Source organism: Lacerta agilis, chromosome 2, assembly GCF_009819535.1.
Source record: "Lacerta agilis isolate rLacAgi1 chromosome 2, rLacAgi1.pri, whole genome shotgun sequence".
Classification (NCBI taxonomy): Eukaryota; Metazoa; Chordata; class Lepidosauria; order Squamata; family Lacertidae; genus Lacerta; species Lacerta agilis.
Genome location: NC_046313.1, coordinates 52,294,881 through 52,346,872, shown reverse-complemented (window position 1 = coordinate 52,346,872; position 51,992 = coordinate 52,294,881). Strand labels below are relative to the sequence as shown.

General features: G+C 40.1%; 1 protein-coding gene across 2 annotated transcripts; it reads right to left on the bottom strand.

Annotated features, from left to right (window-relative positions):
• Positions 1-973: 973 nt before the first annotated feature.
• AFF4 (AF4/FMR2 family member 4) lies at positions 974-51,275 on the bottom strand. Of its 2 annotated transcripts, XM_033140038.1 has the most exons (23): positions 51,166-51,268; positions 37,081-37,168; positions 36,532-36,658; positions 31,954-32,742; positions 30,619-30,663; positions 29,265-29,351; positions 25,323-25,359; positions 23,207-23,255; positions 21,671-21,691; positions 20,167-20,221; positions 19,553-19,590; positions 19,115-19,277; positions 15,298-16,221; positions 9,984-10,072; positions 8,934-9,168; positions 5,814-5,911; positions 4,750-4,813; positions 4,462-4,598; positions 4,146-4,217; positions 3,584-3,677; positions 3,247-3,290; positions 2,171-2,391; positions 974-1,175 (listed from the first exon to the last, which is right to left on the bottom strand). In XM_033140038.1, the coding sequence occupies exons 2-23, from the start codon at positions 37,083-37,085 to the stop codon at positions 1,057-1,059; spliced, it is 3,513 nt and encodes a 1,170-aa protein (XP_032995929.1). In that variant the 5' UTR covers positions 37,086-37,168; positions 51,166-51,268; the 3' UTR covers positions 974-1,056. The 2 variants fall into 2 exon arrangements, with proteins under 2 accessions (XP_032995929.1, XP_032995930.1); XM_033140039.1 differs by lacking the exon at positions 37,081-37,168 and having other exon boundaries at positions 51,166-51,275.
• Positions 51,276-51,992: the final 717 nt, after the last annotated feature.

Below are 51,992 nucleotides of genomic sequence, written 5' to 3'. Positions count from 1 at the left end.
TTAAATCAACTGGACGTTAACAGTTTAAAATGTCCCTGTAATCATAGGTCTACTCTCAACCCCATGTTGCCCAATTGCGTACTCCTATCCGTGAGAAAAGCAAGGGTGTTAAGTTACTGCTCACATTTTCTGATTTACCGCTGGAAATGAGACAAGCATCACTTCCATGTAGGAGTGAGTTAGTGGCTTCAGTGTCTAATAAAGACAAGCAAGGAAACAGAGGCTGCACCAAATCACAAGATTGTCCATTTGAAACCATTTCTGGTCTACACCTGCAGACTGAAGCTCAATTGTGAGACCCACATCACTTTGATATTGCATTAAATGCAACTTCCTGGAAGGTTTTGAGATTATTAGTGTTAAGACATGTGTTTTGAAGCTAAGTGTAGTTTTTTTTTTTTAACATATCACTTAAATAAAATGGCTTAATGTATATAACATCCTTGGAATTTAGTACAATAGTAAACCTGTGGCTGTCATTTAGGGGTTTAACTGAGATATTCATGAAAATATGTCCCTACACTTTAGAATCTATCAACCCTGACTTTCTCTTACAAGCTCTACCACCACAAGACATTACAGAATAACAAAGCTCACAAAATACTTAAATAAAGTGTCTACATTTTATCTTCACTAAGTACTTGATCAGGTAAAATTTATAGGAAAAACTGCTAAATCTTAAAAAGCCCAAAAATAGAGCTTTCAAAAACAAATTAAAATAAATAGGTTTTAAAACAGATTTGTTAGGCATAATTACTAGAATTCCAATCCAATTGCAGCTCAATGAATCCATCTTACATTAAAACGTTTCAGAGTTTAAACTATTTTTTTAAATACCTTAAAAATGGAGCAACTGAAAAAGTTCATTAACATGATGGTTGGGAGGTTCTCAAACACATGATGCTGGGAGACACATGAAAGCATTCCTTAATCTCAGTGTCCACTAAGCAATGCATTATGGCAGTCTTCCTTATTTTTTTATGACACAGTGTTGAAAAAAAATCAGAGGCAGCAAGAAAAGTATCTTCTATGCTTTAGATTTCTTCAGTCCAGTTATCACTTGGCATCCAAACGCAACCAATGCAGTCCCTGTCTTGTGTAACGTACTAGGTCTGTCATGACACTTGCATTAAAGATCAGAGGGCCCATCACTTTATCCAGTTCAGCAAAGAATTCTACAGAAAAGAAGAAACAACCAGATTGAAATATACCTTTACGCAACATATTCCCCAAGATTAAAATGATGGAAAATTCACATTAAAATAGTATTTTTTCTGACTGCAATGCTAAACAAAATAAAAAAGCAAGGGATGGAGAACTTTTGATTCTCTGAATCTCTAACTACTCTTGCAGGGATCACACTCAGTCAGAGAACCTTTCTGGGCTCTGAGCAACTGCTAACTGATTTGTATGTTGGGGCATCTGAATCAGATGTTTATTTAGTGATATTAGGGTAGAAATCTTTCAAGTGCAGGTAACTGAAGGTTTGTATATTAAGCGTTCACAGAGTGGATCTTAGTGTACTCTAGATAGAACAAAGTGCTCAAAGTTTCATATAACATTGAAACAATAAGTCCTAATATTGGTCAATTTTCTCTAAGCCTCAGAACATTTCACATGCCTATATAGAAAAAAATATTGATGTGTGTGTGTATGCGCGCGCACACACACACACACACACACACACACACACACACTGCCTTTCAACTGAAGAAGAAGAGTTTGGATTTGATATCCCGCTGAAGATCTTAGGACAGTTCACAAGATAAAAATACAGGATAAAAGCACAAATAAAAGGTTAGAACAAATACAAAACAATAAACCCCACTCCCACAAACAGACAGCTGAATACATGAGCTGCAACAATGGGGATGGAGCTGTCTCCTAACATCCACTGGCTTTATGGGCTGGTCCTCCAGACAAGTGAGTGTCTGAAGAGGGTTGCACTGAATGAGCTTAGAAACTCTCCCTGTGATCAGACAAGACAGGGTTCTTGTGGGAGGGTTTCTAAGTATGTTCTACTGAATGAGCTTAAAACCCACTTCTGATCTTTGTGCATCTGAAGAGTGAACCAGCACCAGCAATAATTGAAGTACTGATTAAACAAAACTTTAAATGTCATGGTCTATGTGACCAAACCTGATGGTAGATTAACGCAGCCAAGTCTTACCCTTTTGCTCTCTGGCAAGCTGATCAGCTTGGTCCCAAATTTCAGTGGCATACAGAAAATTGGAAGTAACCTGGACATAGCTGGCTGCCATCTGGTGTATCCGTTGTGGAATAGTAACTGAAGATGTGCTCCCTGAAGGGTTGGTTGACCCTGAAGAGTAATTTCCTGAATTTCCTGGAGACAACTTCGGAGAGACTGGAGATGGCATGCTGACTGGTTTGCTAATAATTAAAATGATCACACACATTTGTTTGCCACCATCAACATTAAACCAAAAGAGAAGATACGTGATACTGACAAAATTATGTAATATTAATACTATATTCTGACATTCACTCTATAGGGACAATTAGAACTATTATAATTGATGTCACCCATTACTTATATATTAACCACCCACATAGCATCCTTTTGCATTCATACACCCTGTAGAGAGGGCGAAATCTTCCTGAAGGTTTATGTAATACTACATACAAATATATTGCCAATATATTATTGGTACTAGACATGCAAACTCTTATTTAAACCATGTAATACTTCCAGTAAGTGCTACGAGTAATATTAATGTGATAATCTTGTCTGTTAATTATTAGTGCGTTTCCCTCTCAATTTGTGGGAGACTGAATACAGTCCTTTGAGAAATGGAAATAAATCATGAAAATCTGCATGTTTTTCTAGAAGCAAAAAATCTACCGCATTAAAGCCTCAGAATGCAACAGTGCACAGACCCTTAGAGAAAATGAACAAATATAACACAGAAACCACCACATCTGATGATGATCCAAGTATCAACAGCTAAATTTCTCATTTTGGTTGTATCCAACAGTGCTGTTCAACTGACTGTAAGGCTTCCATCAGCAAACAGGGAGGATAGTAATTTTCAGTGTTTCCTCATGCTGCTGCACCAAACCCCAAATCTGCTCCAGAAGCTTGTGTGGCTCTCCAGAGACGACTATGGAGCACAGAATGGAGGAGTAATTGCTGAAAAATGCTTTCCTCCCTGTTCTGCTGACGGAAACCTTTCTGAATGGCATCATTGGATACAATCCAGTATTGTGTATAAAAGAAACACTTACCTTCCCATACCAGGTGATGGTGCTTGAGAATTGTTATAGGAATTCTGTTGAGGAAAAACAACCCATTCAATAAATTGTACAATAAAATATGGAAAATACAGCAGAGTCACCAAGTATGTTGATGCCAGATGTCAGGGATGATGGGAGTTATTATTATTCATTCAATGTATTAGTCGCCTACTACGAAATGTCTTTCTTACACAATTCATCAAGTTTAACTATACCACCCCCCCCCCCAAAAAAAAACATTCCCACATAGAGGAGAATGATGATCACAATGAATAACCCTTTGGGTTAGGCAATTTCTTTCTAAAGCTACACTGAACTTGTTTTTTACCTTTAGATGTTCAGTCAATGTCTTGGAATACTTCAGGGCACTCTCCTTCTTCAGTTTGAAAAGTCTTAAGTATAACAGGGACTGGCATCTAAGACTAGTAAAAGAAATAACACCATCATATATAAAATTTTCTTGTTACGAAATTATGCAAACAAATAATAAAACATGACATGACTAACCAAAAATTGGACTGGGGGGAGTAAAATATTAAATGTATTATTTTATAGCACAAAATAATGCAGTGACTACAGCAAACTAGTAAAATATCTATTACTTCGGAATATTGCCAATGGCAGCTATGTGATGAGAAATGTACAGTGCACTTCTGTAACATAACCAAGAGTACTAGAACAGTAGAATTCAAAGAAGATTAAAGTGATACTGAATCCCAAGTAGAAGCGTGGACTTCTCCTTGACATCTTGAAGAGCTGTTGCTAGTCAAGAACAAACAGTATTGGGCTAAATAGTAAGCTTTGCTTTTTTCCTTATCACAAAATGTATATTATACAGGTATAGTCTGCCTTCAAAGCTATTTAACTGTAATTGCTCAAACTGTACATACCACAGCACTGCTAGCCTCTTGTCTGCTGCAGTAGCATCTGGTGCTGAGTAATTCTTCAGTTTCATAGTGTACCTGCAACCAAAAAGTAATGTAAACAATTGTCAGGTCAAAACATTCAGTTCTTATTCACAATTCTTTAATGAAAAAATGTGAGGTTTGTGCTTTATTCTTTGTGCCAAAAAATCTGCAGTTAACCCCAAGATAAAAAATACCGAGAGTGGAATATTTTTGTTCAATGTTTTACTAAGGCACTCGCGCCAGAGCTCCTAACCCCCATTTTGATGACAATGCTTGTTGCATGTTCTGTATCACTTACTTGATCAGCTCCACAGTTTCAGAATACATAGGGAACGGGGACTTTGATTCCTGAGCATTTTTCTCCAATGCATTCCCACATTCAATGAACGACACTACGGCATCAAGGTAGTACACAGCTTTCTCAAACCTGTCAGACTGAAGAAATATAAAGCCTTTTGATAATCAATTAATAAAAGTGAGGATTACTACTACAGTGTCAGGCAAAATAGTTGGGGCGGGGGGGTCATGTCAACCTAGGACAATAAGCAATGCCTCTAAGTAAACAACAGTTTAGCATTTTCCTTACCAATGCATCAGCATTGTGCTTTAATTTCTTTGCTTCTTGTAAGTAGTGATCTGCTGAGTAAGTCCTGCAACATAAAATGAAACCTATGAGCCTGATAATATCAGAGCAGTCTTACCCTTTGGTGCCTTTCCCATTTATGAAGGGTTATCTAGGAGCTCTAAGCTGCTCTAGCAGCATGCAGGATACAGTCATACCTCGTGTTGCGCACTCGCAGAAGCGATGGATCGTGCCGAGCACATGTACAGAAGAGGCGCTCTAGTTGTGGACTTTTTGGGGTGCGAATGGCACCCTGAAACGGATTAGGTCTGCAACTACAGGTACCACTGTACAGTGTGAGGAGCCCTAATTTCCTGGCCTGACAATGCTCACAACACACCCCTCCTGCACCGGCACAATGCATTGCATCCACACAGTGGCACTGTGGCTTGCAATGTGTTCTCACTGTACTGGAGCAAAGGAATGACGTTTGCTTTGGTATTGGTGTTGGGTCTGTGTTACTAGCTTTGCACAGCAGATACGTGGTACTGGCCTTCGATTCCACAACAAAACATGTTTGGACTGGTGGGCATGGTTTAAGGAAAATGGCCTTGTGGGCCAAAGTGGATCTTCTGGCATGCCAAAATTGGCCTGCAGGCTGGTGGTCCCAGCCCCTGATCTACAAGGACTGGCAGAGGCTCTTCAGGGTTTCAGACAGGAATCTTTCTCAGCCCTCCCTAAAGGAAATGTCTGGGACTGAACCTGCGACCCTTCTCATGTAAAGCATATGCTGTGCCATTGAGCTGTGCCCCTTCTCTGGAGAACAGTGTATTTTTGGGAGGAGAGGGGAACTAATTTAGCTCAGAGAAGACCTGCAGGTTTGCAGAAATAGACAGCATCATGCTGCATTTCACCCCTGGCAGCTGCAACTTCTTGCAACAGATGAGTGCAAAGGTACCCAAACTATCATGTCAGAAAGACAGGGCAAAAAGACTAAAATGAACGACACATATAAATGTCAGTATAAATATTCATCACACATTCTTGGTAACAGTGAGACCAACTGCCTGACTTCTATCTGTTCTCACCTGTCATCAAACGCTAGCTTTGCTCTCCGGGACTTCGAGTTATCTGTAGTCATGGTGGAGGCAGAAGGGCAGTTTGAAGAATTATTTAAAAGCTTCTCCTTGAAAGAAGACAGACCACAATTAGTTAAAACACTGATTTTTGGAGAACAAATATTCACTGCTTGTGCTTCACTTGCTGAGCTCAGGCTGGCTAAATGCAATCCAGATGTGTACCGTCATTCATGTTTACCACATATACAGCTTGACCGACACAGATGTTGCCATATGGACTCCAACAGATTCAAAACACAACAGGGGCACTTTTCAATTAGGAACCCAATTGTTATTGTTTGCATATAATTAATACAATTTATTAGGCATTTTCTAATGCTCACAGCTATACAGCTTTGTTAGGTCTCCGTTCTCAGTGCTGTTCCAACCTATGCCGCAGTAGAACTATGCAGGAAGGATCAAGTTACAGTCAGATGCCTGAGCAACGGCTGAATATTGCCATTATGTAACAGTGCAGCATGCAACCAAATATATTTTACTTTCCAGACGAGGTGCAATACCTTTTTCCAAAGAAAGCTACAAGTTCCAGGGTGGCCAAAGTTCTGAAATCTAATAACTACAGCAAACTTTGCAGATGCCCACCATTCTTATCACTGCTCCCACGTCCCCAACAGTTCTCCGTAATCACTGTTATGTCTCTCTCCTTCTTCCAACCCTCCAACAGCTGTTTCCCCTGTTGAACTTGAACTTAAAATACATCACAGTAAGGCAGAGGTGCAATGTGCCAACCCCACTCCTAGGGTTTTAGCACCTCTCCATTCCTCCCGTACTTTTGCGCTTGTGAGTAGAGGCGGCAGCAGAGAAGCAGCCTTTCTAGCTGTCAATCTGCCCGGGAAGGGAGGGGCCCAGCTGGGAGGCTGGGGGGTGTCAAGGGCTTTGAGGGCGCTGGCCTGTCCCACCCTGTCAGGATTAAAGAGCCACAAGCAGCCAGCGGGGTGGGTCCTAAAGCTCACCAACAGCGAGAGACTCTGGAGGGAAGTGGAAGCAAAAAGAGGGAAACGCAGCAGAACAAGCAACTGTGTGTGCTTGTAGGCACAGAGAGAGGGAAAAGGAAGGGGGGAATGGGCTGATTGGCGTCTGGGAGAAGCAGCGGAGAGAGAGCTTGTAAGTGAGGAAACTAGAGAAAAACAGCTAGAGGCAGAGAAATGTTACAAGGAATGAAACAGAGAGAGAGGGGAACCTTGTGTGTGCACTTGAACCTGCGAGTCTGTGTGAAGTCACGAGGAAAATGAGAGTTAGAAGGTGTGAAAGGAAGGGAGGGAGCTTCATACAACACAAGTTTAACTGGCTTGTACTTCCTCCATGAGAGGGAACAAACAAAGGCAGGGGGATACAAAGGATCTCTAGTGTTAATTACGCCAATGGGAGCTGATAAACCAAGGAAACAGAGAAGCATGATAGCCAAGGTGCCCAATGACAGGGAAAAAGAAAACCCTCTAGCTTGAGACTCCTAAGGGTTCACCTGGAACTGGGTTCACAGGGGACATGGGGAGCAAGAAGCGTAACACTGCCCTTTTAACATCTGAGGGGAGTCTATAGTCTTCTTTCTATTCAACTTTAGTTTTTCTTTCAATCATCTTCTGTATGTTAAATCTGTTTACAAAACAGATAAACCAAATTCTGCTTCAATAATGAAACTCAGCCAACTAGGCTAATGCATTAATAGAACACATCAATACTACTCTAGCAGGAGGATTATTAAGACCCAGCAGAACTATGAGGGGATACTAATTACCCTAATTTTAAATTGGTCCAGACATGACTCAGTGTAGACTTAAAAGAAGGGTGCCAAAAAATCTATTAGAAACCAACTCCTGCCACATACACAAGCTCTTTGGAATTTCCCCCATGAAGGCACTGTTTAGTCCAACTCTATTTGGCTCAAAAAATCAAGACTTTTGCAGCTACATTCCTCGGTGAAGTATTTAGCCACTTGTTTACTTTCTAAGATCCTCCCATTGTCCTAGTTTCTACAATGCTCCAGTTTTGCCTGAGGCATAAGCAAATTTACTTTCACTTACTAGTTTATCTACTACTATGTTCCTATTAATGAAACACTGACCACTGATAAACAGAAAACCTCTAATTCAGAGTAACATTTGCAGCACACGACGTATCAACTTTGTTGTCTACTTAAAGGTGTGCTCATGTCCACAAAGGTTCCTCTAACGCAGGGTGGTACAACTTTTCATATCAAGTTTTTTTCAGCATACAATCCACGGGCTGCACACTGCCTTGTCACGTGGGGTGGGGTGGGGGGAAGCAAGGTCAAAATCTGACCCCCCTGCCCAACCGGCCCTTGTGCAGCCTTCCCAAATCCCAGTAAAAGGGCACTGCACTTTGGGAAGGAGGTGTGAGGCTCTGGCAGGGTCCTAGAGTCCTCCTACCTCCTTCCCAAAGCTGAGAAAGCACTAACTAGGATTTGGAAAGGAGATGAGAAGACTCTAGGACCCTGTCAGAGCCCTCACGCCTTCTCTTTTGGAGGGGACATCAAATGATGCCGGGGGGGGGACACCAAAAGGCTTTGAGGGCCATATACACCCCCTGGGCCACGCATTGGACCACCCTGCTCTAACAGGTATCTTATAAACCCCAAGCTGTCATGTCTCAATTAGAGAACTCAAAAGCTGTGAAATTCTAGCCTTAGCCAGACAAAACAGTCAAATACTCCTACAATGTCTGAGTGGAAAACAAGCCTCACCCTCTGACGTCTAAAAGCATATAGCATGAATGTCTGCAAAGAGGAACCATTTGTGCTTACAGCTGTACTAACAAAGGCATCCATACAACCTGAAATTCTACTGGTTCCAGATTACATGGATGCCTTTGCTGGTACAAGTGTACACAGGAAGGTTACCTCCTTGCAAACGTCTGTGATGCAGGCATGGACAAGAGGGCAAGCCAAGCTAGCATGTGTGATGTCAGGTCAGTCAATGCAGCACTGCTCCCATTTTTTGTTCAACGTGTAAGGGTTTCTTCTGAAGAAGGCTTATATGCTTGGTTTTACAAAAAGTGCAAACGAAAGGTTATGGACAAGGGAAAACTATGATGGACATATAATCTTTTTACCTTTGCTTCCTTGGTATTACTTGAGGCCTTCCCTTCAGTCTTCTTTTGTTTAGAAGAGCTACCTTTGCTGCTGCTAGTCTCCTTGTTATTGTTACTGCTCGATTTCAAGGAAGACGACTGACTGACGGTTCTCTTCCGAGACCCATGCTCTTGCTTGGAATCTTTCTGGGTGGCTGGGGTTGTGGCTGGAGATGGAAGAAGATCCTTCTCCTTAACCGCACTCTGCTTTGATGATCTGCCCCACGGGGAAGGGGAAAAAATTAATCAATGCAAGTTATTGCCACCACGAGCCTATGCAAACCCATTCCATGGTTCAAGTAACACTAGCAAAAATATCCCATGTAAGATTGATGAAAATATGGCAGCTCTAAAAGTACATTAAACAGAAAAATCTTCCTCTAAATCAAGAATAGGAGCTTGTGACAGCCCCATCCCCAGATGTTGTTTGATGCAAATGGTTAGAGATGATGGGGATTGTAGTGCAGCAACATTTGGAGGGCTGCAGGTCCCCGGTCCCCAGTCTCTCCCCCCCCCCTGCTCTACAGCAATGATGGTCAATCAGTGGCCCACAGCCATTTTGGGACTGGTGGCCAAAGCATTCTCAAAATTCAAATATGCCCACTGCTTGAGAAAGGATGGTGACCCCGATCAAAAAAGGTAGAGAAAATGAGCTATGATCCAGAAATGTGCTCACTTATAAAAAAAAATTGGAGCTCTTATAAGCTGTCTCTTCAGAATGGACAAACTGCAATTTAAACTACCAAATGTTAAACGTGTGATGGGGCATTTGACATGCCAGCTTTTTTATAAGAAATACTTGCTAAAAGCAGGTATACACCCCCCCCCCCCATTTTACCTTTGAACAAGTGCTGTGTCAACCCAAAATTGAGATTTCTTTTAAAGAAAGCAATCTGACAATTCTGCAGGGGTAACTGATCAACCAACTACTGGAACTCTGTGTGCAAATGGACCACTTTTAAAAGTGTGTGCTCTGAGCAAACCTTCTGCTTCATGCATTTCAGATCTTACATAGTGTAGACAGGCACTCACTCTCTGTTACTGGATGTTTTGTGTGCTGAAGAAGCCTTTTCTTCTAGTTTAGTTTTCTTGCTTTCAACGCCTCGGCTTTCTTCTGCATTCTAAAATGAAACAACCACAAAGTTTGATGATCTCACATTAAATAAGTGCAGCTATGTTTCACAGACCACCACAATGATTTAACAAGCCATTTACAGGATAAAGATAATAATACAGCAAGTAATAAAAACATTCCCTGCAGGAACTGTACAAGATAGTGTCAATAAATCCTACTGACAAAATGAACATAAGGCTGAAGTATTGTAGATGTCATACTCCTGCAATACAAGGAGAACTAAGTGTGGCTTTAATAGCTTCATGCATGCAAAAATGTGACAGCTCAGTTTACTCTCACTATAGACTGTCAAAACAGCAACTGGTCTTGTCATGCTGACACGAGAGTCTCTATACTGGATCTCACCAGTGAAAATTTATTCCTATTTACTATGCTAAGAAATGTGCAATTTAAAGGCTTACTTTAATATTTAGCAACATACACATTTACTATTTGTAAACTGCTCCTTGCAAATGCACGTTAAACCTTTCATAGCAGAAAAATGAAGCATTAAATTACTTTTTAAGGGTGTTCATTAACGTGGTAAAAATATAAATGAAATAACATAAATGTACTAGGTACTGTGCCCCTGCTCACTCTGCTTACCAAGCCCCTGCCACCCCCCCTCATTAAGACCCTAGAGCTTCCCCTTCTCCTCTATTTTGCAGAACCTTTAATTTCCTTGCTTTCACCTTTAACCCCATGCCTATGCTTCCTATTACCTCCTTTTTGGCACCCCATTTTCACATTCACTCCTTTTTTCCTTTTACTCTTCCCACGTTTTAAGCTCGCTCTTGAACATAGATCACTCAATTTCCATGCCTTGTCCTTTCTCTTATTCTGCAGCTCCCTTGGTGCACACATCCCATAATGATACATGTTACTGCATCTTTTGGATTAACAGAATTATAAGGAAGAAGCCTGTAAGCTTGTTTAGTGAGGGAAAGTTAAATTCCATTGAAGGATGTTGTCCAAATATTGATGTGTCTTCTAAATTACTATATTGAATATGGAACTTCAATAAGGCAACATGCAGTACCAAGAGTGAAATGCCTTGTGGGAAGGTACTGTGGAATACTTGAGGGATCCATATCACATGAGGCAGCTAAGGAATGGAAGAAGGTTAAAGCAGCCATTCCTCCCACCTCATTACTTCTCTCTTCTCACTGTACTCAAACAACGGCAGAAATTTAAAGTAAAGCAGGAATAGAAGGACAATGAAATGAACTTTAAACAACATCAGAGGTTTAAATAAATCAGGAAGAAGGGCACACTGAGGTGTTTTTAAAAACAAAACAAAAAACCCCTAATAGTTTTAACATGGAGAAATAGCAGGTAAGGAAAATAGAGAAGAAAACCCCAAAAAGCTAATGCAACAGAACCTTTCCCAGTTTCATTTTCACTGTACTCAAAACGTTTTAAACTGCCACTTTCCTATCTCAGTGTTACTCCCTGTTCACTCTACTCAAACCTCTGCCACTGTTTATATCACCACTTTCCCCCCTCAGCTTGGTTCCATCTCTGCTTTACTCAAACCTCTGCTGTTGTTTAAAGCCATTCTCCTGTATGTCCATCTTCTACTTTCTTTTTTGCTCCTTTCCTCTATCCTGATTTCATGCAAATCCAGGATAGTGATTTCATGCAAATCCTCCCATGGGGGTTATTATTTGACTTCATGCAAATAAAGGGTTGTGATGCAGCACTGCAAGTCTTCCAATATATGTAACATATATAATATATATAGATTTCAAGTTTGCCATGCAAAACTGGAAAACAAGTCAGAATATGCATGAGCTGGTTTAAAGTTGGCTTTTGAATCCTGTTTATTTGGATGCCATTAGCCATGGCTCTCAGTTCACATATAATTTAAAACTATGATTAACTGTTTGTCTGAAGGAAGAAGCCAAGAGGCAACAAAAGGGAGAAACTGCCTATGCACCAAGCTCATACATGTCCTGACTTATTAACCCAGGATTTGGTCATGCAAACACAGCCACTGTAAGAGGGATGTGCCTGCTAATTTGCTATCTGACCTAACTTGCCCCACTGGCTCTTAACTGATTTAAATTACTCCTAAGATCTCTGCTCTTAAACAGCCCTACTAGAAAAACTAACCGGTAAGCTGAAACGGACATGGGGACAAATAGAAGAAGACGCCTTCACCCCGGTATGGCTCACCTTCATCACACACACAACCCAACAAAACAAAAATCTATCAACAGCATACAAATCAGTATGGCTAACCTGATCAAAAACACTCCCCACCCCACTCACACAGGAAAGCAAAGACCACCACAGCCAACCACAAATGAACAATCACACCCTACACCAACCCCGACCTCTCTCACCACCAAAGGAGCACAAGCGAATAGAGAACCTGCGCAAACAACGCTGACACCAAACCCTACATATATTAAGTAAAATAGAAACATTGTCACCCCACCCCACCCATCTCCCCATCCCACCCACTTCTTTCCCCCTTTCCTTCCTAATGTGTCAACAAACGAAACTGACTTGTAAAAATGTTACATGGAAAAAATACGAGAGACATTGCACTACCTTTGTAAATCAAGAAAATCTGTAATAATAATAATAATAATAATAATAATAATAATAATAATAATAAAAGATCTCTGCTCTTTGCTGTTCATGAAACTTGTAGGAGATTGGTGGAACCTCTGGTAATTCCCAGTCACCTCCAAGCACGGGCAATGAAAGCTGAGTACTCCTGAAGGCAAAGGGAATGCTAGCCAAGAATTGGTCCAATGAGAGTTGAAGGCTCCAGAAACAGTGGCAAAGACAGAATAAAGGGAGACAGGAGAAAGAAGAGTTGCTGGGAACACTGCAGCATGTGTGTTCTGTTTTGTAACCACCACCACCACGGGTCAGTGAAAGAAGGCATGGCAGGCTGGTTATGGGACAATAGTTCTAGTGCCCCTCCCCCACTTTAAAAATTACTGTTGCCTGAATTACTGTTGCTTGCAACAAATTCTTAAGGTGCAGAGATATAGGAAGATGGCCACATCATAAAGTATTGGGAGATAGCAGGGATCCCTTCGGGGCTGAGCTTGATTATTTCAACATCTTTCTCTCTCTTGCTGTTTCTGGCCTGCAATGATGCTTAGTCTCATGTAGTCTTAGAAGACTACGAAGAATCTTTTGTAGTGAGCAACAGTTGGAAGTTAGGAAGTGTTTGAACTGGAATGCAGCAATTTTCTCCTGCCTCCTTTGTTTATACCTTGGCTTATTGCCCTGACATATGATGTGTCTATTGACGTCATTTTGTGATAAAACATGGTTTTTAAAAATACACACATATAATAGCATTACAAATGACTAACAAAAAGGAATGATGCCAGTAAGTTTGTAAATTCCTGATTTTGAAAATTATTGAGACATGCCTTAAACACTCTATAAATATCTTATTAATCCGAATTACCCTTTAATGCAAGATTGCTCATATAGTTGCTGAGAGGATTTTGGCAATAGCTGTGACACAACTGAGCCAGCTTAAATTGAGAGCGGCCCCACCAACACAGTCACAATAACAAGAATAACTAGAATTATTTAATGAAGCCTTTTACACAAGAAAAATGGGGGGGGGAGTTCACTGTTTGAATTCATATATATGAGAAGTGGAGTGTGAACACTGTGCACTCATTCAGGTAACATTTTGCCCCACTTTTAAAATTAAAGGTAAAAAAACTAAGTGTATTTAAATTGTTGGAAGACAGAACAAACAATTGGCAATAGCCAGTGTTCAATATTCCCCAGGTGTGTTTTGCTACTGGCATGGGTCCAATTACGCCTACAAGGATATTCCTGGGCACCAGGTTGGCGTCCACAGTTTAAAAACATCTGCCTTAGTCCACAGTTAATATCATTTCCATTTCTACTGTGTGTGTTTCTCCTTCTTGCATACTGGGACAAGTGAATTGTTTTAAGGACAGGCTACAGTCAAGCAAAGCAGTTGAGATCATAAAATCATAGCACTGAAAGGGGACCCTAGAGTCATCTAGTCCAACCCCCTGGCGAATAGACAGTCCGTTGCGGTGACAGCAAGCTAGGTTTAAGACGCCATTTGGTGCCTAGCTTATACATCTGAGTTTCTTACACTGACCACAGCCATCACTGCACAGTGGTCATTCACTTATTTGACGGGACTTCCCATTCCTCCTGCAGCCTTCCCCGAAGTCCCTCCCAATTTGCTCCACTGGATCGCCCAACCCCCTGGAGAAGATTTTGGAGGCATGCAGAAGATGTAGGGAAGGAGAATCTGGAACAACTTCTGCCAACAATGCCTGCTGTGCTGTTGGACAGATGCCACTGGATTTCACCCAAGCCTCTCAATCTTTACTGTGCTGTTTTTTCCCCCCTTCCCAACTTTTAAGACACTTTGAGTCCTCGAACAATAGCTAGCTTAACTGTGGATCAACTATCAAGAGGGAATGGTTGAAATGCATGCCATTAATTCCAAACAGATGGCCATGTATTTGTTCCAAATTCAGCACAGTTTTTAACACATATAACTTTCTTAAGCCACCACCAACTCATTGATTGTGTAGCTGCTTTACTATAGCCACTGCATACTGACAAACTTCCAAAGTCTTATCTTGGGTCTGCAAAACATTCACAAAAGAAGAATCACCAAAGAAATTTTCAACCAAGCCTACAAGTGTGATTAAGGCTCCCTTGCGTAACTTTCAGGCAGACATTTTTATCCATGTAAACAGGGCATCTACTGGCATGATGCCATAAAGTTGCAAAACTCTATAATGCAAGAAATGGATAAGATCACACAAGCCCATTTTCTTACCAACACAGGACTACATGTAACAATTAAATCCTCTCAGCATATATCTATAAACAATGTATGGGGTGTAGTTTGCCATATTTCACTACCTTCTAAACCGATTAGCTTCCAGTTTAGCACATAGATTGACTAATGGATATATTGCTCCAATCACATTAAAGACCAAGCAAATACCAACATACATTTTAGTCAGACTACTTACTGACTACTTATTGCAACTAATTATAATGTTTTTTATTCTTTTAATTTTTTTCTTTCCTTCATGGAACTGACCTTAAAACTAAAATTAAAAATGCTAAATCAGTTCATTACATTTTTCTACACATCTTTGATTGCACAGAAGATACTAGGTTTTGAAAGACTACTCCCTTAACCCTCCATTTAAATGATGACACTGAAACGACATACTGAAAACTGACCTGGCTTAACTTATGCTTCCGCTTGCCCTTGGTGGAACCTTTGTCGGAGGATGTTTTCTGGGGCTCCCTTGGATGCTTCTCAGACACATTCTTCCTCTCAACTTTTGATGGGTCTGTGTCTTTGTAAGGCTTCCCTGGTATTCTGGTTAAGAGGCTCAAGTCAATCTTCACAATAAGGGGATACCTTTCATCAGGATCACTGAGTGGTGAAAGGAGTTCCTTCTCTTCCATAGGAGAGAACATTCGTTGCCGTAAAAAGCTGTCATCCTCCTCCATGGAGGGTTTAACAGGAGTCCTATTGCTCTCAGAATATTTGGGGGTTTGTGATGAAGGAGGCAAGCTCTCATTCTCATCAGAATCAGAGGATGAGGTATCTGTTTCTATGAATTCCTTGGATTTCTGGGAGGACTTGTTTGCAACCTTGCACTTCTTTTTCTCGGTTGTAGGCCGAGGGGAAGATTTGGGCTCCTTCTTTATGTTGGGCTTTCTAGAGCCTTTTGTGGCTGCCTTGTGTCTGTTAGAGGGTATATTTGTTGTCATGTCCACTGGAGTTTCACTTTCTATTTTCAGTCCCCCTCTGGGCTCTTCCACAGATGGTTTGTCTGTCTTTTTGGGCTGTTTTTTACCTACAGTCCTCCTTTGGGTCATGCTGTCACTCTGAGCAGGTGACTTTTGTCTGCCCCGATTGCTCTCTGATCCTTTCTGGCTGGTTTTTGAATCTCTCCCAGGAGTGGAAGAAATTGATTCTTTAGATCCACTCTGATCTGCATATCCACTCCCTGTGCTCTGATCTCTACCCTCATTTTTGTAGCCTTGTGTTGATGGGATGTTACTGTCCACAGAAGAAGCTGGTGATACTTTATGTGGATTCACCTTGTTCAGCCAGTTGTCCAGCTGCCACTTGTTTGTTGGAGGCGGTTCCGGCTAAAGGAAGAAAAATAGGGAATCTTAAAAGTCAATACCTACATTCCCTCCATTTCCCGAGTGGCTAACAAGCTGCACCAAAGAATAAATAGGAAACATTTTATTACTAGCTTGCAAATTTGGAATGTGGCCATCCATTATGCAGTTTACTCCTCTGTTGCTATAGAACAGTGTTTTTCAACCTTTTTTGGGCAAAGGCACACTTGTTTCATGAAAATAATCACGAGGCACGACACCATTAGAAAATGTTAAAAAATTTAACTCTGTGCCTATATTGACTATATATAAAGTAATTTTTCAATTTTTCCCACGGCACACCAGGCAAAATCTCGCGGCACACTAGTATGCCGCGGAACAGTGGTTGAAAAACACTGCTATAGAATACTGAAGAAACATCTGATTTTGAAGTACCATATTTTTTCGTGTATTTGGATGAGGTTTTTTGACTCAAAAATCAAGTCAAAAGACTGGGGTCATCCAATGCACGGATAGTAGCATGGGGGGGGGAGGAGAGAAGCGCTGTGCCGCCAGCCATTTGGTTGGCGGGAGCGTGACTTCCCCAGATACCGCAGCAAGTGGGGAGCAATCTGGGGGGTGTTTCCTGCCCGCGGCTGCATTGGGGGGGTGGGAGAAGCTGCACGCCACCAGCCAGCTCTTTGGCAGGAGCACAAATTCACCCAATGCTGCTGCACACGGGAAGCACTCCCTGAATCATTTCCCGTGTGTGGCGGCATCAGGGGAAGTTGCACTCCTGCAAACCAGATGGCTGGAGGGAGCGCAAATTCACCCGATGCCACTGCACACACCAAACGATCTAGGGAGTGTTTCCTGCCCGCAGCTGCGTGGGGGGAGAGGCTCAACATCCCGGTCATCATCTGCTTGATTTACTTCCATCTGGACGTCGCTACAGGAGTTCATATACAAAATCGGCCAGGCCGATAGTAAGGAGAATGTGAAATGGGTTAAAAAAAAAAAAAGATAAACGGGATAGAGATAATGTAAAAGTTATAAAGGTTATGTGTTTTGAGCTGTTGCTGTTTGAACAGGAGAGTAACTGTATTAAGTTAACCCTCCTGATTCAAACTTTATTAAGGGGGGAGGAGATGTGGCGTTCACCCCTAAAGGTTCTCCAAGGGTTAACTTGGCAGGGAGGAGCTTGACCAATGGGAGCTGTCCAGGCAATTAGAGTGTGGAAGGATGGCAGTTAGAGAGGATAGAAAAGGCAGTTAGAGGTTAGAAGTCAGAGAGTTGAGTTGAGTTGAGTTAGGGAAGGATAGAGAGAGGGAGATAGAGCCAATGATCAGAGCTAGAGCAGAGTGAATAATAAACAGGAGGCATTAGGGATAGTTATTGGAATACTAGGTAGAGAGTTGATATATACTTATCTGAATAACCATACAGTTATATTAAACATTTCACCAAGTCATTTGAAACCATTACGCTTTGTACAAACAATAAAGAAACTTATGTTTTATTTTTACCACTCTGAATCTGAAGTGAGTTATTCATTGCCAGAGTGAATACTGGCTGGTGGCAGCGGAGATACCATATGTCGTTGGGGCAGTTACCAATAGACCGTTAAACGTCCGGGGGTGCTGCTCAGGTCTGAGAGAGTGACCGCGACAATAGTTTTTTCCCTTGTGCCATTAAATTGTTAAATTCATAGTTGTATAGCTGAAGGGGGATAAATTATGGGTGGGGTTTCCTTGCTTCTTTGTATTGTGAGAGGAACAGTGTCTGTATGTTTACATTGCAATGTAGCTGAAACAAATTCCAAGTATGTTGGAAAATGTACTTGGCCAATAATAAATTATTCCTCATTTTTTTAAAATTTAGTCCCCTAAAATGGGAGGGGGTCCTTACACAAGGGGGCGTCTTATAGACGGAAAAGTATGGTTTGTACTCTATTCAGCCTAGCCATGTCACAACAGGAGAGGGGGGCTGCCACAAGGTGCTAGGTTTTCTTCATCAAGCTGAAACGGGGCCAGCTTGCCACTTATCTACTCATCTGGGATCAATTGCTCCCGTGCTCAGGGCAGCAGATTACTGTCAAACTCCATGGCTAACTTAGTTAACTGTAAAACAAACAAGTAGACCCTACAGCAAAATGTTAAAAGGATATTCCACTTCCTGGGAACCACATTAGCAGGAGCCTTAAATAGGAATACTATGGAGGCTCCAGCCAGCATAGAGCAGAAGCTGGCTGAGATTTTTATTATTCTATAGGTGGTAGTGGTGTCTAGAAAGTGGGAAAGGGGAAGTTCATATTTTCATCTCCTTCTGCCTGAAACAACCCTGCATAGGTCAGTGAAGGGAATTTTTTAACCTCATGGCACACATGCTCCCCAACACTAATAGTTTTAAGCTGCTAGGCATGAGCCCTTTGCCTTACATTTCTCTCCAAATTGCCAATGTAATATTCCATGTCTTGACTGCAGACTAAATGATTCACAGCCTGCCTAACCTCTGGTCCACCTGGCCCCTTTTTGTCCAATTCCCAAGGACAGAAGCAAGAAACTTCTCACAGAAAGCAATGGTGATTTGCTTCATTGTTTCCACAGCAAGGTGGAAACAAGAACAGGAGTTCAGTGTGAACTCATATTATCTCCCTATAGACAATGCACTAAGCATTCCACAAGTCCCAGAAGCTCAGAGGCCATGCTGGATTGTGTTTCCATGTATACTTCTGAACACAAAGGAAGTCCTGTTCCACCTTAATTCTTGGGTATGAGTGCTTCTAAAATGAAAGAAGATCAATGAACATTACTAAGCTGGGTATAAACAGTGCATAGTCTCTAACATTCATATTCCCCCTTTTGCCACATTACTGCTTTGCTATAGACACATATGGGAAATATGAAGACCACATGCAAAGGAGGGAAAAAAAACGTACCTCAGGAGACGCACTCTGGGATGGCTCATTTGCCTCACTGTCACTTGAACTACTTTCACTTTCCGAGTCTGAACCAGAACTGCTCTCAGATCCGCTATGGCTGCTTGAGTCATCCCTAGAATTATCTGCTCCTTCACTTGTATGCTGGGAAGGTTCAGAATTACTGGGGGGGGGGGGGTAGAACAAAAATCAAAGGAAGCTGTAGGATTTTATCCATATTTACTTTCAAACTATGGATAAAATAGTTTACACATAAGAGTATTAAGAAATATTTTAATGTTTTACCCAACCAGTTGAAGAGCCATGGCAATTCAATTGAAGATGAAATCCTAATTGGCTCTTGCTTTAAACAGACATCTTAATTCCCACAGTTAAATTGTTACAGCACTACCAGTTCAACATAGTTTTATAATGCCAGGTGTATCAACCAATATTTACCTTCCAGGTGTACCTCTTGGCACAGTCTTATCAGAATCCTATAATTGAAATAAAAGATCCAAACTAGAATTAGTATCCTTGTAACAGGTATAACACACTCAGCAAGGGTACCGGAATAACATATTTTGCTCTCTTTCACTGACATGAACATTATCCATCTATAAGAATGAAAACTAGGGAAAATATTGCATAATTGGCCAAAGTTTACAAACAAGCTATGGACAAACATAATATGAGATCCATCAGCCATCCAGCTGGGTTATACTATTTCAAATGTTGTTTGACAGGTTTTGAATATCAATTGGCATGTTCATTTGCAAGTATTTTTCTCCCTTTCACTTGCAAAGCAGCCCAGCTAGCCCTTCCTACACTGTCAAAACTGAGAGCCAGCGTAAGGTAGTTGTTAAGAGAATTGGGTTAGGAACTGGGAGCCCAGGGTTCAAATTCCCACACTATTTTAAAACAGTGTATTAGTTGCTTGTTTCTATCCATTTTTAGTTTTTGCCTTTTTAAATGTTGTGCTTTGTATTACTTTATTTTGATGGTGCTGTCAGCTCCCCTGTGTAGCTTGGTAGAAAGGCAGGACAGACATTTTAGAAAAACACAATAATAACCTGCTCGCCATCACTGTCTTCGCTGCTGCTGATTTTCAAGTCATTTATAAGAACACTAGGAACAAACAGAAAAAGGAATGGTTTGGGTTTTTTTAACCAAATAATACCGTACTATCCTAACAATTTAACGTAATTTGTGATGATTGCCGTTAATTCCCCCCCCCTTTACATAATGGATTGATGCTCCGTTGAAGAAGTATACTGAAAATCCTAAAGCGCTTACACCTTTACAACGGCAACAGAGGAAATTAAGACACTTAACATCCTTGTGGTGGGTGACAAAATGCAAAAAGCAGATAGGCTCAAAAGAACTGTTATATTAAGTAGCATAGTTGCCCTGATGGAACAAGGAAAACACACAAATAAATAATATAAATATAAATATTTTTTTATTTATACCCCGCCCTTCCTGGTTTAAAAACCGGGCTCAGGGCAGCTAAAAGCAAATATAAAACATTGATTAAAATGCGACTTAAAAACAGCATAAAATACAACATAAAATGCAGCATCAATATAAGTAAAATTCTAAAATTCAGGGGTCATTTTGGGGGAAAAACAAAAACAAAACCCCAGTCAGTAGACATCAAATGATCACCAGGGCTAACTGGCCAAGTTGGTCCTACTAGGGCCAGCAAGGAGACCAGGGAATAATTTAAATGTGGGGTCCCAGAAAGGGTTTCTTCATAAAAGAGGAAAGGGAAAAGGTAACAGAGGATCAGGCTAATTCAAATTGAAGGCGGAAGAGCTCTGTCTTACAGGCCCTACAGAAGGAGATCAAGTCCTGCAGGGCCCTAGTCTCGTGGGACAGAGCATTCCACCAGGTCGGAGCCGTCACTGAAAAAACCCTGGCCCGGGTGGAGGATTGGCTTCCTTAGGGCACGTGACTTTTAAGTTATTATTCATGGACAAGACATTAAATCACTGTAGGAACACTGAGTGGGGCACCATGCAAGTCACATATAGGCAGAAAAGAAGGAGCATGCTGTGGGCCTGAATTAGGCAGAATCCTATCCCAATTAACAAAGTTGTTGTTGTTGTTGTTTAGTCGTGTCTGACAAGGTTAGGGAACTCACAGGCACCAGTGCAATGCTGCTGCTGCTGCAACCACCCCACCCATTAATACTATACTGAAAATGCAGTCATCAAGTGCAAAGGCCAGCACTTTGAAAAAAGCTAAGACTAAAATTTTAAGAGCAAAGACTGTGCATGACCACCCACACAACACCAAAAAAGTAGGAGACAGGGAAACTAAATACAGAATAGGTTTCATAAATTCTGCCATAAACTAATGGTATGTCATTTTTAGTTTTACCATTTGCTTAAGAATCACTGCTATATTTTTAAAACATAATTCAATGATATTAACTTGAATTCTTTCATGCTTTACTATGAAGTCTCCAAGAGCTGGGGTGTATTCTGCATATAACTAAATATGAATAAAATTATTGTATTAGCAAGAATTTAAAAACAACACTTGACATCAATAACGAACTTAGCATCTTACTTTGTCTGGTTTGATTCACACCTGGGAGGGAAACAGAAATACGATTAAAATTATTCAACCCTCTGCAGTAAAATAAAAGTTGCTTGGCAATGTTAGCTTGCTGTATCTAGTTTAGGACTATTCATGCAGCAGAATGACATTCATCAAAGCAATGGTTCCCAAAGTGGACAGTACTGCCCCCTAAAGGGCAGTCGGATTACCAAGGGGGCACTAAGAGACAGTTGGGCACTCCAGGTGAGTCTCTCCAAAAGTGCTGATTGCTTATTATTCAATGAAATTAATTTGCAGTTGCAAGGAAATGAGGTCAGTTTTATTAAGGCCAAATATGCCATGTTTATTTCGAATACAGGATTTTTCTAGACTGTAAGCTCCTTGAGCAAGGACTTGCCCTCTCATTCCCTGCATAGTGCTGGGTACATGGATAGTATTACAAACAAAAACTAATTATTAGACATTATTTCCCAAGTTAAGTTGCTGAATAAATTCAGGGGAGGGGTGTGTGCTAACTCTTAATACTTCTGAAGGTCAGTTAGGGGGTCTGCCATTCTGCTCAGCATGCTTTTCATCACCCTCTGAGCAAACGTGACAATAGAGGTCCCAGATTAGAACTAGAGAGGAACTGGGGTTCATCCTCAAGCTTAGAAGCACAAGACAAAAATTGAGGTGATCTTTCAGAAGAAGACTGGGGTTATCCTTTTGGTGCTGGGATGCCAAAGTCCTCAGTATATCTCAACAGCCTAGTGCCCAATCAATTCTATGCTCTACCTCAGCTTCAGGTTTGGAGCAGAACTGGGGAGAGACTGACTGCACAATTGTTCCTGGCAGCCAAGGTGATCTAACTGTTTTCGAATCCCAGTGCAATTGTGGGAATACTCAATATGCCCTCTGTGCTCTGCCTGCATAGCTGGAGGCAGTAATGCTTCTGAATACCAGTTGGAAACCACAGGATGAAGAGTGCTCTTGTGCTCAGAACCTGCTTGTTTCCCACAGACTTCTGGTTAGCCACTGTGAGAAAAGGGTGCTGGATTAGATGAGCCATTGGCCTGGTCCAGCAGGCTATTCTTATGGGAACAACCTCTGGGCTATTCTCCAGCTCCAAAACTGAAGCTGGATTGGAGGAGACTGTCTTTGACATTGAACAAAGCAATGTCAGGAGCAAAGATCACAAATTTAGGCTTGGCTACTCAAGCTAAGCAAAAATTGTGTAGCCTTGACCAAAATAGTCCCCCTTCCTCAAGTGTAAACCACGTTCTTTTATGGCTGTGAAGTACTGAGAATTAAGTGCACCTGGGTATATAAAGTTCAAATGAAAGTGATGTCCTTGTGCAGTAAATAATCAAGAAGCACCAGTCACTGATTTCATGTTGAATTACTAACCTGATTAAGAAATCCCATTCACTCATAAACATATATTGAAAGTGAACATATATTGAAAGTAGCAGTTCCATCTCTATGAATCAATATGGCCATTTCAATCATATATATTTTCAGAATATTACTGTAAATATTGCAAAGAAAATTATAGGACATACTTACGATTTAGACTGGTGGACATTAGATGTTTTTGATGAAGGATTGTATCTTTCTGGAGGTGAGAAAGATAAAATAATTGCTGAACACTAAGTTATAAAAACATATATGTCACCCAAATGATATATACCGTATGGAGGCAAGCATGACTCAGGTGCAGACTGCAAGACTGGGCTAAACCACTGCATTCAGTAGCCCTTTCTTTTCTGACTTACATGCTAAACTTACTACTCTAGCTATATCTTTACCTGGTTTCTTTAAAAAAGAGAGAGAGTGAAAGACTAACATGAAATCAACTACTGAATTCACAGACTAGGAAGTGATTCAATAGTTTGACTTGTTTGTTTTACAAATATAAACGAGTTCTTCCCTTAACATAAAGTAGATATTGTTCCAGACAAAAATGTGCTGTTTATTATTTCACACAGCTACTTAATGATTTGGCTAGTAATGCTGTTATCTTAGCAGCAGTTTCATTATCACCCCTGCTTGCAGAAGGTGAGTAATGAACCTTTTGTTCTCAAAGGCAAAAGCAATGCGCAACATTTCAAAATACCTCATCCTACCGTATGTTTCCTAAATTAAAATATCACATGCTTCAGACCTAGTAACTATCATCACAAGCCTAACAATGTCTTTTCAGAAGTAAATCCTATTTTAATCAATGGGGTTTACTTCTAGGGAAACAGGGTTAGGACTGCAGCCTAATGTAACTGGTTTTGAGCTTCTTTGCTATCTCAATGAGAAAATGTTTACACTTTGGGGTTGTTGAGTCATGCAATGGTTTGAAGAAATTGGACAATGTTAGCAATTCATTGGTCAATGCAACAACTGTGTTGCCACCAGAAGAAGGCCTGCCATTTTCAGGAATCACTTAAGTAGATGGAAGCAACTGACAACAAACCACATAAACAGCGTGGTACTTTTTGAGAGGGAGGGGAAACAGATGCACTTGTTATGGATCAGGAAACAATGCACACAGATGCTGCACACATTTGCTGGAGGTTCTGATGTAAGATACAAATACTAGGTTGGGGCCCAGTGACCTTTTCAAGTTCACTTTTCCAACAAAATTCTTCTAATAAAACAAGAAGAGAGGCAAGACTTTAAACTGGTGCTCGAAAAAATAATAATCAAATATTGATCATCTGCCATTTGAACTGCTGGTATAAAGGCCAGTTAATCTTAGAAATAACCAATTTGTCTGATTCAGATGTTATTCACATAATAAAGCAACAATTATCTCATACTATAGAACCCTGTGAGGAAGGAGGGGAAATAGTTTGCAAGTTTACAGATATGTGCCCAAATGCCAAACTAATGGTTTGACAATCAGCTCTGTGCCATCTAAATGGAGTCACAGTATATCAATAACTACTTATGCTTTTACTACTTAATCAATTAGTTATCCTAGTTACAGAAGACGTTAAGTCAGATGTTGTGAATTAAATGGTGCAGTCCCGTTTCATTCACAGTGACTGCATTCCTAGTCATAATTATTATTTTGGAGAAAGCCAGTTCTTAAAAAGAACGGCCTTTGTTTAAAGAATGGAAGCACTCCAAGGGCAGAGAATAATAGAAATTGGCACAGTCTCACACAAGCTACTGAGACAGGCAAGGACTGCTCTGAGTTATGTCCCAATAAGGGAAACACAAGTAAGCTAGAAGTGAAGCTGTTCTGTTACTTATCCTTCTCTCCTAGAGATTACTTTAAGCTCATTCTCCAGGGTGCCTTAACCAGCTGAACTTCCTTAATTCTCACAAACAGGAGTTATGAAAGCGTTCAGAGTGTAACGGCAAATGTTTCTCAAAATGTGCTACAACTTTCAAAGGGAACAAAAATAACAAGCACCAATTCTCAAATCATACCTTCCTGGTACAGTAAGCACACACACACACACACACACACACACACACACAAATTAGATAAAATGAGAACACATTAACATTCTGATTCAGGTCTTTTATTGGGCCAGGCATCCTAGCCACAAGACCAGAAAAACTATCAATAGAACTTTTCTTCAAGTAAAGCATCCAAAGGTAATTTTATTGTAAATTCTTTTATTTAAAAAAAACCAGAGAGAAATAATTCAGTACATAAATAATATAAACACACACTTACTTTGTTCTCCAGTGCCAAAATTAGATTGCTGAGCTTCCTGTAAAAATACAAAAAGGTTACTTATCTGTTTAACAGACACCACTAAAAGAGGAAGTGCTTTAGTTGTGCTTTTGCTTGATTATTTAAATTTTAGAAAAAACTACAATGATTACTTTGAAGTGTTATCCAAGCCTATCTTAAACTTCCCCAGACTTTAGAGCCAAGAGAATCCTAAAAGCTGATGCCTTCTTTCCTATGGTTTAAGGCACTGATCACATGGTAAAATTTCTCATTCTTTTTTTCTTTTTAATGAACACACACAGTGCTGTCCCCCAAACATGTTTTTAAGTGCAACCCACTGACTGAATAAAATTTAAGGTGATGATAGTTGACTATTGGAAAGAAAAAAGGAAATGCACATTAGGCTAGGGATTCTCCTGGATCGAGCTTCCACTTCTAAATTCTGAGGTTACCACTTTTATGCTATATGACTCATGCCATGCAGTGATTTATACAAGCTAACATGTATATAATGCCAGTTTACAACTACATATGACAATTTAAAACTATTGCATGTAAGATAAATATCTACACTGGGCATCCACATCAGTCCTGGCTCTAGGGCTTCTCTACAGAGGTCAGCTGCAGCCAGACTTGAAGGAGCAGCAAGAGATAATCAGAGGAACATGTGGAGAGCTAACGCTGCAACACCAGCCTATCCCATCTCCCAATATTTGATGTTCTCCTAAGGATGAGTAGACTGCAGCAGGGAGATGTGCAACTGCCACCACCAAAAAAGAGGTGGTGCAGTCCAGAGTGTACCAGGATGCTGGTGAGTAATCTAAGTCTGATTTGTCAGCTACTAGTGGAGAGTAAGACGACCACATCCAAACTAGCTCAGGCCAGACACTGCGTAAGTCCCAGAATGGCCAAATACAAGTTACAGGCACAATTTATATGAAGGAAACAAAGAAGGATTAATTTGCTTTCTCCATTACATTTCCCAAGAGTTGTCCAGCACTGTTGTTCTGACTTGTGACTAGACAACTTAAGTCCAGTTCAGATGAAAGGCCACTGGAACTCTCTGCCACAAACTGCAACTAATTCGAACACCACTGACCACATGGGGCAGAGTAGGACACACAACGTCAGAGTGTTTTCACTCCAATCCAGAGAGTTGATTCCAGAAGGTGGTTTGGGGGGATGAGACCTCTGCCTGAGCCCAAAGAAGTTGGTCCATGCAAGGTTTCATTATATCCTAAGTAGTATCTAACATATATATGAAGCTGCTGGGTGAGGCACTCAAGGCAACTGTAATAAATTGAATCCAAGTAAGATGGAGATGCTATGATTGGACAGTTCTGAGGCCTGGGAATTAGGTGTTTTGGATAAGGCTGCAGGCCTCTTCAATAGAGCAGATCTTGCTTCTAGGGTATTCCTTGATTACACTTTACCACTGGAGTCCCAAGTGTTTACAGTGGTGTGGAGTATTTTCCCAGCTCAGATTACTTTTCCACAAAGGATCTCTTCAGCATTCTACCATCATCATGGGGGCAGGCCTTTTCTGTTGTGGCACCCCAGCTTTAGAACTCCCTGCCCTTTCCAATTCAGCTTCTATGCTTCTGTCACTTAGACATCAGCTCAAAACCTGGGTGCTGACATAGACTTTTGGTAATTGATTGGTAACATATGTTCAGCTGAAAGATGCAAAAAATGCTGTGCTTTCTGTTACTTTGTTATGGTTGTTCTACTGAATAACTGTTATCCATCCTGAGTTCTTTGAATTAAAAATATACTTAAAAATAGCCAACAAACATGCACTAGTCTTGTGTGTTCCAACAGATGCCTATGTTAATAAAGTATGGTAAGTACATGGCATTAAAGAAATAAAGTAATACAACACACACTTTCTTCTAAATAGTCTCTCTACAAAAGTTTCTATGCCTGGAGGTGATTCATATTTGTCATAATGATGTAGGTACTACGTACTGTGTTTATGTTTGATTACATGGAACCAATGAACCTAGGACTTTCCTTTTCAAGAACAGTAGAAAGAATATAATGACAAAACTAAGCTATTACCATTGGTAACCATCTAAGACCTTTCATCGCCTACAGGCAGCCACCCAATCTTAAACAACTCCTCACCCACAATAATACAACAGGACTTAACATGGGCACTGGTACCAGAGCCTGCAATAAACCCAGATGCCAACTTTGCTGCAACATACACCCGGACAACACCATTACTGGCCCCAACAACATCAAACATACCATCTCAGGACTATTTAATTGCTCATCTTCTAACATTGTGTATGCCATCAAATGCCAACAGTGCCCTTCAGCTCTCTATATTGGACAAACAGGCCAAACCCTACGCCAAAGGATAAATGGACATAAATCTGATATCAGGAATCACAAGACAGAGAAACCAGTAGGAGAACACTTCAGTCTCCCAGGACGTTCTATACAAGATCTCAAAGTCTTACTACAAAGTAAGTACAAAGTCTTACTACAAAGGAATTTCAAAAATAGACTGGAAAGAGAAGTTGCTGAATTGCAACTAATTACTAAACTTAAAACCATGGAGAGACCTGGTCTGAACAAAGACATTGGCTTCTTATCTCATTATACATGACAAAGCTATCTTTAGCCATCTCACCCCTTGCCTTTTCCTGTAAGACCAATTGCAGTCGTTAACAGTCGTCAACAGGTTTTCCACACCATTCCCACCACCCTTCTGAGTAATACCCCTCCCCACTCTCTCACTATATATAAGATCTGGTGACTTCTGTTTCAGTGTATCTGAAGAAGTGTGCATGCACACGAAAGCTCATACCAAGAACAAACTTAGTTGGTCTCTGAGGTGCTACTGGAAGGAATTTTTTTATTTTTTATTTTGTTTCATCTAAGATGACTTTGAGAAATTCACTACTGCCAGCGCTTCATGTAGTTATATGAAAATTCGAAGTTGAATAACAGAGACTATTAAGGACTAACAAACACTAGGTTTATGAAATAACATATTTATGTAAGTAATAAGCCTTTGCCCTAGGCACCAAGAGAAACCATGTACCAAAAATGATACAATTGTATCATGTTTGTCTCTTCAGGATACTTTAAAACATTATTCTGAAAAAATAATACTATAATCTCTTGATGTGATGACAGAATGTCTTTCAAGCAAATGATATTAAGAGTTTTCCCACAATATGATCTCTCTTAACATGGAGAGATCATACCACAAACTAATATTTGAACTGAATAAAAATGAAAGCAAATAGCACAGCAACATTTTTTTTAAATAAATGCTACAAAACAGGAGCATTTTGAAGAAGTCCTGCCTTCTTTGGATAATTTTAAATTCCTCTTCTTTGATAATTTCTGTACATTTCTAGCCTCCAATATGCATATAGACAGTTATTGGGGTATTCGCAGGAGACAAAAGTTTACCCAGGAAAAGGGTTTACTTAAGCATCAACTCAAGTCATCTGCTCAATACAAATTGCTGTTGATAAACCTCACAAATCAACCCAGGATCACTATTGTTGAAGTGGCTGCACCAGATTTTAAGATGTCTAAAAGAACACAAAGTATTGTGTATGGAAACAGCATAGCTGGAGCTTCCTGACAGGAAGAGAATTTGAACAATTCATATGACCTAATGTTCTGAATGCATGAAATACCATGCCTGTTAAAAAGGGTATGTAAATTTGTTCTAGATGAAAGAACAGGACACAATTATAATAAGTTCAATATAAAAGGCAAACAGAGTGAAGGAAAAATTAAGCCAAAGCAGGAGTTTCAAGCAAACAATATAACATGAAGCCAACAAAAACAAAGAGCGAGCAATGTTGTAATAGTTATGATTAAATGATGAAAATCTTGATCCACAAAAGGTAGCTTCCTTATTTTAGAATCCAACTGCCGTGTGCAATCATGATCTTTCTGTTATCCACTGACCTTTGTTGGGAATGGAAACTTTGAAGGTTCAGTTTTGCAAGGTGTGTGAATAGCTGTCAATGGTGGTGGCCAAATATGGGTCATCTCCTGTTGGGAACACAAACCAAAGATTCCAGAAACCATTATACCTTTAACTTAATGCAAACCGAAAAGCACAACTTACAAGTGTTTTAAATTAAAATAATGGGAAAAGAAGCCAATTCATGTAATAAGTTTTACTCTTCTCCTGCCCCCTACAGTCCCCTATCCCCTACTGATTGAACGGAAGGTTCCCCAAACGCTCCAAAGTGGATTTTACAGGACGTAGGGGGCTGCAGGGGAAAAGAGAAGGGGGGGGTCCTTGCACAAGCCAAAGTATTTGCTTAACTACAAGGCTATCAATGACCAATCCCAACAAAATATTGTGATCAGAGAATTAAAAAATAATTGTTAGCCTTGTGAACAGAGATAAATTGAACCAACTATGAGTGGAATCCAATGGATGTTGTTGTACTGACAAAAGGCATCCATCAGGAAAAAAGAGATGGAGACATTTTCAGCAATCATTCCTTGCATTCTCCCTTGGTCCCATCTAAGCAAGACAGTCGTCACTGTCGTCATCACCCCGCCTCCCAAACAACGGGGGGGGGGGTTCAAAGGAGAGAATGATTTGTCTGCCTCACTGTCCTGCTGGTATATGTCATTATTCAGAATAGTAACACCCACAGGATTCTACTTCCTTTGTATTAAGAGTCTTAAATGAACCTGCTATATTTACCAAATAACCTAAAAGCTTTAGGTTTATGAAAGAGAAATGGAAGGAATAAGTGGAGAGGAAGTTACAATATAATCTTCTTTCAAGACTGACTGTGTTTAGACTTTCAGAATTACGTCAATGTCATTTTCATGCAGGATACCACAAAAATTATTTGACTGACTTAAGGAAACCTTCCAAGGAAAACAAAACATCTATTTATTTAATCCATCAGTTTTATTGCTAAATTAATATATTAATATGCTTTTTCTCTATGCATATTCAATCAATTGGGGAGAATAACCTTTTTATTTAATTTCTGAAGAGAAAATGCAATAAAAAACATACTGATTTGAATGTACAGGAAAATATTCTTTAAAAATATTTCAAGACTTTACTAAAGTAAGACTTTAGAAAAATAAACTTAAAGTATTATTAAAAATAGAGAACAAACTGGTGGATACCAATGATACACAGAAGAGAAAAAACGTATAATTGTTTTGGGGATAATGAAATGTTAAGCAATATACTGGGGCAATTGATTTTGGATTTTTTAAAAAAAAATCAACACATTTAAGCAAGAAAATCTCAAAAGCCAGAATAAATAAGAGAACAACTTACTTTTAGAATTTCATCCACACTGCTCATGTCACTGGATGCTGATGCCTACAAATGAATGATCAGAACTTAACTGGCATATTTGTACTTCAATGTTATAAAACTTCTAGAAAATTCAATTATTATAAAATTACTTAATGCATGATTCAAATTCAGTATTAAGGTACAAAGAGCAGCTTTCATACTGCAGATGAAAAGAGACTTTACAAACATCTTTTCATAACTTGTTCACACCTTTGTATTTCTCATCAAAGTTTCCTAAAATGTATGCAGCTGAGGGAAACTATTGTTAACTTTTTAATTTCTGAGAAAAATGATAATCTAAGCAATATAATTTTAATGTTCCTGTTCCATGAATGCTTTGGTAGAACCCAGTTTCTCATATCCATTTCTTTTTGCACTGTCAGATCCAGCACAAAAAAAGAAAAAGGAAATAGTAATCTATGAAGAATTAAATGCCCATATGAATACTGTTTCATACTTGAAATTAAATATCAAATGGCATCTTAATTATATCTTAAAGTGCAAGACATTGCAGAACAATGACAGTACACATTCTCTCACTTTTTCTTTTCAAACGGGGTGTTATGTCCAAGTCAGTTATATTCATAGTTGACCCACTGAAATCAATCCATTCAAATTAACCTGTAATAGTTCAATTACATTGTTTTCAATTATTCTACTCTGAGTATGACCAAGTAGGAGGGTTGTATCCAATACTGTCTCTGTGTGAGCAGAATGGACTTTTGCTTGTGCAATGGGACTTCATTTGCCCCTGCAGTCTCCTGGACTCCCCTCAAAGCCTGGAAACCCTCCAGAACAATTTTAGGTACTGGAGGGGGTGGGGCTTGAAGAGGAAGGAAAGGAAGAGAATGTCCTGTTGTGCAAGTCCATTCATGAAACAAAGAATTCCAACCAGCCATTTGTGACTGGGAAGTAGATGAGGCTGTTATACGCTTGTTAATAAAATACCGTTATTAAAAGTTAATATTTAGCACAATTTTATCTTCCACTATGACTGAGCAGATGCTCAACTGAGTTGTAAATAAAATAATAATAATGTCACATTAGTGTTTATTTAAAGCTGAAACACCTAAGCAAAAACATGTGCCAGGCCAGACCAGCATAAATGCCCAGTTATTATAATCATGGCAGATCAGAAAGCTATAAATCCTTCAATTGTCAAAGAAATTGAAATTGAAAGAAATTCTTGCATTTTAATTAGGTGTGTTCCCTACATATGACTCAGATGTCAATAAAAGTATTTTTCTAATCAGTCTCTCTTATCCATGGAATAAGCACAAATGAGCTTTATTTATTTATTTTAAGGCAACTTACATCAAGCGGCTGAGATGGAATTTTCAGCTTTGTTAGATGTGCTTTACCAGGTTTCAGTTCATTCATATTGTTGCTGTGTGTCTGGCTACTGTAGTGTTCAGAAGATAGCTTTGGTTCCATCAACTCCTGACCATCCATAGGCCTTACATAGGCAGTAGGCTTCTGCAACATTGTGTTAGATTTAGACATAAGCGAAGGAGGGAAAGCCTGACTGCCACTAGAAAAGGAAGGTACGCGGGAGGGTGAGTCCCAGTTGGCATCAGGGTCTCGTGGAGATTTGGAGCGCTGATGTTCCTTGCTGTGATGATCATTTCCATGAGACCTGGAATGACTGGAGTTCAGAGAAGAAACCGCAGGTGGTTTTCCAGGGCTGGAAGAACGGGACTTTGAATGTTCAGATCCATGCTGGGCTTTTTTACGGCTACTGCTGCTCCCACTACTGCTATATGAGTCACGATCATGCCTTTGCCCACTACTGCTAGTGTTATTGCCACTGTTGCGCTGGCCACCATGTCCACTCTGTAAACCTATGGAACGCTTCTGCGACTGGGAAGAAGTGCTAGGTGCTGGACCTACAGGCGTCCATTTGCTGCTCTGATGAGAGCCAGTACTGTGCCTCTGATCACCAAAGAAACTTTGGTTTGATTTATCATCTGTTGTTGATGGTACTGTTGGTTTAGGAATTTCAACAAGCTTCTGGAGGGACCGGTCACCTATAAAATCCTTCATTTCATCATAGTTTCCAAGCATGCTTTGGATACGGCTAGATAATTTATCTTCTTTGCTGGTCTGTGTAAGGAACAAAAACATGATGCAGAAGTTTATTTTAAAATACACTCCTACAATTAAACTTTGGGGTCAGCTGAATGCCCTTTATGATAACATATATTTGAAATTTATCTGCAGAATAAAGCAGTCAGTCTTTATTTTGCACTGAAAATAAAATTAACTTGGGAACCACTTAATCTGACATCCACAATGGCTAATGCTTACTGATTTCACCAAAATTCATTTTGTCATGAATATACTAACCGTACTGTGCACTTTTATTGCTAATTGCCACCAGTAAAGTTTAATTAACTGATGAGGCTTCCTCTATTGTGTTTATTACTAAAACCAATATAAATTATATCTAGCTCTTCAATCATACTGAATCATATTGTTTTTTACTAGAACATGGAATATTCCACAAACTCCATATTCATGACAAAAACATTCAAGATCCAGCAATGACTGGTTACTTGTTTATTAAATTGCAATTTATTCTACTCCTGTGAAAGTGTCCTTTCCTTTAGAAAGCTCAAAAGCCTCATTTCAGATGTGCAGTATAAATATTATATTAGAACATATCTTTTCTAAAACAGAAGAACATTTTCATATTATATTGACATCCTATACATCAGGGGTGGCAGACTGTTTCCCCCAGCAGTCTAAATCAGTATCTGCTGTACCCACCCACCCCAGCTGAATCTGAGTTGTGGGCGGGGCTACCCATTTGTCAGTCAAAGGTGAGCCCTCTGAATATGTGCTCCCAATGTGCTTTCAAAGGGGCTTGATTTAGGAGCAGGAAGCAGTTTCAACTAACACCATTGCTTAAAGTCTCCCATTTTAGCTGTGGTTTCAATGCAAACAACTTGCTGCTCCTGAAGCAGGTCTTGTTCCAGCAAAGGCACAAGAGGGAACTCACTTTAAGGTTCCAATTGTTCCTCTGACACCACATTAATACCTGGGCCCACATTTGATATCACATATGGCATATGGGCCAGAGGTTCCTCACCCCTACTATACAGAAACAAAACTTGCAGTTAAGGAATCCAACAGCGTAGTCATTAGGAAATATCCAACACTGCACCCGTGAAATTCCCCTTTCTGCTGTCCTCCCCTGCTGCCTCAGTGCCCTCCAATGTACTGGAGGGTTCCTCAACTCTCTAGAGCAGACCTGGGGGGCATGCAGGGAGCTGTAGGAGAAGGAGAAGGGAAGTCACACTGTTCTTGCAGAAATATGTTCCGCTTGTGAATTGGCACCATTGGATATCACCCTTTATGTTTATCATTCCAGAAATGCACAAATGATTCTCTGTAAAACCCTAACCAGATTTTCCTTCTAACTCTACCATTCACCAAAGTGGTCATGACAAGTGGTACCTCTACATGTCTCTCAAACCAGAATTTATAATGGTCTTTCCTGGTTCTGCTAAGTAACTGGTTCAAAGGACCAAAAGGCAAAATCTCCATTTAAAGAGGCTTTCAGGATGCTTTCTTAGGAATTCCCAAGATGTCACATTCATTTAGGATTTGTATGGCTTTGGGAGCAAAATGAGAAAGGTTCTAAAAGCTTCTTATGCTAGAAGAAACAGTTTGAAAACTGGTTTTTGCACATTTAGAAACCAATCAGACTTTTAAAAGTAGTAAAACTACAAAGATAAATAGTTAATAAAATAAATCCTCTTAATAACTGAAATTCATTTGGTGGTATCTGAAGAAGTGTGCACACACACGAAAGCTCATACCAAGAATAAACTTAGTTGGTCTCTAAGGTGCTACTGGAATTTTTTTTATTTTTTATTTTGTTTTGATTATGGCAGACCAACACGGCTACCTACCTGTAACTGAAATTCATTTATTATTATAATCTCTACTCACATGCTTTTCAGGTAGTTTAAGCTGCTCTCCTCTTACTTAGTATTCCAGCACACTGTACCTACCTCTTTCCATCATGCATATACTTTTAAAAAACAAGATTAAAAACATAAAGGACTACTTTGGAAGTAGCAAGTAAGATCTCAGTTTTTCTTTCTTTCTAGTGACTGTTAGTCAAAATCAGCATTGGTCAATCTTATAGCTGGGGTGAATTCAGCCCTTCTAGAACTGCCCCCGTTGCCCAGGCCAATCCATATATAACATGGCTAAAAGCCTATACTAGAGCAGTGTTACAGATAACTTAAGTGGCATACTTAAATATAAGGTGGCTGAAGGAGGAACAAGATCAGACAGACAGGTCATTGTGCCCTCCTTCCCTCGTGTTTCATTTATTATTATTTAAGAATTTTATACCACACTTTTTACTATGTATCACAAAGCTGCTTACAAAAATAATTAATGAAGCATGAAACCGAAAAAAATTAAAACAGATTAAAATACAAGACAGCAGAAAACAGCACCCATAATGCAAAGGCCTCCTGAAAGAAAACCATTTTAACCTGATGTACACACAAATGGCAAAGGAGACAGCGGGTCTCCTCAAACGTTTACTAGTCAACACAAATCCCTTCATCATATGTATTTTTTGTAATAAACAGCACACACTTTGAGACAAGCACCTTGAATGAGTCGCTAGCTACTAAAAATCACAGACCAAAATAATTAGATTGTATTGATTGTCCAGTAACCACACCTTAAAGAACACAGAGAAGGAAGGGAAACATGTACCCAAGTTAACTTTAAATTCAGGGATATGCAGAAAATATGTCATTGTTAGTGAAATGCACAAGCTAAATGACACACAACTTTTTTTAAAAAAAAAAAACCTTTAACCAATCTGTTGCCAGAAAGAGAGATGTACGGGGATACATTTGCAGCTCACAAAAACAAGTCAGTATTTAAAACAAAACAAAACCCAAATTTCCTCAAACTGACAATATTTCATAACCCAGTCTTCCTTGTACAGTAGTTTGGTTTCAATCTTTCTCACAACAGCTACAATTAGATTTAACTGCATGAACAAAGCAAATTAGCAATATTAACTAGTGAACCTTATACATAAAGAGCCAGACTAAAAACATCAAACTCTAACAATTACTTGTAATTAATAGACTATTGTCTACAAAGCTCAAAAATGTTAATATGCTGTATTACTCTTTTACTACAAAGGCAAGAGTACTTTATAACAGTGTTTTTCAACCACTGTTCCGCGGCACACTAGTGTGCCGCGGGAAAAAAATAGAAAAATTACTTTATATATAGTCAATATAGGCACAGAGTTAATTTTTTTAACATTTTCTAATGGTGGTGTGCCTCATGATTTTTTTCATGAAACAAGTGTGCCTTTGCCCAAAAAAGGTTGAAAAACACTGCTTTATAACAATTAGCTGTTCAAATACTTTAGGGCTCTAATTCACATTTATCATTTCTATAATTTCACATTTAGGCTGTTCAATGTCAAGCTGGTTTCAAGTGTGGATAGTTAATGATATTAGCGTAATAAGATATTTAATTCTTTTTTTAAAAAATAAATAAATGTTGATACAATGTCCTTGTGTTAAAACCAGAGCAGTCATAAAATTCTAGTAATCTTATATTTCAGCAACATTACTTTAAAAATGTTCAAATCATAACGACACAACTTCCAGGTTTCTTTATTTTTTCTAGATCTCTTCCACAGTCAAGTCTCTTGTAGACTCTAGCCTACATCACAGGAATTTTTGAGGATGTAAGACTTGGAACCACTATATAAATGACATTTCTTCATATTTTAATGAAACCATATGATACTGAAGTTGTATTACAGGGAAAAAACTCAAACCATTTTAATTTGGAGTGAGATAAAAACTGCATTTTTAAAAAACCTCATGCACTTACAACTTTATATGGTTCAGCAAAGAGAGGAGAGTTAGGTGGAAAGGCTTCTTCACCCTGCTGAATTTCTTGATTACGCCTCTCTCTTTCTTTGATACGCAGCGCATTCCGGTCTTCACGGTTCATGTTGCTATGAACAAAAACAATTTGATTACCTAAATGGGTACAGAGGTAAAGGAACTGATGAAGGGTTGTCCCCAGAACAGTCTTATGAATCCCCCTCCCCTTTAACACCCTCCGGTGCATTCTTTTTAAGATAGGGAATGCCTCTACACTACAACTTGCCTTACAGATATGACACTGGTAAAACTTATGCAATTACTTTGATATGTAAAACCGAAAAGCATTATTTAAACGAACTCCTACTCTTAGATCATGTTACCTGCATAATTAAAATAGGCTGATCGAGAAGAGAATCAAAGGTTTTTATCAAATTAAACACATTATTAACTTCAGCTTTCTATTTTTTATGCTTATTCAGATCACCTCCCACCAGCCAGCCTATGAACACACATTCCCATATACAACAATTGCCATCTACGTTTGATCTACCTCATTTTTCTTTCTTTCTGTCCCCAACAGAGCCTCCTTGGTGTCCATCCTCCGTAGCATGCTCTCAGCTTTGCTGTTTCTAGGTTCCCTAAAAATGACATTTCTACTCTAAATACACATTTCAGTAAACATCTCCAAATTTACAACAACCTCTAAAAATGCCTACACTTCCTCCCTGAATAGGAGCTTCTGATCCTTGTGGGTTAAGAACTTGGAAGGTTTCCCTTATAAAACAGGCTTACTGACATCTGACGTAACAGAACACTGCTTTAATTTGACCTACTGCTCTAAATATAAGCCATAAATCTAAAAGGATTCCCCTTAAGCTCAAGGAAGCATCTAAGTTAAGAACAAGATTCTACTTACAAGAAAGTTTGTAAACGCGGTGTGCTGAGTGCAAAGTCACACTAAGATTGTTTAATGTTCAGAACACTGAGGGCTGAATTTTAGTTTGGATTTCCAAGGTGAGGGCAGGGTAGACAACAAATTTGGAAGGGGGGGTTAATTCACAACGGCCACCACTTTTCTTTCCCAAAAGTCCTCTAGACAATGATACCACATGTAACCTGCCTCCATCTAATTTTTGGTCATTGCCCCCTCCCACTGCAGCCCGTGTCACATACTGTGCCTTTCCTGAGTCCTGGAACCTTCAGTAGAGGCTTCTTGAGCATGGGCTGCAGTGGAGAAATGGTGGCAGGAAAGCCTCATTAAATGAGTACACTTCTGATCACAAAGCTGGATACCCTCTTAGGTCAACTTCAATTAACACAATTTTCACAATAATTTGACTTCTGCCTAGGCTATCAGTCTATTACAAGCAGAAGGAAGTTGTGGAATCTCCATGAAATTCACTTACCTTATATAGCATGGGTGGGGAACCATAGGCCCAGAGGCCAAATATAGCCCTCTAGGCCTCTGTCTCACCCTTGGCATTCATCCTGGGCAAGTCCCTCTCCCCAGTCTACATCCCTCCCAAGGCCTGCTCTGCACCCACATTGAGTGCTTCTGCATGGCTGGAATATGTCCATGACCTCTAGCAATGCTTCTTGGTAACCTAGATGGAGGGGGTGGGTGGGTGGGTGGGTAGGTATAGAACCTCTGACTTTTGTGTGACTGAAAAGTAGCCTACTATAGAAGGCAAGAGTCACAATCCATTTTTGCCTCTGGCCTCATCCATCAGTGGTATGAAGCCCCCAGAAGTTCTTCCATGAGAGAATGCAGCCCTCGGTTCCCAACTCGTTTCATAAAGAGAGATTATTTAATGTGCAGTATCTTCTAAACATATAGGTATGCGGCCGCCCCAAGATTTCCAGAGCAATAAGTTTAACTGCCACTAATAACCACTTGATGGGGCACAGTGAAGAGCTTCTTCACAAGAAACGTCTGGCTGATGGCTTATTGCACAGAACATTTATAGTCAATCCACTCCTCGCAGTTACAGATTGATACAAGTAAACTCTCAAAGGTTCTGGAAAGCTCACAAAGGTTCATCGCAAAACTGAATCTTGCCTAACCATTAACAGCTAGTGGAATAAATCTCACTTTACATATTTTGTATAATCCATTGCCTTCTCAGTAACATCCTTTATAAACTAGAATGGAAGTAATGGATTATATCTAATGCTAAGTGTGCAGCATTCTGATCGCACAATGGGACTTCCCCTTCCCTCCCCACACACCATAAAAATCTTATCCAGAGGGTCCTGCAACCCTTTAGAGCAGATGTGGAGGGTATGCCAGGGCTGCAGGGAGAAGGAGAGAAAGGGAAAATTTTGTTGTGCAAGTGGAAGTCTGTTGCACTAGCGGAATAGCAGTGTTGGATACAACCCAACATTTTTAAACAGAATACACCATTTTTCCAGAATGAGAAATATTACTATGCATATTAATGACAGAATGTGTTAGGAAATCGTGAAATTGCTCTAGCTATGATGTTTAGCCTTTATATTAAAAAGTATCATTTGAAACATGCCTAGAAGGCAAAGAATTAACTTAGTAACTTTAATTAACCTTTAAGCAGGCAAAATGGCAACAGTTGTTTACTAAATTAGAAGCTTTATAACTAAAGCAAAAGCAAACTTCAATCAGTAATTATCTTTAAAAACCAACATCGGAGGTGACTTTTCAAACCTTAAGCTTGTCCTCAGGCAAATATACCTGGAAGATAGAAGGATAAACACCACTGAAGATCAAATAAGGTGACACACTAAGTGTTAAAACCAGAGTTAAAGAAATTCTTTCACTGCCACCAACTATCTATGAAAGGGTGATTTTGAAAAATTAAACTCTACTTATTTATTTTAAAGCTGCAAGACTAAATCATTTTTAATGAAGAAATGAGAAACAGTCATCTGAAGTCCGGTGACTTCCAAATATAACTCAAAACCAAGATGGAGTAGTTTCAACACTTGCAACAACAGATGTATTGCATATAGTACTTTACTGCAGTATGCTATACTGCATACTGTAACTTTAACAGTATGGTTATCTTAGTACTTGGTAATAAATACATGAAGCTGGGTTATCTTTGGGCTTTTCATTTCTTGATGTGGGAAGGCAACACAGTGGGAGGTCTGGTTTGATACTGATATATTTTGGTGCTAAAGTTGGGGTGGAACTGTGCGTCCTGAATAGCACAGTGAAGCAGAGAAGGCAGCAACTTGCAATTTGATTGCCTGGTTGAATTATGCAATTCAAAACTAGTAATTTTTCACTAAGAAAACCAGATTAATGTTGAGAATCAGGTGAGGGGGGAGCAACAGCATATACATGACCCTATACACGTTCACTTTGAAGTATATCCCGCTTATTTCCATTGTGCTTACTCCCAAGTATACACAGAATTGCAAACTAAGAAATTCTAAGAAGCACAGGATACAGTGTATCTACGTGAGTATTATAATCTAAACTGTACTTCTTTGTTTTACTTTCAATTATAGCTAATCAGCTTGTTGTGTTGTCTGGCACATCAAATTGTGGGGAACACCAGTGATGAACAATTCTGAGCAAGCTACCTTCAACTTGTTTCTGAAGCTGGATTATTTAAACTAACCATACTTACTGCTATTCCAGTAATCAAAAACTATGATTAACTAAAACTGAAAGAAAATAAAAAATAAAAAAATTCCTTCCAGTACCACCTTAGAGGCCAACTAAGTTTGTTCTTGGTATGAGCTTTCGTGCGCATGCACATGAAAGCTCATACCAAGAACAAACTTAGTTGGTCTCTAAGGTGCTATTGGAAGGAATTTTTTTTATTTTTTATTTTGTTTTGACTATGGCTGACCAACACGGCTACCTACCTGTAACTAAAACTGGGGGGGGGGGGAAACACCCACATATCATTCTGGCCCAAAACATCAAAAACAGTTTCCAGTGGTAATACAATAATATTACTGACAGAAACAATAAAAATGATTGCTTCTGTATTCTGACAACATAGTTTACACAGTAACTGTGATACATCCATATTAAGGTTTCTAGTCTGCATCCCAACACAAGACTTAGAGATGTTGAATTAATAACCAAAGAACTATCAAGAGAAGCCAGCAACTTTTTAATACCTGACATGTTCTATGACAAAAAAAAAAACATTTATTCTGAAACACTTAGCATTTTGCCCAAAGGCCAAAGTTTACATATCCATCTTTAAAAGTCATTCTACCTTCATTTGACCAAAAAACTAAACAAAACACATCACATATACTAGGAAATTGGTAGGATGAAGGATGTCAAGATCAAGCACCATTTCTGGATGTGGTTTCATTTCCTCCTACTCACCCCTGCCATTACCTAATACGTTCTAAACTACAGTACTGTCCTCTTAAGAACATGGGAAATTGCTATACTGAGTGATACCATTGGTCCATGCAGTTCAATACCATTCACACTGACAGGCAGTGGCTCTCCAGGGTTTAACAATTTCAGGGAGTCTTTCCCAGATCTATGTCAAGATGTCAGGGATTTAACCTGGAACTTTTGGGATGCAAAGCACATGCAGTATCACTGAGCTACAGTGCAGTGCTATTCAAATCAAATGAATGTATAGCCAGCTGCCATGTTTCATGTCCCAAACACAAATACAAGCATACACGCTTTCAATGTATATGGCTTTTTGAAAAACAAGATTTAAAAATTCTATTTAAAAATGTTAGTGGGTTTTGAAGTAGCTCCTTGAGAAGAAATCACCATTTCAGTGGTCTTGAGGGTTTTTGAATGGTTTGTTGTTTAAATGCTTTCATAAGCAAAAGCACATTGAGTGCCAGTGAACTAGACATGATGCAACATGAGCTATGTTTGCCAATATTTGGCTATGAATGATAAATAAGCTCCAGCACAGCTATAAATAACTAACTCTTTGTTATTCAACAGGATGCCTATCCACCTAACTACCACCAGAAATAGTTAGCAGTAGTACAGCAGATCTAAGAAATCATTTCAAAATACCATGTAAATGCTGAGCTAATGCAGTTCTACACAAACTTGTATAATCTAGATTCTCAAATGAGCAAATTATTTATTTCATTTATCAGTCGCTTTTTACAATAAAGTCTCAAAGGGACTTGACAAAAGTATGTAAAAGAAAATTTAAAACCAGGAAAAAACTAAAACAACTGACAATACAAAATCCACAATATGTTAATCCAGGAACATATTATTAAGGACTAAGTTCTACCCTCCCCTCTAAAATATGAACACCACCCTAGGAGGCAACATTAATTAACTGAAGGCCTTTGGATCATTTCTGATATAATATATGCTTCTGAAAGCTAAGGGTAAATACAAAAAGAAATTCAAAAAGTCTTGAAAGAAGTGATGTAATATAGCCTACCCATTGTGCACAAGAATGTGTCCCTATCTTTCAAAGGCAGGTATATTTTTAGTTTCGTATCCAATGGTTGGCTCTGATTCACAGCAAACTTGTATTAATGCATGTATCTAGATGATATATACAGTACAGGCACTCATGTCAGCGTCACAGACTGCCTCACTCGGAGCAATGATGTTGGCACAGGGCTGTTCTAATCTTGCACATAAAAGGGGCTTTCTAAAATCGTATTTTAGCTGAAACTGCCAGGAATGTAATATGCAGAATAAACTTAATAACAGAGAGCATGAGGGCATAGTTTGCCAAGTTTGCAATTAAATGCCATAATCTGTTATGTTTATTTCTCTCACCTTTAATACCAGGTCTGAAGCTCTGTCACTTTAATAAATAACAGTTTATTTGATAACAGGATAAAATATGGCTTCACGTGACACTCTTTGCCAAATAACTGCCGTTTTAAACAATTTAACGAATTAAAATAATTAAATCTCAATATTATGAGAGTATCAGAGATGACAGTTTCTCTATAAGTGGAACGTCATTGTTCCAAAGAGGAATCATAAAAATGCTGCCAACTTGCTTGGTTGCAGTTACGATATTCCCCAGTTGATAAGCCCAGCTGACTGAAGTTAGTAAAGTTATAGTTGCACTGGTCTATTTCCAAAAGTGTTTCTACTTCACTCAAAATACACAGGATTGTTCTAGCCTGACTGTTCCTTGTTTCACCAACAAAGCAAAAAGCAAGCTAAAAGACAACAAAACAACATTCAAAGCTGGCTTCATCCACTTTCATTCTGAAAGCTCTAATAAACCTTTATCAGCTTTGTCTATCACTGAAATAAAACAAACTGTCTTTGGTTTCAACAGTTTCCTGTTCAGTTATCCTTATACCAGTGGATGACTTGAGCTTCACTTAATTCATAGGACCTACAGTATTCAGGACAAAAGCCACAAGACAAAGAAATTAGCATATCAACACTATTTGGAGACAAACTGAATATTATTCCAGAGAATTTGATATTTAGGGTCATATCCAGTGTTACTCATACTCAGAATGTACTTACGTTATACAAGTTCACTGATTTCAAAGGCGCTAATCTGAGTATGACTTACTTAGATATCACTCTTAGCTCCTGTAGTTACAGCAGAATGATTAGCATGTAGAGTTTCTGTGGGACATGCTTTTACTTGCCCAAGTACATAGCTCTGACAGTTCATAATGTATTGTCTTATTTCCATAATTAGTTAAACTCAAAAATATATGTGAACCAATAGTATGTAGGTATTCATCATTTCTCCGTAAATTCAAATACACAGTCTGTACGTTACTATCCACTATAGCTTATTCACTGCCTTGATGTAACATTAGTCATATAATCAAATCTTCAGGTTAAGACTATTTGATATATGTCAGGTGACTGAGAAACCAACTATGGCAAGCAGTGGAAGTACGGTAGAAACACAATGGAATTAACATGCTCTCTCGTTGCTCAGGAATTTGATGCCTACAAAGGTATCATCACCTTCTTACCTGAGCAGAACTTCTTATGAATACATCAACAATTTTAGTATCTTCTCCAATGTATTATTTCACTTAATTGCAAAAATGAACAAGAATGTTCTTGAACATTTAGCTCAACTCTATTGAAGCACAAACTTTTCCAAAGTCGTAAGGCCACAAGCTTAAGTCTTAATATGTTGTCACAATTATACTGTGCTATCACTTTGGATGGTGACTCTCTATGCCAGGGGTAGGCAACCTAAGGCCCAGGGACTGGATGCACCTTCTCAATCCAGCCCGCAGACGGTCTTGGAACCAGCATGTTTTTACATGAGTAGAATGTGTCCTTTTATTTAAAATGCATCTCTGGGTTATTTGTGGGGCATAGGAATTCATTCATTTCCCCCCCCAAAAAACCATAGTCCAGGCCCCCACATGGTCTGAGGGACAGTGGACTGGCCCATGGCTGAAAAAAGTTGCTGACCCCTGCTCTATGCCTTTCTGTTACCATTTGACATCCTCCTTCCTCACTGTCCAATTTCCTTCTAACCTCAGCCCCGAAACCTGTCTCTTCTATAAGGCTTTGGGCTTAAGGCTGCATTCCTGTACAAACTTAGCTGGAAAGAACTCTCATTGAACTTAATGGCACTTACTTTTGAGTAACATAGGATTGCACTAATCTTAGCCCACGTTCCCAACTAAAATTAAGCCAAGTGCATGTAGCTACATTTGTTTGCATTCATTCTTCACTACCTGAGCCTCTCCATTTCCCCCAGTGTAACATTTTTACTATACAGTGGTACCTCGCAAGATGAATGCCTCACTAGACGAAAGGCATTCGCTAACGAAAGGGTGACTCGCAAGATGAATTTTCCTATGGCCATGACTTGCAAAACGAAAATGTTTTGCGATTTCCCCCCCCGTAAAACCGCGCTTCCTCCGACCGTGCTTCACAAGACGAAATTTCTGACACACGACAACACTCGCGGAACGAATTAATTTCGTCTTGCGAGGCACCACTGTAACTATTAAGAACAGGAACCCATCTTTTGCTTATGCTACTGTGAGGCCCCATGTGACAAAGATCCCAGGCTATATAACGAACTCTCAACCCCATAAAATCCATGGCACCTTCACTAATGATATTTAGACATCAGGTTAAAACATGGCTACTTATCATTTCTGGGAATTCAACGAGAGGTTAACTAACACACAGCTAAAGGATTGGTGTGTGGCGTTGTATTTTCCCCATTTTTAATTATACCATACAGGCGGCAGCCATTTTGCATGGGGGTTCCGTTCCTGACCCCCATGTGCGTCGGCAGAGTGCATATGAGCTCGCCCCGCTTCCATTGCGGGCCACTTCCAGGTCAATAGTGATGAGCGTATGCATGGTTGTGTATCAATTGGATGAACGTAAAATGGTTGCTTCCTGTACATGGTTATTTCATTAGATTTTAACGTTAACCATCCTGAGATTTTTTGATTAAGGGTGCTACATATTGTGTGTGTGTGTGCACGCACACACACGCACACACACACCTGCTTCTTCTGGCAGTCTGCTCAGTTTTATGTTGGTTGTATAGGAGGGCACTTTGCCTCCTCCTCACCTAGAACTGAAATCAAGGAGGCTGTCAGTGGAAGGTTGGGTTGCTATGATAGTCCACTAAGCTTCTGTTCTTGACACACACAGAAGAGTGCTTTGTTCCTTGTGTGGCACAACAAAGAAACATAATGAGCTAATGAAGGGACACAGGGACCCATGCCTTTACTGACAAGCCTTCTATGCTTAGCAACCAGGCAGTGAAGCCCCTTTCTGCACATCTGGCATAGAAACCAGGTGAGGAGAGAACAAGGCAGGGAACATTCCATTTGCCCTCCACTAGTCAGCTTCATTTCAAATGTTTTCCTCACCTACTTTACACTCATAAGAAAGGCTAGCAAGATCCCTCTCCTCTACCAACTCCTCTTGTAAGTACAAGGCAGGTTAGTTGGTTGGTTATTTATTTATTTGGAGGCTAGTAACTTTGAGGGGTAATTCAGAAGGCTGGTACACACATTGCCTTACTTCCACTTCTTCATGGATTACCCAGTAAATCTTATACAAATCCCTCAATTCCTCAATCCATTTCTGCCTGAGTGGCTGCATTTCTTTTGCCCAGATATTTATAAGTATGCAGCTTATGCACCTCCCACAGCATGGTACCTATGGTCTGTGCCAAACAGAAGATGCCTATTGACTCAAAAGATTTAATCAAACAAGCAGGTGTCTTCTAGCAAACAATACTTGTTACTGCAATAAAATGCAAACGCAAAGCATAAATTAAGCAGGCTTTTCATCAAACCACTGTGACCTGAAAGAAAATTTCTTCATAAATCTAAGACTGAACACATTCCAGTTGTTGACAAACAACATTTCACCACAACATTATTCCTTCCTACTTGCCAATATTGCCATCTTATCTGAAAGCAGAATAAGGAGGGGAAGCATATATTCAATACTGCTTCAACAATAGACAAAAATATGTGAGCTATTATATATATTTGCTATGTAAAAAATAAGGATATAAATAGGTACCAGCTTTTCAGAATCATGGAGGCAGCCTTTGCCCAAGTTTTATATGCACAGTGGATTGTATCCAGTGGTGTTGCTCAGCTGACAGTTAAGACTTCAATCAGTGGTACTGGGAGAAAAGGAATTTCACCCCCAAAAGGTATTTATTAAAGCAGTGGCTTTCGAACTTTTTTCTCTGTACCAGAGAAAATTTGCTCGTGCCACACCAAATTTTCTATTTACAAGAAATAACTCCTAGCAGTGCTGGATTTATAACACAGAATGCAAATATTTTATAATATGATCATGGGACATCCAGAAAGTGTAAAACAATGCAGCTACATGAGAACTTGAACAACTCCCAAAATATAATTATAAATGACAACTAGGATTGTCTTCAATATTATTGATGCTCTTGTTCTCATTTTGAAAAAATGTTTATCCATATTCTGAAAATAAAAAGTATTATGATACTATACTACACTGAAATGTTTAAATGTTTATTTGATTATCCTTGAATCTTCCCACTACACTTGATGTCAAATGTCACACCATTTGAGAATCACTGTATTAAAGGTTTTTTTAAAAATAAAACAATTCAAACCCAATAGTCACAGTGTGATTTAAAAGGTAATGTATATACAAATTCAAAATATATTTTCCTGTTACAATACAATGGTCACTAAGCAACACAATCCACAGGTAAATTCATATCCATGTAACTCCACATTGTCATATGGTGCAGTGGATGCAGGTGACGATCTACAGTTTTTCATATAACTTATAAAATAGGGCCAGACCTTATCAAACTTGTCATGTTTCACAGTGCTGATACCTAGATCTCCTTTCCACATCTCCCGAAGACCTCTTGCATTACCCATTGATACCTCAATAAGCAGTTTGTAATTTACAAAGGCAGACTCTCGCAGCTGCTTGCTTGAGAGACTGGAGGATCCTCTAGAGCAGGGGTGTCCAACAGGTCGATCCCCGGAAGGTTCCAGTCGACTGTGATCTCCTTTTCCTTTACATTGTCATTAGAGCATCCGGCCCTGCCCCCTCGGCCTGTCCTCCATTTTCTCATGATTGCCATAACAGAAGATGGGACTTTTTGCTGTGAGACAGATAGTTCTCTTGGCGATCTTTTGATGAGCAACCTTTCCCCTATATTGACATTTTCCTCCCTAAAAAAAGCTCAAGAACTGTGAGTAGAACCCCCCCAAAACAGGAAATTTTTCTCTAAAAAAAAACTCAACAACTTTGACCTGAACCTCCCAAAAACGGGGTAAATCACTGCCAGTTTTTTATTCTGTGAGTAGATCGCAGTCTCTTGAGAATTGGACGCCCCTGCTCTAGAGCAATCATTGGGGGGGGGGAGAATACAGAGGGAGGTTTCCCTCCCTTTCCCTCTGATGAAAATCTTACTGTCAGCAGTGCCACTATATTTGCTGCACCATGGTTTCTGGTCAAAGCTCATTTCAGAAATTTGGCATTAGTTTTGTATTTATTAGGATATTATTTAAACACTTTATTAGTGGCAGTTCATGTCATTAGCATCTCCAAACATTACTACAGTAAATGGGAAACAGCTGTTGATTGTGCATATACAGTTGTACCTCGTGTTGTGTTCGCCGTGGGTAGCGAACGTCATGGGATACGAACGTGCAGAACCCGGAAGTAACGGTAACGGAGTACTTCCGGGTTCGGCGGATCGCGCATGCGCAGACGCGTGCAGTGACGCCAAGCGCATGCACAGACGCTTGCCAAATCGCAACACACACATGCGCAGAAGCAGCACTGCGGGTTGCGGACTTCTCAGGATACGAACGGGGCTCCGGAACGGATCCCGTTCGTATCTAGAGGTACCACTGTAGTTCATTTTTAGTTGCGTGTTCAAACTATGACCACCTGATTCTTTAAACAGAAGAGATAAATACTGTTTATTATTTATGTAGTGTCAGTGAATATAGTGCCTTGCAGACAGACAAAGGGCATCATAAAAGGGCAAGGTACACTCTATGGGAAATATTACAAGAACTAGGTGCTCCAGGACATAAAATGTTGGAACTGGACTAGGGAGGCCTATGACTATTCACTGACCTCTTTCATGGGCTCACCACTTGCTACTGAGAAGTCACATATTTTAAAATTACAATGACTGCAATCTACCTTAGAATAACTAAACAGTGAGAACACAGCAAGACACAAACACTGGCTGGGATCTCCTGTCAGGAAGTATACAGACTTCATCCAATTTATAGCCTAACCAAGACAACTCCCTGTCTCCCAAGAAATGCATTTGACAAAGATCTAAGGACAAGTTTTAGTTCACCATACCATCAGTTTAGAATTGATGATGAGGATAAAATCACTAAATGGATTCCCTGCTGCATACCAGTTAAACTACAACTTAACAAGTCATTTTCCCTAGAAAGCATATATACTTTGCAAATTAAAAATCACACACATTATATGTAAGTAGAGGAGAAATAGTTTTCTAATTCAAAATTATTCAGAAAATCTACATCAACTGGTGCTGGCTACCTGACCTGGTTATCAATACACTGATGACAGCTGTCAACTCCAGGTGAAGCAGTGTCATCTCTCTATTTGTCTGAGGTCAGTGATAGAGAAGATGAGGGTGAATAAACTTAAGATCCATTCAGGTAAAAAAATAAACCTATATATGGTATGTGAGTTCCATGACATCTTTAAGAAGGGGGGCAATTTGGACTTGCAATCCTTTGCCCCTGTGCTAAAGGCCAAATTTAAATTTGCTCCAACCTGGAGGCTATTATGTGCAGAGAGGAAAACATATGGGCTTAAGAGCTTAAACCAGAAACCAGCCCCCACTTGTGGCTACAGCAGCTTTGGGACAAGATTTAAATCAGGAGAAAATCATAACTGTATTGACAATAAACAGTGTAATCTCATAAGTATTGGTGGGAGTCTTTGTTAAACTTCTGTTCTGGTACATCCCATAGTAATACTCAAGTGCATACAAAGTAAGCTAAGAGGCTCCTTAGCCTTAATTTTGTGATATATAGAAAATTTAGTCCAAACAAATTGTGGGGTTTAGGTTATGAACTCACCGTCACTTAAAGCAAAGTATTTAGATTTAAACTAGCTTAATCCTATTATCTTCAATAGGATTCAACAGATTTAAATCCAAATGTCCCCATTAAATTATCAGCCTGGTAAACAACAGTCATTTGCTGAAGGTAACAGGCACAGTAATAAACAAAGGAAAAAAGTGTGATACTTGTCTGAGCAATATTTTCCTCGGACCACTACTCTTTGCTGAATGATTTTCGTTCCTCTCACTCTCAACACCATACATTTCAAATCACAGTGCAGGGATACTGCCCTGATTCCTTAAGGCAATATGGTAAATTCTAAAATGTTTCTTTTTCACATTTCCCAGAGTCAAGCTCTTTCAACTGATGATAAGGAAGTATGTCTGAATCATTAACATCTCATTCCTGCCTAGAAAGAGATCAACACAATTGAAAGCCTCTTCTATCAACACTGTTGGCCCAGAGCTGTATCATCTAAGGCTTTCTGGATCCCATCCAAACTATAGCTACAATTCCATACTTGTACACAAGCAGTTCAAATACATTTTTTTTGCACAAGTAATTATCATTGTTCTTACTCAGGTTTACATACTGAGACCAACACAACACATGAACTGTGCCAGCAGGAGTTCCAGTGATAGTAGACCTTTGTGGAAGGACTGCTCTGTTCACAATTACCCAATTCACATGTTATATTTGTTAATATTCATTAAGGACAGTTGGGATGTCCCACAAATACAGAAGTAGTATTATGTAAACCTGCCCTCAGTAATACAGTTGAAGAGTTAGTTACAGGTAGGTAGCCGTGTTGGTCTGCTGTAGTCGAAACAAAATAAAAAAATCCTTCCAGTAGCACCTTAGAGACCAACTAAGTTTGTTAATGGTATGAGCTTTTGTGTGCATGCACACTTCTTCAGATACAGTATGCATGCACATGAAAGTTCATACCAATAACAAACTTAGTTGGTCCCTAAGGTGCTACTGGAAGGAATTTTTTTTATTTTGTTTCAGTTAAAGAGTTAATAGTTATACAGTTAAGAGGTATCTTATCCATGTTACATGGGATAAGACATTTCAAATTCAGCTACTGTGTGGGGTAACAAGAGATCAAGACAGTCCTTCCTTCAAATGGTGAGACTACTGCAGCTTTGGGTACAGTAACAAAAGAGAAGGTGAAATCCCCCTATCACTTTTAGAGGAACTTCTGCTGACTCTGTTTTTGAATCAAAAGATAGGATCTGCCAGAAAACTCAACTAAAAAAAAAATCTAAAGAGCTACAATCGCTTTCCCTGATCTGTCCTAAGAGCTACTCAGTATTTCAACAACATGAAAAACTGAACAAACTGCTGACTTTAATCACTGGAGTGAGTGGGATTAAAACCCAACTATTGCAATAGAGGAGGTGGTGGTTTAGTTAGCAAAATCATCCAAGAACAAGCTCGTTGATCTCAAGCTACTGGCACTTCTGGGAAAGAAAGGCAGTGCCATCGCATCTCTGCTTCCATCCTTCGAACACACAAAGTATCATCAGAAGCCCTCACGTGTGTGCATTTATGTGATACGGCATATATATGTGGAGGGCGGGGAGGGGGAGAGAAGCGCTAGTAACCAGGTGTGTCTATCCCGATGCTAGCAGTCATTCTGGGGATGCCTCCCTTAAGGATGAAGTACGGAGAGCAGTAAGCGACAGATTAGGAAAGGGATCTGAGGGAGAGGAGCTCCCCTGAATTTCGAAGGAGGGAGGACGGGAAGAATCCGAGACGTGGGAGAAGCGAAGAAAGGAAGCCCTTTCCAAAGTAGAGAGGGAGGAGCGGAAGCAGAAAATGCCTACCCATCCACCACCACCACCCCTCCCGGAAGAAGAGGGAAAGAGCGGGGGAGATATATCCTGAGGCGACTTTCGACGCTTTCTATTGGGGGGGGGGGGTGTCTGGGACGGGGGTGTAATAAGAGCCTGCTGCCCTCGGCAGCGAGGAGGGAGGGGCCGCCTCATCCATCCCCAGGGAGGGCTCCTTCTTCCCGCTACCTGGGGGGGGGGGGAGCGGGGCCTACCTTACCTTGACTCGCCCCAACCCAAGTGCCACCGAGAGCGGCGCCAGCTCAGCCCCGAGCCTCCCGGCCACTCACCTCCACTGGCTCCTTCGCTACACCCCGACCATTTCCCGGTTGCCGCCACCGCCGGGCGGGCGTGAGGAGAGCCAGGAAGGCCCCAGAAGAAGAAGCCGCCGCCGCCGCCGCCGCCGCCACAGGCGAGAGGAGGGGCAGGCCGAGGGAGATCACCGCGGAGAGAAAGGCGCGGAGGCGGAGTTCCATCTCCGGCTCCCCCGTCGCTCCATGTCTGGAGGCCGCCTAGCCGGGGCTGCGCTGAAACGCGAGAGGGCGGCGGTGTCAGGGCCTCCCCGACGACGCCAGTCTATGTCGCCGCCGCCGCCGCCTCCCTTCTCTTTCCCTCTCTGGAGTCGGATTACCCAGCAGCCCCCGCGGCAAGCACAGCCCCACCGCCCCAAAGCCCAGCAGCTGAGAGGAGGGGCTTAATGCCTCACCACGTGACCCCCGGCGGAAAGCAGCCAACGCCGCCGGGAGAAAGCGAGCACCGCCCTCGCCCAGAAAGGAAGCGCAGGCGGATTCGGGTACATCACGTGACCAGCGATCTTTTTTTAAAAAAAAAATAGTCAATGATTTAAAAACTGTTGCTCTCCCGCGCCCTCTACAGGGGAAAGTCGGAGCAGCAACGTGGGCTCCTGTGCTGTGGTCTATCCGCGCGGATGCGGCGAAGTAGGGTCTGATTTTGCATAGGAGTCTGGCAGTCCCACTCAGAGCACCCGAGGGATGGAGTCCTGCAAAGCTCAGGGGCGAGTTAAGGGGGTTAAACGCAAGCCTAGGCTAGCCGCCATTGAGGAATGGATTCAAATCGGGTATGATGCGCAATCTTTCCACGCAAATGCCCAAGGAGG

What these genes read in the sequence shown, in the direction of transcription:
- AFF4 (XM_033140038.1), bottom strand. An exon ending in GGAAGCATAAGTTAAGCCAG is followed by an intron (nt 10,073 to 15,297) that starts GTCAGTTTTCAG and finishes GTTTCATTTTAG; the next exon opens with AATGCAGAAGAAAGCCGAGG. An exon ending in GAAACTGTGGAGCTGATCAA is followed by an intron (nt 4,218 to 4,461) that starts GTAAGTGATACA and finishes TTTTGGTTGCAG; the next exon opens with GTACACTATGAAACTGAAGA.